We start from the raw sequence: 72,089 nt of genomic DNA, 5'->3' as shown, positions 1-72,089 counted from the left end.
AGGCCTGCTGGGGAGAAGCAATCCTTAGATCTGTTGGGGGAAAGAAGGTACTGTCCACAGGTATCTCTGCAGGGGAAATAACTCTAATAGCTTCAATACTGGCTTGGGCTGGGGACGTGATGACCTTCAGGCTTGCTGAGGAGACAACGATCTCGAATCTGCCAGGGAGATCACACTCTCAATCCTCTGGGGAGATACAGCTTGTTCGACAGGGATGTCGGTCGACTCGTCGAACACTGGTATCCATCATCCACCCATAGTGTTGACTTTCCACTTTTAAGAACTCTCAGACTCTTCTGGACTTTTCTGCTCCATCATCTTGTATTCCCAACTCGTCCGTACTTCACGGAGGTTGAACTCTTGGGATTCATACATACTTTCCAATCATCAGACTTTGAAGAGTCTTCTTGATTAATTTTCCAGGACCGTGGTCGTAATCCTTCACCGTCTTTTCACGATTCATCTATCCCTTGCCCCTGGTTGGACTCTGAGGGGGTCTCTTTGTCAAAAAGGTTCATGTTACAACTGGCAAGTGAATGAAGATGTCTAACATCACCTGCACAAGAGATCGTCAGATAAAAACGTGCCCCAGGTATGCCCCAGGTGTTCTGATATTTCAACACTTAGGTCACTCAGACTTCCAAGTAAGATTTCCAGATTTCAATCTCACAAGCATGCATCAGAAGGGACCTCTATGTTTCAAAAGGCAAATATTCTTATCAAAATGAACAGATGTTTTCGTAATCAAAACAGTAATGACACAAAAACAAAACTTATTTGACCGAACACGCGCTTTATCTGACTGGAATAAAAGATGGCTCACAATTGAGCAACACACAAGAAGCAAACCCTGGAAAGAGGTGATTGCACATAAAAGAAAAAATCTATCCTAATGGCAACGTGAAACTGTGATCTCATCGGGTTCCAACTCAGTTACACCTCATATGTCCTCAAGACTTTCCGCACCTTCTGTCTTCTGAACAAGACGCTTCCAATCGGTCTCTGTCGGAGATTATCCAAGTCATCATGAGCACAAATGATCATGCTGGACGCAGTTGTTCGTTTCAATCCCTCTTTTTCCTGGACCGCCCTTTCGGGTTTCAGTCCACCGGGATACCCTTTTTTGCCCAAGTCGCCCTTGCGGGTTTTCAACTTGCCGGGTGTACAGCTCTTTTCTTTTATTATCCCTAACTTTTGCCCGAACCTTTCTCTTTTTTTTTTCTTGGTTCGCCGGGATGCCCATTTTTGCCTGGACTCTTTATTCTTTTTGTCCAGCGGGTCTCTTTTACGAAGTATTTTCTAACTGCGTCCGCACTCACAGTGGATGGAAAATCGTCGTCATCCGTGGTCGTAGACAACAAGGTTCTGGTCTGAGAAAACCTTCTTGACCACGGATGAGACACTCATAATTGTTTATCCTTTTGCCCCATAAATGTCTTGAGGAGGAAAGATCCTTTTCAACCAACTTTTCCAGGTGATACGCCCAAGGTCACACTTCTCGGTCAACAATAAGCTTCGCTCACTGAGCACAACTGCCCCCATGACAAGTAACTGTCAGCCCTCTTTCCTTAGTTGGATTCAACGTGTCATTCTGAGTCCTTATCCATTTAGTCTTCTCTGATTTCTCATATTTCTGTGAGGAAGACACTGCCCCAGGTAGATGCACATCCCAGGGTTCGATACCCAGGATACAAACTTTATGTTTACTCACCCTTGTTGGTGCAACCAACTGGGATCCGGGAAGCACTAACTTATTCACCTCATCTCTTTCCCCCTCAGACATCGGAATCCGTTCGGATTCGGGGTCAGACCCCTCCTCCGGGATCAGTCACTCCCAATCTTTCGATTTGAGTACCTCGAGATGTCCTCATCAGGGACCTCAAACTTCCTTGGTTGATGACCTTCCACGGGTTGCTGCTAGCTTCTCAAACACATATCTGATCAGATCCATTTTGGACATCTACAAAGTGGTATGAATCAGCATACACTGTCTCAGTCGGCGAGCAGCCTATGCCGAAGTACATCAAGTTTTTTCGAACAGTGAGTGTATTGTTTCACGGCCGATAAACTTTTTGCTTAGGTAAATTGCATACTCTTTTCGACAAGACTAGTCATGCTGACTCAATGCGCACCTCGTAGACCCCTCGAGGGTTATCAGGTACCGGATTAACAATTATTTCTTTCACTGAGGTATCAGAATCAGAGGTTCCTGCAATTTATCTCTCTCTTTTTTTTTTTTTTTTTTTTTTTTTTTTTTTTTTTAGCAGGATTGACCTCGATTCCTCTGATTCGCTCACAACAAGCCTCGGTAGCTTGATGGACAACACTCCATAAGTGCACTGCTTCAGGCTCAACAGTATGAGTTATCTAAAACGGCCACACAACTTGCCCCAAGTCTACCGGATGCCCCTGTTCTGCTTGGGACTTTGCCATTATGTCATCAACATGGCATTCGTTTTCACGATGAATCATATCACGGAACAAAATCATCGTAGACCTCTGATACGTGGCACCGGCCTCACGTGACGGAACGACATTAACTTAGATCAAGAAGGTGCCCCTTGTGTGATGGACCTGGTTTACTTCATATCATCTGGCAACAATTCAATCTGGTCTTTGGCCAAGAAGCCGTCCATGAAGATAAACACTGAGACCTGAGCCATATAATCAACCAATACCTCATTGTGATGTACCGGGAATCCATCTTTCAGATTAGCTCTACTCACATCTTGGTGGTCCATACACCTTCTCATCTTTCTCATCCTTTGTCGGCCTCAGCTTTTGCTTTCTAACCTCGGCGGAGCTTGGAGTAACAATCTTGAATCGCTCCTCGTGCGGTTGAATCACCTTCTCCTCTTGTTTCAATGACCTGGCTAATTCCAGCAAATCACAATCTTCTTCGCCTTTTTCCTCTGGCATGATAGGTCGAATTGTCGAAGTCATACAGAGGTGTAACCAAATCGTTATCGGTGAGATCAGGAGAGTAATCACTTCGGAACGAGACAAAATCAAAAGGAAAGAGAATGAAAAAAACGTTGCCATTTTTATTTGTTTTTTTTCCTTTTTTTTAAATTGCAAAATTAAATGAAAAAACAGGGAACACCGCTTTTAACTACAAAAACATCCATTCATTACTGATGCAAAATGTTGCATAATGAAACACATGAGATGGCCCTTACAATGGACCATTACGTTTCGGGCAAAACGTATGGCTTTCATGCAAACAAGAAGTGAAAAACAGAAATACTACTCTTCAAAATGAGTGACAGTGATGCTTTTGGAGGCCCTCCAATCGCCTGGCACGCACGACTTTATCCACGCCTCAAGCTCGCGGTCACTGTCAACATCTTTAGCCATTGAACGGGCATGGCCAGGATCCAACATCCCTGCACTGACGAAGGTGTAAGGTGGGCGACATCCTCTATTTGGTCCGGACGACTCTTGACCCGGCTGATAACCGACCCCAAACATGTCTGCTTTTACCACGATGTCAATGATCCTTCCCCAGCCTTGCGCCTCTTTGTTTCTCACCACTTCCAGAGCTTGTTTATAAGAAGAAATGGACAACTTCTTCTCTTTCTCAGCGACAAGGGCCTTCTCTGCCTGGGCGGTTTCAACTGCCAGACGGGGTGCTTTGCATCTTATATCGTTCATTTCTATTTCCTTCATCTTCTGGGTCGTGTCTTTCATCAATACACTTCCCTCTATGGTGACGATCGCACAAGAATTATCACTAACAGGGAAAACTCCATCCTGCTCCAGAGGTTTTGGGACCACAGCCATTGGAACCTTTAGCTGATCCTCCTCAGTCATCTCCAATCCTTTCTTGGCCTTCTTCACCATCTTGACTTTTACAGGACCCTTTCTGGGCACAGGGTTGACATCCCCCTTCATAATCTGGGCCAAGTTAATGGTCTCGGAGTCCACCATGTCCTGGACGACATGCTTAAAAGCTCTACAACCCTCAATGTTGTGTCCGGGTGCCCCAGAGTGAAACTCGCACTTGGCATTCTCATCATAGTTTGGTGGCCTCTTCTGCCGTTCTGTGGGAATCAATATCCTTGGCCGTACTAAAGCAAGATCCATCAACCTTTGGAACAGAAGGGCGTAAGTCACGGGTGGTTCCTCAAACTGACGATCCTCTTTCTTCTTCTTCACCTGGTTTTCAGCTCTCGGTGTCTTCTGTTGAGGTGGCAGTTGTTGCTGTTGAGCAGGTGGATTACTGACAGGAGTGGTTACAGTGGCAGCATAAGGATGATAACGATCTTTGCTACGTTCTTTCTTTGCGGGCACACCAACTGGCTCAAACTTCTTCTTGAATGGACCACTGTCGGAGGATTTCCTTGCTACAGTACCGGAAGGTTTGTTCACTTCGGAGGACAGAGCCTTCTCCTGAACTTTCTCCACTATCAGCCATTTCTCGATCCTTTCCAATCTTTCAGACATGGCTTTCTATCCCGAGGCAAGCCCTTGCACAACACTGAACAACTCCCTCATCATCTCTTTCAGTTCAAGGATATCGGCGTTGGGAAGATCCATCAGCTTGAATTTGTTGACCCCCTGCAGGTTATCTGAATAGACGAGCTATGCGTACCGGTTGAATACTGAAACCTACAAAACAGCAAATGGGTTAGTATGACTCACACATGCAATGTCTGTCCGTACTAGGAATATTCAGTCCTTTTTTTTTTCTGGTTTCATTGAGACAGATAAAATTTCATCAACAACATTTTGACATCTGGATGTCTCTCAACCGGGGTTTTAAAAAAAATAACGGGCCCTGAGTACGGACAGACATGAGGTGAATGCAGATGAATGCGAGATGATATGATGCAGATGCATGAATGCAGGTTACTGTGCCACCAAGTTATCTGAAAGCCCAATACTTCTCTGAACCAGTCATATCTGTGGGATCAAGTCACCAATAAATCCGACTTGGGGGGGTTCCGAAATAAACGGAACCGAAGATTATATCACTATCTTCGCAGGAACAACCACTGAACGGGTGACAAACGGATCCTCTGAACAAGTACTCCCAACTCAGCCCGGGGATCCGAAATAAACGGAACCCGCTGATAAACCATGGACAGAACTCTGGCGTCCCAGAAATAAATGCCCCATAATTCACAGTCACCATCAGTACCAAGAGTCACCAACAAATCACCAACCAATCAGCAACTGTACCTGTAATGATATAACCCTTCCCCACTCACGGGTGTAGTCTAGGCCAGGGTAAAGCTGAGAGAAACGCAGCATAAATAACCTTTCGCAGAAATACTATCATATACACACCCGAAGTATGTAACGACAGTATCCCACCAGGGTCTGAACTGCTCGTGATATCAATGTTCCGCTAAGTGGCGCCATACCACCCGCTTCCCATGAATCACTCTATTCCTAATCATCCTAGATTTTCACTCATGGTCTGGGTATCGGACTTTTTACCTCAACTGACTCCCCCCCACACAGAGAAAAACAGACAGCACAGCAGATGAATATGAATGAAATGCAAACATTAATGCAAATAATAAATGCAAACAGTAAATGCAAATATATACAAAGAATGCAATAAAATAGTGCAAAGCAACCAAAGCCCTAACCTAGAGAGCGCTAGGAGAGACTCGCTCAGGGAAGATGGACCAGCACAGGTCAACTTCTCTAATTTCCCCAGCAGAGTCGCCAGCTGTCGCATCGCGCGAAAAACCGGCGGGAAAAGAAAGAACAACAGAGCCGCCACCGTGCGTTATTTATCCCAAAAGAGGGAAAGGAAACGCTCAGAGTAAACCTGGAAAAGACGTGGTCTCGCGACCAAAGAGTATGGGTTCGGGAGTCGGTTATGCGAAGGGAAGGTATTAGCACCCCTACGCATCCGTAGTACTCTACGGGATCCACGCACAATAGGAAGGGAAAATGGTTGCTATAACACTACTCACACACACACACTGGCTGAAAGAGACAAAAGAAACTGACTGAAACTGACTCGGCAGGATATCGTATCCTGGGCCTACTTAGTCTATCAGGTATAGACATCAGAGTCGAAGTAGTTCGGACTGGGGAAACGACACATGCTCGCTAGGATGTCGCATCCTATGCATACGTATCTTCTCGGACGAGAGAAGAATCAGAGCATTCGTAGCTCGGCTGACACGCACACAAACAAACTAGACAAAGGCAACCATGGAGCCTGAATGCCAATTGCTGGACTTACATCAGCATCCGAACCAAAACACACACAAAAAGGCAAACGTGGAGCCTGAATGCCAATTGCTGGACTTACATCAGCATCCGCACCAAAATACACACACACTGGAACCCAAATGCCACTCGATGGACTTACATCGGCTTCCAAGCACACAACAACACAACAGGTTGATAGGGAGTCGGGGACTCAGCCTATAACTGTCAAGCACGCATTCAAACAAACAGACAACAAATTGCTAAGGAGTCAGGCACTCGAGCCTAGCATCTGTCAGACAACACACACAAAAGAAAGAAAAGGCGCCCGGAGAGATCAGCTCAATCTCCTGCCTACATACTTCATCTGGTGTGAAGATCAGGGCGATGTAGTTCCCCTACGCAGGGATAAAGGACTAGCCTAACCAGATAACAGAGGGAGACACAACTCTAGGGAGACTACGACTCGAGCCTAGATGTTGTCATGCAAAATCAACCCTAAGTTAAGGTTTCTAGCTAAATGGCACGAGGGCCAACCTATCCTAAGTATGGCTCACACAGGAAGCAAGCCACACACACTTAACTTGCACAGGAAGCAAGCCAAGCAAAACCTAACTTGCACAGGAAGCAAGTCTAAACTAATCCTAACTTGCACAGGAAGCAAGTCAAACTATCCTAACTTGCACAGGAAGCAAGTCAAACTATCCTAACTTGCAAAGGAAGCAAGTCAAACTATCCTAACTTGCACAGGAAGCAAGTCAAACTATCCTAACTTGCACAGGAAGCAAGTCAAACAATCCTACAAGCACAGATAGCACACGCTATACACAAACAAGTGGCTCAAACAAGGGTTAGGTTTTAGTCAAGGGGTCATATCAACCTCAACAAACAAACCTCTGGAACTGGGTGAATGTTGCTCTTAACCTTGCCATTGAGGGGCTAAGGTGAAGCAGATGAAAGGATGAAGTGAGGATGAGACCTCACAGCTCTTATCCCTGGCCTGGGAGAGCTCAAGACAAGAATGTGTGGGTTCAGAAAGTGGGAACCCTTCTACACATTAAAACTGACTCAACTGTACAATTGTACAAGATCTTGGGTTTGTATCTGCAATGCATCAACACAGTGGTGTGATCAAAGCGGATGACACACTGAATAGTGGGGGATAGATTGCATATCCCTACCTTCCACCAATTGCCTCTTCACTTAGGAGGACTTTGACTCTATGCAAGGACAAAATTAAACAATCACAAACATTGCCTCTTAAGGAGGACTTCAGACAGTTGCCTGGCCAAGTAACAGGCCAGGTCTTCCAGACTACATGAAGTAAAAGAGACATACCTCAATGCAAATTGCTTATACAAGCAAAGCAAAGCAAAAAGTTCACAAGGAACTAAGCAACTAAAGCACCTGAAACAGTCAAGCAGATGTTAGTATACAACTTCAAACAAAACAAACAGAAACCGACACCAACAGTTAATTGGAGGCACATGGATGTGCAAGGCACAAGGCTTAAGGCATGTGAGCCAAGCCATCTAAAAAACAAGGAGGTTAGACAACAATATTCAAGCAAGCTCAGTCAAAAGAATTGGTCTCAATGGCCATTTGATGGTCAACCTGAAATCACAAACTCAAAGGTGAGTAACAGGACCACTAGGGCAAGCCTAGGGTCAAAAGTGAATGAGAAAGTCAAAACAGCAAAGGATATCCAATCAAAGTCAAATTTAAGCATTCAAGAAACAAACCCAATTGGATTCACACTCATATCAATCACTATCATCATTTCATGAACAGTTTAGGTCAAAATATGGCAAACAGAAGCTCATATAAGTCAACAGCAAGACTTAACTCAAAAGCAATCTAAACATTTTCCAAAAATCATCAAATAAATCATGATCAAACCTAACACATAGCATGGTAAGCATGTCAAATTTCATCCCATTTGGACGAGTGGAAGGCAGTCAATAAAAATCAGAAAGTCAAAGCAAATTTGAACATGCTCAATGAAGTCAACCAAACATGCATCAACTTAGAAAAATCATAAGTCAAGAATGGTGTATGATAAATGAATGGGATCAAAACCATGGCAAAGATGAGGATGTCTAGTTATCTCATGCAAAATTTCATGTCCATCCAATAAAGTATGAGAATTTCACAAATGAAATGGGAACATGTGTCACACAAAGTCAACATTTGACTAGGCAGGGAGGAAAAATCTCAAACAAATGGAAAATAGTTCAATTAAATCCAAGAAAATTCACAAGTCAACTAGACATACAAGAGTAGGCTCATGCAAAATTTCAATCCATTTGGAGGTCAAGAAGCATAGCAATGAAAATCATGAAGTTGGTCATCAATGGTGTGACACAAATTGTCACACCCTAATTCAAAAAATCATAACTCACAAACCACAAATGATAAATTCACAAACTTTATACCAAAATTACCATGAATGTATCTAGTTTAAGCACAAAAAATTTGGGGGCCATTGGATAAAGTATCATCATTTCACAATTGATTTGGCAAAGTGTACAAAAATTGGTCACATGTCACAAACCCTAAGGCCAACTAAAAATTACTCAACCAAAAAATCTGGAAAAATAATGATAAAAAACTAGAGATTGTGATGATCATTATGCAAAAATTCCCATGAAATTTGGATTTAAAATGAATGATCTATGAATTTTGTAAGATTGGCATGGTAAATGAAATAAAAATTGAGACTAAATGAATTAAAGTGGATTAAATAATAGGCGCTGTGGTAAATGACCAAAACGCCCCCCATGCTGAGTATGAAACCCAGCGTTTCATTAAATTTGCGAAGTCAGCGCCCTTTTTTAACATATATTTTGTAGAAGGCGTTTAATTAATGAATTGGCATTGCGCCCCAGTGGTAAAACACTTGGTATTTGAAGCAAAGGTCTGGGGTTCGAATCCCCCTCGCCCCAGGTCTTTTGGCACTTATTTAATTGCTTGGCTACAGTAAAAAGAAAATTTCCAGCATTTGCAGAAAAATATTACAGTAACAACAATCCAGCATTTGCAGAAAAATATTAACAGTAACACATGTTCATCATAAAAATTTCCAACAAGATTTTTTTGTCAACCAAATTCAACAAACAAAATATCAATGCGTTCCTCTTGCCTTGCTCATCAACATTATATCATCCATTTTCATCAAATCAAGTTAAACAAAGAGAAATAATCAAAAACAAGTTTGGATGTGAAACTTCAACTCAACATAACTTGCAAAATACCAAACCATTTTTAGTGATCTAAAGCTCTTTGAACTCAGCATTAAGAGACCTTTTTAAAGCATGTATTTATTTCACAAAATAGGGAGATTGAATTTTTACCAAATTTGATGGACAGTTGTGGTACAGTTGTTGTTTGATGTTGTTGGCCTAAAACAGATGCTCCATAAGCCTTCCAATGATGAATGAATGAAAGAGTTTGGCTCGGGAATGTTGGAAAAGGTCTAGAACTCGACTGTCATGGAAGGAAGGTGAAGAAAAACAGTCATGGAAAATGACCTTCCAGCTGGGGAATGCTGATGAAAACCAGTTCAAAATGTTGTGTGAATGTTGTTTTTGGCAAGGCAAAGTTTTGGTCCTTTGGAAGTTTGTGACAGCTTTTGATAAATGGCCAAGAATGAGTTTTTTAGAGTGAATGAAGTTCTGTTGTTTTTTTGGCAGCAACTAGGGTTACTAAGTGACAGAAAAACATCTCCTAAAATTCTGTTTAAGAGTACAAAGCATGGCTCATGGATTTGTGGGATAGGTTTGGTGAAATGGTACTTTCTTTCCAAAATTCAAGCAAACTAGCATGGGCTGTATGTACTGCATAAAATGACCTTGCAAACACATTTTAAATAACATTTCTGAACATATTCCAATGGCCAAGTGGTAAAAAAATGATTATATCAAAAAGTCAACCCTTGGTCAAACTTGAATTTAAATGAGACAAGTCAAAAAATGCCATTTTGATTGGCAAGGTTTTGGCTCATGAAATTTATATTTTTGGAAAGAGGGGATCAAATGTGACTTGTAGGAAAAAACCCCACCAAAATTGGCCAAACGGTTTGAGAGATATGGCCCTTTGAAGTTCAAGATTTTCTGAAATCGATTTGATCATAACTTGCCAACCACACATGGGAATTGAGAGTTCTAGGACTTTTTGGAAATGGGAGAACAAGATCTTCAACTTTCATGTTGGGCAAAAATTCATTTGAGGCTTGTATCAAAATGTAAGTTTGAGGATCAAGACTTTCCATTTATGGCAGGTTTCAGTTACAGGCCCAGTTTCCATTTTGGGAAATTTTTGATCTGGCTCCAAATTCTTCCATGATGGTGTTTGACATGATATATGATGACTATTTGGACATGAATAAGATCTCACAAACCATTTCCTTTCATCCAATCACTGATTAAATGGACAGTTGACCAACAGTTGACTTTTAGGGTTTCTGACTGATTATGCATTGACTGATGACTTCCAAACCCTAATTCCTTGAGAACTTGACTTCAAATGATGTCCCAAGTTGTATGAACTCTTGATTTTTGACCATGGTGCCCAAATTCCACAAGAATGACCACCAACCATTGCTTTGACTGACAGTTGACTTTTTTAGGGTTTTTGACTGTCTGTATATGAACTGCTGACCTCTGAGCCCTCAACCCTTGCCCAAAATACTTCAAATAGACCTCCAAGCCATGTGAACTTGTTGGACAAACCCCAAGGCCTTGATTCAATGAGAAATTCCTTTGCTTGCTTGGTTGACTGATCAGGAGATTAGTTTGACCTGATTCTTGATTGCTTGCTCTTGAGGCAACTGAGGGACAATGCAAATGCTATGCAATGGATCATGATATGTTATGACCTAACATGAAAATGTATGTACAATGATAGGTGCAAATTTGAGGTGCTACAAATAGGATTGAGAGGGAGACATGGATTTTTAGCAAGAAGTTGCAGGAGCAACATCAGATGAAGTGGGAGAATTAACCTTAGAAGAAGCTCCAGATGGAGTAGCTTCAAGGTTTGGGAAATATGAGTTTTCAGATGTGGAAGTGGAAGTGTTTTGGGAAGGGAGAGTAAAAGAACTTGAGGGGAGAAATGGAGGTCAAAAACTCAGAGGTGTAACAAAAATATCATTTGCAGGTGAGAAGATTGGGGTTGAAGTGGGGAATAAACCAGGATAAGGAAACCTCCCTTCATTGAATAACACATCTTTGGAAATGTACAGTCTGCCGGTAGGGGCAAGACATCTGTACCCTTTATGTGAAATGGAGTTGCCCAGAAAAATACACTCCTGAGATCTAAAGTCAAGTTTGTGAGTGTTATAAGGGCGAAGTAAAGGGAAACAAACACATCCAAACACCTTGAGAAACTTGTAGTCAGGTGGTTGGTTGAACAAAAGGGTGTAAGGGACCTAAAATTTTATAGATGAGGTAGACAACCTATTGATGATGAATATTGCAATGGAAAAAGCATAGTCCCAGTAGGTCAATGACAAAGATGCCTGACTAAGGGGGGTTAGACCAAGATCCACAATATGCCTTTGCTTCCTCTCAACTACCCCATTCTGATGATGAGTATGAGGACAAATGAGCCTATGAACAATGCCAAGCTCATTAAGAAACTTAGTGAAGGGTCTGAACTCCCCACCCTAATCAGACTGAACCACTTTGATGGGAAGATCATGTTGAAGTTCAACCATTATTTTGAACTGCTTGAAGACATTAAGAACTTCAGATTTGGCCTTTAGGAGGTATAAGCATCAGCAAATGACATGTAATAATGATACCCTGATGCATATGCCCTTGAAGAGGGTCCCCACAAATCAGTATCGACAAATTGTAATGGTTTTGTGTAAGATGTGTGTGAGGTGGAAGAAGGAAGCCTATGAGCTTTTCCCATACAACAAGTAGCACAAAACAATTCATTGTATTTATTAGTAAGAGTAACATTACAATTTTGTAAGATAAGTTTAAGAGTGTGTACATTGGGATGACCCAACCTTAAGTGCCAAACATAGGGAAAACTAGTGTGTACACCAATAAAATTAGCACTAGGTACACAACTATTTGTAGAAGGTAAACAAGACAAACTAGATGGTTGAGTAAACTTGGACACATCCAAAGTAGGAAACACATAGAGTCCATTCAGCCCACTTGCCCTTCAAGTAGAATAACATCAGAAACCTGGGATTTGACAAGGCATTTATTAGTATAAAAAATGAAGTACACATTGTTATCCTTAGAAAAATGATCGACACTAAGTAAATTTTTGGTGATTTTGGGCCCAAGAAGTAAACTATTGAGAGTAAGGTGTGTGTGTGCGTGTGCGTGTGCGCGTGCGTGCGTGCGTGCATGCGTGTGTGTGTGTGTGTGCGTATGCGTGTGTGTGTGTGTGCGCGCGCGCGTGCGGGTGCGTGTGTGTGTGTGCGCGTGTGCGTGTGTGTGTGTGTGTCACAAGGTGCACAAAAGGTGTTGACCCCAGCAAAAAGAATGTTCAAACCTTGACCACTGCCTACAAATATTTGATCATGGCCTTCAAATGGAGTAGGTTGCTAAATATTTTTAGCATCATTTGCAACATGAAATGAAGCTCATGAATCAGGGAACCAGAAGGCTGAAGTGGAGGAAGAGGTAGAGTGTTAGTAACGAAGGTGCTTGGTGGTGGAGAAATCATAGCTGGAGGTCTGGAGGATCTAGACCACACATTTGGAGCTCCTTGACTGTGGAAATTTGGCGCTTCATACTAGGAACCTTGATTGAAGTAAAGACCACAATTTCCTTGGTTGAAGTAAGGACCTGCAGTAGCGGGTTGAAATTGAGAATTGAACCTATGCCAACATGTTAAGCAAGAGTGACCAAACTTTGAGCAAACTTGACATTGAGTGTTGTTATTGCCAGAAGTCCTACAAAAAGCCACGACTTATGCCAAACCTGCCACCATGATTGGACTTACCACCACGAAAGGAGTTATAGTCTGGTTCCACATGATGATGACTAGATTGAGATGATGAAGAATCAGTATTAGGAACTTGAGATTCATCAACAGGAGAAAAAAGAGGTGGCACATGAGTAAGGTTAAGGGAAACAAGATCTAGAAGAGGCTTCTTCTAAAACTTGGAAAGCCCGAGTTCATGTGCAAGGAGAAGAATCTCAACCTCATCAAGATCCATTAAACCAAACTTACTTTCAACAACTGAAACTAATGGTGCATACTCAGCAGTGAGTCCCGCAAGAATCACATCAATGTGATGAGATGGTGGAATCTAATCTCCAATTGACGCCAATGCATCTAAAATCGTATGAATCTTGTGAAGATAATCCAAAAATGAAAGTGAATCAAGAGTAATGGTGTGAAACTCAACACGAAGGTGACGAGCACAAGCACATGTTTGCTTCTGTATGTCGCATCCTGCGAAAAATCAACCGGCGAGACTCAAATAAAAACACACACAGAGCCGCCACTGCGCGTTATTTATCCCAAGATAGGGAAAGGAAACGCTCAGAGAAACCTGGAAAGGAAATGGTCTCGCGACCAAAGAGAAAGGGTAAGGGAGTCGGTTACGCAAGGGGAAGGTATTAGCACCCCTCACGTCCGTCGTACTCGACGGGATCCACGTTCTAAAATAAAGAGAAGGTTGCTAAACATCACACACACACACGGGGAACGCAGGTGGGGTTAAGAGAAGGGAGCTCGATAGGACATCGCATCCTATGCCTACATATCTCATCTGGACATGAGAATCAGAGCCACTGTAGTTCGGCTTACGCACGCCAAACAACACAAAACATACAAACAAATGGCAAACCTGGAGCCCGACAACCACTAGATGGAATTACGTCAGCATCCGAACCAAAACACGTACAAAACGGCAAACGTGGAGCCCGACTGCCAATCACTGGACTTACGTCGGCATCCGAACCAAAACACACAATCAGTTAACAAGTAAACACACGCAAAGAAAGAAAAAGGTTGCCCGGAGTGGTCTCGCACGACCACCTGCCTACATACCTCGTCTGGAACAAGGATCAGGGCGATGTAGTTCCCCTGAAAGGGACTGAATTACTAGCCAGAAACCAGGGAAAGACACACTACTAGGGAGCTGGACTCGAGCCTAGTGTTGTCATGCATCGTTACCCTAAGTTCAGTTTTCTATCCTACTTGCATAAGCAAACTACTCCTATCCAGGAAAGAAGCAAGCATACAAGCATACAAAATAATTCAAGCACACATCAAATGAGAATAAGCATCTCAAACAGATATCCACATAGCACGCACTATAACCAAACAAGTGGGCTCACACAATAGGTTTGACTGCCTCAGCAAGTCATCTGTACGGGCTGTGTTTGCTCTTAACCTTGCCATTACGAGGCTAAGGTGAAGCAGATGAAAGGTGAAGTGAGGATCAGACCTCACAGCTCTTATCCCTGACCAGGGAGAGCTTCTGACAAATGAGCATGGGTCCAGAATGGGGGAACCCTTCTATACTCAGAGACTCTGACACAATGTGCACTGCACAAGATCTTGGGCTTGTGATCTCAATGCTACAACCATGTAATGGGAGCAAGGAGAAGACTCAACTGAATAGTGGGGGATAGATTGCATATCCCTACCTTCCACCAATTTCCTTGATTAAGGACTTTACCTGCTTAGGCACAATATTAAACAATCACAAACATTGCCTCTTAAGGAGGACTTCAGACAGTTTGCCCGGTCAAATAACAGACCGGGTCTCCAGACTACATGAAGTTAGGAAGTTATACCTCAATGCAAGTTGCTTAAGCAAAGCAAAGCAAAAGTTCACAAGGAACTGAGCAACTAAAAGTACCTGGAAACAGTCAAACACAGTTAGTACTCAGACAGACAAAAATAAATAGCAAGTATTAATCAGTCAGACTATACAAACTAATGCACAACACAGGCAAGCTATGAGCTCAAGCCCAAGCTTCACAACCTACAAAACAATGTTATGTTAGTGTACAAACACCAAACAACATCATTTCAATCAACTTGGATCATTCTCCATGAGCCTTATGCTATTCATCCTGAAAAATCAAGCAAATATTAGCAACTAGACCACTAGGCCAAGCCTAGGGTCCAAAAGCAAGAAAAATTCCTAAACAACAAGGTATCTCTAACCAAAGTCAAATTAATGTCAAACAAAAGCCAACACAATTAGTCTCATGTCCATATCATTCATTATGTTCATTTTATGCACAAAACAATCCAAACTAGTTCAAATGAAACACCAAACATGCAAACAGAACTATTGCATTCAATCCCACACCAAAACAATTTCAAAAATTCTCAAATAATTTACACCTAAACAGGGCCTATCCTAGGTCTAGTATGTCAAATTTTAGCTCATTTGGGCAAAGGGAACCATGTCAATGAAAATCAACAAAAAAAGACACAATTATATGAGCCAAACCACAACATCAACACATGCATCCACTTCAAAAATTCATAACTCAATGAAAACAATAAAGAAATGAATGAGACCAAAACAGGGATGTCCTATCATGTGTCTATTACAAGCATATCAAATTTCATGATCATTCAATACCATATGAGCATTTCACATCAAATATTCCAACATATGTCACATGAACTTGCATATTGGACCAACAGAGATGAAAAATAGCAATCAATTTGAAAATGCCACATAAAATTCCACAAAAATTCACATAGCATCTTGACATGTTAATCAACCATCATGCAAAATTTCACATTAATCCAACAAGTATAGCTCACTCAAAAAAATCCAGCAAATTGACATAATGAGGTGTGACACAAATTGTCACACCTAAGTTCCAAAATTCATAACTCAATGACCAGGAATCAAAAATTCATAAAGTTTACATGGAAATAAACATCAGCCAGTCAACAATCATCACAAAAATTTTCAAGAATTTATTTGTAACTATGAGAATTTCACATTGGAATTGGTAGAATGTATCAAAAATGAGTACATGTTAAAGATCCCTAGGTCAAACATTATTCCTACCATGCACAACTTTGACCAATAGGTCAAACAAATTCTACAGTCAACAAGGAAGTCAAAGAAAAAATTCCTATATTTTTCTGAATTTTCTATGATTTTTGGTGAATTTTCTAAGGTGTTATGAATTTTTAAGAATTAAATTATAATAAACAGTGGCACAATTGTAAATAATGGAGGCGGGAGCGGGAAATGCGTTATTTGAAAATTCAAACGCGAATCCAGATCAAACACACTAATATATCCAGAAAACTTCATCTTCTTCATACAGCAACTCAAGAACACGCAAATTCCAAAACATCACCAAAATGGACAAGTGGATAACCGTTAGAACCGTCTTAACACGTAGATCTCAAATATCAACTCAATTTAACCTAAAAGTTCCTCTATCTCATGAATCGATCGCGTTAGGGTTTGTCCTCAAAACTTTGAATCTAGATTTCTTAGCCTACATTCATCTATTCACAAAACTGAAAGCATCACGATGCTCTACGTTGAACGAACTACAAAACACCTATAAGCATTCAAAGAATCGTGATGTTCGAATTTTACACACCTGGAACTTGCAGTGCTGTTCTTGATGAGCTTTGCACGATTTCTCCTCAAACAGTTGAAGTAGAGAGATAAGGAAGATGATTGATGCGTTCAGATTTGCTTGATTCCACTCCTAGTGCTCACAATCACGATTTGCCATTGATGATGAATCCTTGTACAGTCACGATTTGCACTGCTTTTCACTCCAACTTCCACAAACAGATTGAGATGATGATGAGAGGAGTTCAAATCAAAAAGAAATTCCAAGATTCATCAAGAATGGATGAAGTTTGATGAGTTTGTAGGTTTTGTGTTCTTGAAGGAATTTGAGAGAATGAAGAGTTTTCAGATCTGGTTTTGGGATGTGTGATTTTCTGTTATGATTATCATGTGATTAGGAATATATATGTGTGCTTAAACCATGATTAACCATGCTAATTAACCAAATTGCATTTGTTAGTGAAAATGGTTAATTTCAAGTAAGGGCAAAATTGGAATTTCACATGCCAGCTCATTGCCACCTCTTTGACAGCTCACACAACTTTCAAATGCCATGTGTGAGCTGTTGCCACTTGTTTCACCTTCATTGGATATGCCATTCTCATTTTCACTATGTAATTGCACTTTGTCCAATTTTTGCACTTTCATTCTACAAGTCAAATTCCAAACCACAAGCCTTAGCCATGAAATGATGATTCCAACAGGTTTCAAATGCCATTTATGAGGTGTAGCAAAAATCCCCACTCAAAAATTCCAATTATTTCACAAGTTGGACAATTTTGCCCTTGGTCCATTTTAACTGTCCAGTTGAAATTTGACTTTTTGCACTGGCCACTTTTGAGAAAATCCAATTATGCACCATGAAAGTACATGTCAAATGGAGTTTGTGCATATAAAGAACTTGTAATTTGGACAAACCATGTGGAAATTATGGCCTCCTGATTATGGGTCATTTTTGAATTTCACTGAGCCCTAATTTTCCAACCATACATGGGATTTTAAAGTTCTTGGACTTTTTCGAAAGGTGAGAACAAGATCTACAACTTTCATGTTGAACAAATTTCCATTTGAAGTTTCCTTGGACACGTGGCTTTGAGGTCAAAAACTTTCCATTTTTGGAAACTTCAATTACAAGTCACTTTCTATTTTTGGCAGTTTTTGTCCTGACTTGATTTTCTTCATTCTTAAGCTTTGAGATGTCAAATAACACTTGTTCCAACATGAATGAAGTGTATCCAACTCATTTCCACCTCCAAATCCATCAGATCATGTACAGTTGACCATAGTTGACTTTTTCATCTGATAGATGAATCAGGCAATGCATAGATCAATCTGAGCCCCAATCTCCAACTGAAATGGCTCAAGGGTGACACCCTAGCCTCAATTAGCTCAATATAATCATAGAATGAACCCCATAACCATCATAAGCCCCATCTCCTGATCATGCCCTGACTAGCCCAATGCAACTGATTAGGGTTGACCAGTGGTCAAAACCCTAATCTCAAGGAATGAGCTTCAATCACTTGATGATAACCAACCATGATGATGATGATGTATCATTGCAATCAAGATGAAGACCACTATCCATTGAGAATCACAAAACCCTAATTCACAGCCCAATCCTCAGATGGCCCATGATCAGTCAATAAAACCTAGGCTTGCACTCTGACTTCCTCATCTTCTGATCAAGACTTGGGGGATGACTTGCACCATGTAACCACATGATATGCAATATGCAATGCCTAATGACCTAAAAATGATATGTACAATGATAATGCTAGTCCCAAGAGAGGAGGGCAAATTTTGAGGTGTTACACTGTAAATAGGAGAAAAAACAATCCCATAGCTGATGAACATGGGAGCAACTAAGGACATGCGAAAGGATTTCGCTAGATAACGTGGTTTGGAGCCATGAAAGAAGCATATGATCTTTCTGAATCTAGGTGGAGTACACCATATTTACTGTGTCGTTGCGGCGGGCTTCATCATCAATTTTTTTTTGGTGGAACGCGAGTGCATACCACGAGATCGGTGAGATCGTGTGCCTTGATGTATGGTTCCACTTGCTGGCGCTATAGATGAAAGTTCTTTTCATCGAGCTTGTGCGCGATCTTGAGAGAGAACTGAAGACTACGCGATTCCTCGAAGTGAGACGAAATCGTCGGCACCAGAGAGGTGGTGAGGTTCGCATATGAGGCTCCCGGTGTGCGTGACACTGGTGGAGAAGTTTCCGCCATGGATCAACCTAGCTAACTGATACCATATTAGAAATCTATGAGAGATAATTGAGTTTTCTCATAATTGTTTTCTCTTTACTACAAAAGTTAGTTACAATGTTTGTTATAACTTGAATTTATATTCTACACTAGATGACCGCAAGTAGCGGATAATCCTATACAAAACTAACATCTGTCAGTTTTGAGCTACAACACTAGCTCAACTCTAATTTACATTCAATACCTCTAGACACTCTTCTTCAGGTTGTCTGATGTCATCTTGTTTCTCTAAATTGTATTAGTAGGCTTCACATGAAATATCGTTTTTTCTAGAACTAGATCCAATTGTCCTTTGTTAGTATTTTATGTTATTTCGGATTCATTGAATGCCACATATCTACTTACAATGAATTTGCTATGTCCATCTTCTAAACACCACATCTTATAGCCTTTGACACCTTCTTAATACTCTATGAACATGCACTTAAAGGTGTTGTTCCAATTTGTCTTGTCTTATGTGCGCATAGGAAACACAACTAAACACTCTAACTCGGTCATTGGTAGGAGGATGTACACACCATCTTCTTGTGTTTTCATGTTTAAGGTTGTAGATGGACGTGTATTTATCAAGAAACAAGTTGTTGTCACGATTTCAACACAAAAGATCTTTGGGACATATGCACTTGAGAGTAGGCATTTCAAGTATGGTTATGTTTAACCTTTATGTTAGGCCATTTTACCGGGGTGTCCTAACAATTGATTTATGCCTAGTAATTCCCACCTTTTGCAATAATCATTGAAAAATAAAAATAGGATTCAAAATCATTATTTGAACAAAATCTCTTGATTTTCCTTTCAGCTTGATTCTCGATCATTGTTTTTCAGTGCTTGAAGGTCTCATAAACCTCATCTTTAGTTTTGAGAATGTAAATCCACAACTTCGTTGAAAAATCATCTACACAAGTCAAGAAGTATGTTGCACCAAAAGGAGATAGAGTTCTAATTGGTCCCCATAGATCAACATGTATCAAAATCTAAGGTTCCTTTAGTTCTTTGTCGATCATATCCAAACTTTGTTGTACAAGCCTTATCATAAACATAGTGTTCACATAAGTTTAGTTTCTTCACTTCGTCACCATATAACAGATCTTGTTTACAGAGTTGTACCATACCCCTTTTACTCACATACCCCAACCTTCTATGCCATATCTCAATTATTGACATCTCTTACAAAAACTGAAGTTATTGACCTAACTTGTACCTCACCTTGCAATGAATATAATCCATGCTTCTTTACACCCCTCATGACAATCCTTGAGTTCTTCATAACCTCTAATAACACCTCTTACAAAAATTAAAGATACTGACCCAAGTACTACCTCACATTCCAATGATTATAATCCATACTTCCTTACACCCCTTATGACAATTTTTGAGTTCTTCATAACCTCCAATATGTCATTTCATATCTAAATAGACAACCATTTTATACCTATTTTACCATGAGAAATTAGATTTCTCTTATTTTTAGGAACAAATACCACCTCTCGAACAATCCTTTTAATCCCATAATGCAACTTGAACCTTATTGACCCAATACCTTAAATCTTACATGGTTTATTGTTTTCAAGTAACACTTACCCTTATGTATATCTGTGAACTTCTCAAACCAAGACTTATTTGGTGTTATATGGAAGAAATTCCCGTAATCCATAATCCATTCTCCCTTATATTTCCCAAAGGTCACCATTAAAGCTTCTGCAGATTCATACCCACCCACCTTAGACTATAACAATATTTCCTCCTTCCTTTAATATGTGAAAATTATAACTATTTTTCCTTTCAGAGCTTAATCTTCAAGTGTGACTTTCCTTCTTACCGTGGCAACATCTTATATTAGATACATTACCAATATTTTCAGATTGTGGCTATAATTTATTCTTCTCATGATGATTGTATTTCTTTGTTTGTTTTCCTCGGACTATTAAGCCTTCACCACTCAAAGAAGCCTTTTGCTCATTTTTTCCATTCAATTCCTTTCAGTTTATGGCTGATTTAACTTCTACCAAGGATAAGATTATTTTCCATAAAAGAGAGTTTATTTTTAAATGAGATAAAGACTTAGGTAAATAATACAATAGCAATAAGGTCTGATATTATCATTGATAAACACATATATATTTTCTTAATCAATAATCAGTTTATTGAAGACATTCAATTGAGATTCAACAGGTATTTTTTCTCGCATCTTAAATGAATATAAGGTTTATTTAAGATAAATACGATTCATTAGAGATTTGGTCATGTCCAAACCTTCAAGTTTCCACCAAATTCTAGTTGGTGTCTTCTCCTTTGGGACATGTCTCATTAATTTGTCTCCAAAACTTAAGATGATTGCATTGTGAACCTTATCCATCAACATCTTCTTTAATTTTCCTTCAGCTTCGCATCAAGAACAATTTCATCTTGCAAAGTTTCTTCAAGACCCCTATGAACAAGCAATGATCGCATCTTCAATCGCCATAAGCCAACATCATATTGGCTTGTGAATTTTTCAACCTCATACTTCGCATATGCCATGCTTGAATCAATTCACGTTGTCATACGGTGAACTGACTTTATTTGGATTTGTAATCGCAATGTCGCGGTTAGCAAGAGTCGCCACCGACTTTTCTTTTATCCCTTAAGGAAAGGTGGAAAAGAACAGGAAAGACCTTAACTTTAAATTCTTAGGTTCGGGAGGTACTTTATACAAAGGGAAGGTATTAGCACCCTTTGTATCCATGGTTATCCATGGGCTCTTAATTGCTCAATCATTTATGTTTTCTTTGTTTGAAAAAGGTGGTTGAGAAATGTATGAAAAATGTTTTGAAAAGGAGAATTTAACTTTGTAATGATTCTTGCATGAATGTATACAAAGTGGTTATCTCATTTAGTTTTTGAAAGTAGTTTAGAAAAATATAACTTGGCAATGATCCTAGTACGGATGTATGCTAAGTGGTGATTTTCCAAAAGAAGACGTTTGAAAGGTGTGGGGTGTGAAAAGCATTTTTTGTTATGAATGAGCAATTAAGGTTACACCTGTCCGAGGTCTTTCCGGGCATATCCTATCCTTATGAGGGTAAAACTGTCCTTACTATTGAGAAGCAAGTAGTTTATCCTTGGGATATATAAGGGTCATCGTAGGGTCATCGATAGGTCATTGAAGGCAACAATTGTGAGGAATCCTTAGCATTCGAAGGGACTATCATCATTTAACCGTAGGCTACACCGAAGGGTCATCGAGGGACAAAATCATGTTTTCGAAGGCAACATCCGAGGGACTATGATGATTTTACCGAAGGGTCTTTGCTAAGGATATCCCCATATTCGCGGGACATGACCGTAATATTGTAATCGTGGGGTAATAAAGAGAGGTCCGATGTCATTTATTTAAAGTCCATGTTTTAAGTCCATTAGGTAATTATGGTGATACCGCATTAAATCGATACATTAAAATCAACATTACATTAAAAATTAATATAGTAAAATTAATTAGGCAATCAATATGGATCTTCACATTAAAGTGAAATGATTTAGGATCCCCCTCCATGAAGGCTTCCCATGCGTAAAGCGGAGTACCTAACCGGCTATTTCTTCGGAAGTATGCTAGCCTTTACACCATGAACACACGGATTAAAGCATAAAATACAATTGGAAATTGCATCATAAGATAAATATAGCAGCCAAGAATTTAGGCCAAATAATGCAGAATCATCATTAGGTAAACATGAAATAGGCAGCAAAAAGCAAAGCAGCCCCTGGCCCGGTCGCCTCTGCTTCGCCTAGCGAAGGCTCAGCGAAGGCTCGCTGCGGGCTCGCCTAGCGATGAGCTAGCGAGCGGCCACGGGTTTGAAATTTGAGAACATTATGACCTCAACCTGCAGCATGGCTTATGGCATCCAACATACAATTATATGGTTCAGCTTCACAATAGGCAAACACATTTAAATTCTCATGCAAGACTTCAAAATGTTTATGAATTTAATTATAATCCACAAATTAAGAACATGAGGTGGTACCATATGCCAAGTGAAAATACAAAACGATATCACATGCAAATTAAGATACTAAAATGATACCACCTGCAAAATACGGACACCAAATGATAATCATATGCCAATTAAGAAACTAAAGCGATAATAGTGAGGCTAACCTGTTTGCAAATCAAGTTGTAACCTTGAATTGGCGAGCCGGATTGAGTTGGACGACGGTAGCTTCGGAGTGAGTAAGCGGCCTTCAGGGTTTCCGCCTTCTGAATTCTTTGGATCAGCAGGGTTTCTGTGTTTCTCCCTCTGGATGCGTGTTTCCGTCCGTCTTCGTCCGTCTGTGTGTGTTTTTTCGTAGCAGAGAAGCAGGTATTTATAGTAGAGGTAGTGGTGACCTAATGGGCTTAAAATGAGGTCCAAAAATCTCAAACTTCGCAAGCTTCGCTAGGCGAAGGAATTGCTCGCCTAGCGAGCAAACTAGGTCTGGGCCTTTTCCTGGATCTAACGCTTCGCTGGGCGAGTGTCATGACGAAGCATTCGCTAGGCGAAGAGATTGCTCGCCTAGCGAGCAAGCTATTTTGGGCCCCTTTTGGATTGGGCCTGTTGTGAGCTGGGCTTTTGTTCACTTGATGTCGGTGCCTTGCAGAATAAGCCGGAGAGTCTCGAGAAATGCTTTGTAATACCAACGGGCAAATTTTGGGGTATGACAGCTGCCCCTGTTCAATATTCTTGAACCGAGAGAGTAGAATGGTAGGTGCCGTTCGTGGTCTGGAGGTGAAAGATTATTGAACACTTAGAATGCCCCAAGAATTTGCACTTGTTCATTTGTCTTGACGGAGATGGGCTTAAAGATGCCATCCAAGAAACTTGCTGAGGAGATTTCCAGATTGTGTCGTACATTAGACGATACCTAGAGACATGGGTGTCACACCGGGTCCTACATCAGACCGTATAGTGAACCATCCATTATGCTGTTGACTTCGTTGGGGAGTCAGAGTATGCTATACTGCTGGGGATGAGGGATCAGAATGGATCATACGCTAGATCGTGTCTGAGTTGCAGAATGAGCCGTACGTTAGGCTGAAGCTGCTGAAAAGGGAGTAGTCGTGTACTAGACTACCATTCAGGAATGTACCTGTCCGAAGGTAGCACCTGAGAAAGGGAGTAGCCGTATACTAGACTACCATTCAGGAATGTACCTGTCCGAAGGTAGCACCTGAGAAAGGGAGTAGCCGTATACTAGACTACCATTCAGGAATGTACCTGTCCGAAGGTAGCACCTGAGAAAGGGAGTAGCCATATACTAGACTACCATTCAGGAATGTACCTGTCCGAAGGTAGCACCTGAGAAAGGGAGTAGCCGTATACTAGACTACCATTCAGGAATGTACCTGTCCGAAGGTAGCACCTGAGAAAGGGAGTAGCCGTATACTAGACTACCATTCAGGAATGTACCTGTCCGAAGGTAGCACCTGAGAAAGATGAAGGTTTAACTTGGTCGTACATTAAACCGTATTTGAGCAGCATCTGGTCTAACTTGATCGTACATTAGACTGTATCTGATGCCTGGAAGGTCTAACTTGGTCGTACATTAGACTGTATTTGAGTTGTTGAAGGAGTCCTATGTTGAGATGAATCCGGATGAACCGTATGTTAGGCTGTATCTGTATACATTGTATTTGCAATAAATGTTTGGGATGGGCTTAAAGACGCCATCGCTATGAGGATATCGAAGTGTTGTCAGAATGAATGTTCCCATGAATCGCATCTGGAATGTGTATCTGAATCCTGTCTGTGATTGATAAAGGCGTCTACCTGAATGAGCCTTTTACTTTGACTATATCAGGAGGATAATTAACCTGCAAAGAAAGGTTAGCTTTATGCCATGTCATGATGCATGAGATGTTTTATGCTTTCGAAAATAAATGCGAATGTTGTATGCATGCGTATGTTGTGAAACGATGTAATGAATGAGTTATGCGTATGAGAAGTTCTGCTTGGGGACTCTACTGGGGAAAATAAATCCCCATCTACTGATTGGAGATATTCGTGTGGAGGACCTTCTCTCGGCTGGGGGTTCTGATTTCTGCCTGATGGTAGAGATATTCAACAGAGCCTGGCTAGGGATGGATGAGATGATCAATCTGCCTGATGAGACCGACCTCTGTTGGGGAATAGCTGGCTGTGCCGGGGAATACTGCCAACTTCTTCTGGGGAAAAACAGGCTTGCTGGGGGAAGAGAATTGGTAGTAGATTCATTGGAAGCATGGTTAGACCTTATCCTCGATCCCGAAGTCTTGTAGTAATTGCTATTGCTATTCTATGCATGTATTTTGGTAAACATTGGTCATATTCAAATGCATATATTAATTCAAATTAAATCAATGGACGTTTACGCAAACAAAACAGAAAAAACAAAAGTATCTTTTTTGAAAGAAGGCCTATAAACAGGCAAATTGTGTACAAGGAGACAGAAATCCTAGTAAGAGGAAACTGTCAAAAAACAGAGAGAAAGCTATGCAGAAAAAGTCTTATTGATTTTAAGTCTACTACTGCCATTATGTCTTCAAGCATCTCATCCCCTGCTGTCGGATAGAAGTGATTGGCTTGGTCAGTCCCTTGAACTTGGATGAAAGTTGACTGAGAACGGGACATAGTCATACGCTTTAATCCCTAATTTTTGCCTGGACCGCCTTTTCAGGTTTTCAGTCCACCAGGATACCCTTTTTTGCCCAAGCCGCCTTTTCAGGTTTTTGACTTGCCGGGTGTACATTTTTATATGTTTATCCCTAATTTTGCCCGAACCCTTTTGGTTCGCCGGGATGCCCTTACTTTTGCCTAGGTGCGTCGACCTAGCGGGTCTCTTTTATGCGTAGTATTTTTTAACTATGTCCGCGTTCACGGGATGCGGGAAGTCTTCGCCATCCATTGTAGCAAGTATCATGGCTCCACCAGAGAATACCTTCTTAACTACAAATGGCCCTTCGTATGTGGGAGTCCATTTGCCTCTGGGATCACCTTGGGGTAGAATGATACGCTTGATCACCAAGTCACCAATTTGATACACCTGTCTCTTGACTCTTTTGTTAAATGCCTGGGTCATGCGCTTCTGATATATCTGCCCATGACAAACATCCGCAAGTCTCTTTTCATCAATCAAATTTATCTGATCGAGTCGTGTCTGAATCCATTCATCTTCATCTAAGCCCGCCTCTTTCATGATTCTTAGAGAGGGAATCTGGACTTCCACTGGTAAAACGGCTTCCGTTCCATAGACTAAAGAGAAAGGAGTTGCCCCTGTCGAAGTGCGTACTGAAGTGCGATAACCGTGAAGGGCAAACGGTAACATCTCATGCCAGTCTTTGTACGTTACCGTCATCTTTTGTATGATCTTCTTGATGTTCTTATTAGCAGCCTCTACGGCGCCATTCATCTTTGGTCGGTACGGAGAAGAGTTGTGATGCTTAATTTTGAACTGCGTGCAGAGTTCAGTAATCATCTTGTTGTTCAAATTAGTACCATTGTCGGTGATAATCCTTTCAGGGATGCCATATCGACAAATAAGACTATTCTTGATGAACCGTGCCACCACATTCTTGGTGACAGAAGCGAATGAGGCTGCCTCGACCCACTTTGTGAAGTAATCAATGGCGACGAGAATGAAGCGATGTCCATTAGAAGCCATAGGTTTAATCTCTCCGATCATGTCGATGCCCCACATTGCAAAGGGCCAAGGAGCTGTCAACACGTTCAATGGAGCAGGAGGCACATGTACTTTGTCCGCATAGATCTGACACTTGTGACAGGTTCTGGAGTGATGGTGGCAATCTGCTTCCATGGTAGACCAATAATACCCTGATCTCAGAATCTTCTTGGCCATTGTATGTCCACTAGAATGAGTCCCAAAAATACCGTCATGCATGTCTTCCATAATCCTTTCTGCTTCCTTTTTATCCACACAGCGAAGCAGAGTCGAATCATGATTACGTTTGTATAATACTCCGTTACTCAGAAAGAATTTAGCGGAGAACTTCCTCAGGAATTTTCTGTCATTGATGGATGCCCCTTCAGGGTATTCCTGAGCTTCCAAATATCTTCTTATGTCGTGGAACCAAGGTTTCTCCGGTACCTTCTCAGTGTTAAGCTCATAACAGTATGCTGGTTCATCTAACCGTCCAATGGTAATCCTGGGAGCTTCATTGTCCCATCTGACTCTGAACATAGATGACATGGTAGCTAATGCGTCTGCCAACTGGTTCTCTTCTCGTGGGATATGTTCGAATGTGATCTCTTCAAAGTAGGGGATTAATGTCATTACCTGCTCTCGATAAGGGATGAGATTTGGATGTTTAGTATCCCATTCTCCTTTGATCTGACTGATTACCAAGGCCGAATCTCCGTACACACTCAAAAACTTGATTCGCCAATCTATAGCAGCTTTGAGTCCAAAAATACATGCTTCATACTCAACCATATTATTGGTACAATGGAAACATAGTCTAGCCGTGAAAGGCGTATGGTAACCCTCGGGAGAAATGAGTACAACTCCAACACCATGGCCCAATGCATTAGAAGATCCATCAAAGACCATAGTCCATCGGGATCCCCATTCGGGTCCTTCATCTGGTTTAGGTTTTTCATTATCCGTAACAAACATGACATCCTCATCTGGGAACTCAAAATTCATAGATTGGTAATCATCCACCGCTTGATGAGCCAAATGATCAGCCAACACGCTTCCTTTGATTGCCTTCTGGGTAGTGTACTGGATATCGTACTCTGTTAAGATCATCTGCCATCTCGCTATTCTTCCGGAGAGGGCAGGCTTCTCGAACATGTATTTGATGGGATCCATCCTAGAAATCAACAAAGTGGTCTGATTCAACATATACTGTCTTAGTCGGCGAGCAGCCCAGGCCAAAGCACAGCAAGTTCTCTCGAGCAGTGAGTATCTTGTTTCACAGTCGGTAAACTTTTTGCTCAGGTAGTATATGGCATGCTCTTTTCGACCAGACTCGTCATGTTGCCCCAATACGCACCCCATTGAATTTTCTAACACGGTCAAATACATGATTAGAGGTCTTCCTTCAACTGGTGGTATCAGAATCAGAGGTTCCTGGAGGTAGTTCTTGATTTTGTCAAAAGCTTCCTGGCATTCGTCATTCCATATCATCTCTTGATTCTTCCTCAGCAATTTGAAGATGGGTTTGCAGGTAGCGGTCAAGTGGGAGATAAATCGAGCAATGTAGTTCAAGCGTCCCAAGAAACCTCTTACCTCTTTCTCCGTACAGGGAACTGGCATTTCTTGAATAGCTCTCACTTTAGCCGGGTCAACCTCAATTCCTTTACCGCTGACAATAAAGCCCAAGAGTTTACCGGATCTTACTCCAAAAGTGCATTTGTTCGGATTCAATCTCAACTTGTACTTCTTCAACCTCTCGAACAGTTTGTATAAATGATCGAGATGTTCTCCTTCAGTGTGAGATCTAGCTATCATGTCGTCCACATATACTTCTACCTCATGATGAATCATATCATGGAACAAAACCACCATAGCACGCTGGTACGTTGCCCCGGCGTTCTTTAGACCGAATGGCATTACTTTGTAACAAAAAGTGCCCCATTGCGTCACAAACGTAGTTTTCTCCATGTCCTCAGGTGCCATCTTAATCTGGTTATAACCCGAGAATCCATCCATGAATGAGAATACTTTGTGTTGAGCGGTGTTATCTACCAGAACATCAATGTGCGGGAGTGGAAAGTCGTCTTTGGGACTTGCTTTATTCAGGTCTCGGTAATCTACGCACATTCGCACCTTACCATCCTTCTTTGGCACTGGCACCACATTAGCAACCCATTGAGGGTAAGAAGTAACGGCTAGGAAACCGGCATTGAACTGTTTCATAACCTCGGCTTTGATTTTCTCGGACATTTCGGAACGCATGCGGCGAACCTTTTGCTTAACAAGACGGCAGTCTTCCTTCGTAGGCAGCCGATGCACCACTATATTAGTATCTAATCCGGGCATGTCTTCATAAGACCAGGCGAAAACCTCTACATAGTCATGTAACATCCGAATCAATCTTTCTTTGACATTGTTTTCCAATCCTGCTCCTATTCTGACCTCTTTTCTTTCCACTTCAGTACCTAGATTTACGACTTCGAGCGACTCTTCATGCGGCTGTATAGTCCTTTCCTCTTGCAATAACAGTCTGGCAAGCTCTCCAGGGACTTCACAATCTTCCTCGCTTCCATCTTCGGCTTGGTAGATCGGATTTTCGAAGTCATAATGAACAGTAGCGGAATTATTATCAATAGGATCCAGAGTGGATACGGATCTGCAATTTGTTACGTGAGTGTGTGTAAGAATGCATAGCTTGTTTGAAAGACGACAGGAAAAATAAAGAGCGCAATATTTGGATGCGAAAAAGTCCATTGATTTATTGAATATGAATATGCTTATGAAATGACAAACCCTTAACAAATTAGCTATTGTGCCCCGGGTATAGACACAATGCTTTAAGAAGTTCAATTGAAAAATAAAGATTTGCAAAACTAAATGGACAATAGCAATTACTCCTGACTAAAGGAGATCGGGATAGTGTCTTCAGCCTTCCAATTATTGAGTCCGTCGCCAATTGTTGGGTAGATCCAGCTATCCAGGTCGCAATCACTGTCAGCATCTTCTACAGCATTGATTTGATCTTTGACCATCTTTCCAGAGTTGAATCCCAGACCAGCTTTGTCAGACTTGTACGGTACGTTGATCAGTTGACCCCAGCCAGTACAGCCACCATCTTCGACCACAGCTTGAGCATCTTTCAGAGAAATCATAGCAGGAGGAGCTCGAATAACCTCGGGCACAAGGGGAGTTGGCTTAAGGACAGGACTAGGCGGAGGAACCACTTCAAATGACTGAGTTGGAGTCTCGAAGAATTCACCATCCATCTCAACGTATCTGAAGGTATGCACACTACTCACAATGTATTCTTCTTCCCCACACACAGTGACAATCTTTCCCTCTACTGGATATCTCAGCTTTTGATGGAGAGACGAAGCTACAGCACCTGCCCCATGAATCCAGGGGCGTCCCAGCAAGCAGGAATAGGCGGGGCGAATGTTCATTACATGAAAGGTAGTGTTGAAGACTTGAGGTCCTATCTTGATAGGGAGAACCACTTCACCGTGGACAACACTCTTTGCACCATCGTAAGCACGCACCACAATGTCACTAGGATTCAATTCAATGCCTTTACAGTCAAGTTTATCGAGCACGACTTTCGGTAGCACATTCAAGGAAGAGCCATTATCAATCAACACATGAGCCAAAGTGATTCCCTTACACTCAATAGAAATATGCAGGGCCTTATTGTGGTTCCTTCCTGCTGGTGTCAGGTCAGCATTGGAAAAACCTAGGCCGTCGTCAACAGTCAGGTTAGCAACATAGTTTTCGAACTGATCGACGGAGGTCTCCTGAGGTACATGGGCAGTCTTCAGGAATTTTATCAAGGCATTGGCATGAGATTCAGAAGACAACAACAAGGACAACATCGAGATCTTGGAAGGGGTATGCCCCAACTGTTCTACCACATCAAAATCACTCTTGCGGATGATTTTCAGCACTTCTTCCATTTCTCGTTTGGTAACGTCTTCAGTAGCAGCTTCGATCGGTGTCTCTGATTGAGAAGGGTTGACTGGTTCCTTTCCTCGGTTTTCGGGAACTGGAGGCGAGATCTCTGGAGAGAAGATCCTTCCGCTTCGAGTAACTTTACTAGTCCCAACAATGTCATTAGGACTAGCAGAACTGCCAACTTGCTTTACACCATGGATGTAAACATCACCTCCATAATTCCACGGAATAGCTTTGCTTGAGGAATACGGGATCGGGCCAGGTGCAGTAATGATCAGGGGAGCTACTCTGGGCTCAGCAACAATCTTTACAGGTATTCTGGGAGCAGTAATCTTCACTGGAATTTTGGACCTCGCAATCACAGATACTTCTTCAATAGGGTTTTCTGCCTTAGAAACCCTTTCAAAGAGGATTGTACGATCGTCCATCAGCTGTTGAATACCATTCTTCAATTTCAAACAGTCTTCGGGCCGGAGTATGCAGAGATTGCAATCTTCAGTACAACCTGGAAATAAACCAGCTTGCAATAAATTCCTCTTTATGATCGGGAGAGGAGATGTTAAGTCCGCTACAGTAGTGATAAGAGGATTGTCATCGAGAGCATTAACAGCCTTGTCATGATTAGGCATAGGAGCAGTGATGACATTAGGAGTCTCCGGAGGCTCGAACTCAATTTCCCCAGCGTCGATCATGTCCTGAATTTTATTCTTTAACAGCCAACAATCGTTTGTATCGTGCCCGGGGCTATCGGAGTGATATGCACACCTGGCATTGGGATTATAACGAGGCGAAGCAGTGTTGACATTTGCTGGAGGACCTCTGAGAGTGATTAAGTTTACCTTTAGCATACTTTGCAGTGCTTGTGCTAAAGTCATATTGAGCTTGGTAAACTGCCTTCTTGGTCTGTCTTGTCTTTGCTGGAAGTTTTGAGCTGGCGGGGCTGCAATTGTCACTGCTCCAACGGCATGGTCACCATTTTTCTTATTATGATTCTTCTGACCATACACAGCATTCGATTCATTCTTCCCATGGTAGGATTTCTTACTGCTTGTAGAAGTAGCTGCCTGTAACTTTCCACTTCGAATGCCGCTCTCCACCCGTTCACCTGTCAGTATAAGTTCAGTGAAACCTGATGAAGAACTCCCCAGCAGATGGCTGTAGAATGGGCCAGTCAGGGTACCCATGAACAGGTCTACTAATTCTCGGTCAGTCATAGGGGGTTTGACTCTGCCAGCCAAATCTCTCCATTTCTGAGCATACTCTTTGAAGCTTTCTTTAGATCCCATAGCCATATTCTGCAACTGTAGCCGAGTAGGCGCTAATTCAGAATTGTACTGGTACTGCTTATAGAAAGCTGTTGCTAAATCAGTCCAGGTGCGGATGTCAGAGCTCTCGAGCTGATAATACCATTCCAACTGAGTGCCAGACAGACTTTCTTGGAAGAAGTGGATCCACAGTTTCTTATCAGTGGTATGCGGCTGAATCTTTCTCACATAAGCCCTTAAATGCATCTGAGGACAGGATGCACCATCGTACTTAGTGAAAGTGGGGATTTTGAATTTGCGGGGAATGGTCACATCGGAGACCAGACCCAGACTTTCGAAATCCAGACCAGGTGTCTTCTGACCCTCCATGGCTAGCATGCGTTCTTCCAGCAGTTTGTACTTATCATCTCTTGGAGAGTACTGTTCATCTTCATACTCTTCATCCTCATCCTCAGGGTTAGAGAAATCAGCGTCCTCCTCCTCTGAATCCTTTTCCGCCCCCTCTTCTGGACCATTCGGTATTCCAAATTTGATTCCCATAGCCTGTCCTTTACGCCTTCTTCCCGGGTTAATGAAACTCACAGCTTTCTTGTCCTTCTTCTTTTCGGCCAAAAGAGCCTTCAGTTCCTCCTGCCCCTTGGATAAGCTCAGCATCATCTCCTTGAATTGAGCATTCTGAGTCTGGAGATCTTTGACGGTCTGTTCGAGATCCATTTTTCTGTTTAAGAGGCAGACCGTGAGAATATGGTCCTTTAGAATACCTGTTATGCAATGTTATGTGATGCAATGCATGAAATGTTTTCAAGGACTTTTGGAATTTAACTTTGCATAAATCACCAACAAGAGAGAAATGTTTATTGCTACTTTTTTAATCAATGTTCATTACAAAAGGAATAATAGTAAAATACAATGAAATCTCAAGTCTCCCAGGGGCGACTTCTTTTTGGGCGAAGATATGCATTGAGTCTTCGTTCCTCATTAAGCTGACCGGTGAGCTCTAATACTTTCTTCCTTTCTGCATTGAACTGAGCTTCGAAAGTATCCCTCTCCTCTCTCAACTGGGTCCAGGATCTTTTCAATTCCTCAGCATCAGTAGGCATATCTGGGTAAGAAATGATCTGGGAAGTACCCCCTTCGACCTCTGATTCAACAATCAATGGTCCGACTGCAAGATATGGCATGACAAGTTCACGAGCTCGGGCGCGGACCCATCTGAGATAAGGTTCCATAGGAATAGAATTTTTCTTGCCTAAATTGCTTCTTTTCACCATGCCCCAAGCTCGTACAAACTTTTGACGGAGATTTTGAGGGTCATTGTCATAGTCGAACACTGTACCTTGAATAATCATTTCATGTGGACCATCTCTTCGGGCATACCCAAACTGACGTAGGGCTAAGGCAGGATTATAAGTAATACCTCCTCTTATCCCCATGAGGGGTACATTAGGGAATTCTCCACAACGGTCGATGATGGTAACATTTTCTCTGAGGTTAGAACACCAACGGATGTCTAAATGGGAGAGTGCCATTATCCTTTGGGACCATTTCAGATTTTGATCATTCTTCAAGATTGATTGAGGAAGGTGCGAAATAAACCACCTAGACAACAAAGGTACGCAGCACATGAGAGTCCCTTGCTTCTTCATAGTACGAGTGTGAAGGGAATGCAAGACATCTCCAAGCAAGGTGGGCACAGGGTTGTGAGTGAGGAATATCTTAATAGCATTCATGTCTATGAATTGGTCCGGATTAGGGAATAGCACCAAACCATAGATTAGCAATGCTAGAACATCTTCAAAAGCATGCACTTTCATAGCTTTCAGGAATTCTCGGGCCTTACTTATCAGAAATTTAGCAAGTAAACCTTTCATTCCACTTCTTGTTACCCAATTGGTCTCAATGTCAGATTTCGTCATGTGTAAAGCTGCGGCAACTTCTTCAGACTTTGGCATCCTTTCTAAACCGCTGAAGGGTATTTGATCCAGGATAGGTATCCCAAGTAGCTGGGAGAATTCTTCTAATGTGGGTACCAACTGATAATCTGGGAAAGTGAAGCAATGATGCTTAGGATCGAAGAACTGGAATAGGACTCTCATCATATCTTCTTTGAAACCAGTGGTAACCAGATTGAGGAGATGACCATGTTTCTTGTTGAACTGAGCATGATCTGGGAGTTCTGACACCAAATCCTTGAGTTGAGGAGAGATTGCTACAAGATTGATCCGGATAGTCTTCCTGGAAGCCATAACCTGTTCAAAGAGCAAAGCTAAGTTCCTAAGTCCTTGAAATGGTTAGTATGATGATGCTATGATGTTATGATGTTATGATGTTATGATGTTATGATGTTATGCAAGCACAAACATGTCACACAACAATTATTCCTAGGTTTTAAGGCTTGCATGAGTTCCATAGGTAAGTACCCTCCCCACTGAAGTTTGGTTGGTTCAACCTGTCCTAGAATAGTAACCGGGTTCTAGAAGGATCTCAGATCATCGACCGTTCTTTGGGTCCACTTCAGTGCAACACCAAGTGGTTGACCGAAGCTTCCCTAAAGTCCAATCTCAAAGAGTGTAGTATCGAGTATCAACCAACCTCAGTCGGAACCGAAATCAGTTATCTCACTACTTTCTAATGGCTAGGATAAGTCAATTAGGGTTCTAAAGGTCTGGTTAATGCTTTGATGACACCACGCGGAAGCCAAATTTTTCCTCAAGTAACAGGAGGAACATCAGGACGACCAAAGTGTCACATTAACCGTAGCTATCATTTTAACCATTCCAGTATACGCCGGATAGTCGCGATGATCTATTGCTACTTACCTAAGGTACACTAGATCCGGGTGTAGGATCTTTCACTCAGACAATCCCTTAAAACGAAAGAACAAATTAAAACATAAATGATTTTTTTTTTTTTTTTTTTTTTAAGATGGACCTCTCTTAGACATTCCCCAGCAGAGTCGCCAGTTCTGTCATACGGTGAACTGACTTTATTTGGATTTGTAATCGCAATGTCGCGGTTAGCAAGAGTCGCCACCGACTTTTCTTTTATCCCTTAAGGAAAGGTGGAAAAGAACAGGAAAGACCTTAACTTTAAATTCTTAGGTTCGGGAGGTACTTTATACAAAGGGAAGGTATTAGCACCCTTTGTATCCATGGTTATCCATGGGCTCTTAATTGCTCAATCATTTATGTTTTCTTTGTTTGAAAAAGGTGGTTGAGAAATGTATGAAAAATGTTTTGAAAAGGAGAATTTAACTTTGTAATGATTCTTGCATGAATGTATACAAAGTGGTTATCTCATTTAGTTTTTGAAAGTAGTTTAGAAAAATATAACTTGGCAATGATCCTAGTACGGATGTATGCTAAGTGGTGATTTTCCAAAAGAAGACGTTTGAAAGGTGTGGGGTGTGAAAAGCATTTTTTGTTATGAATGAGCAATTAAGGTTACACCTGTCCGAGGTCTTTCCGGGCATTTCCTATCCTTATGAGGGTAAAACTGTCCTTACTATTGAGAAGCAAGTAGTTTATCCTTGGGATATATAAGGGTCATCGTAGGGTCATCGATAGGTCATTGAAGGCAACAATTGTGAGGATACCTTAGCATTCGAAGGGACTATCATCATTTAACCGTAGGCTACACCGAAGGGTCATCGAGGGACAAAATCATGTTTTCGAAGGCAACATCCGAGGGACTATGATGATTTTACCGAAGGGTCTTTGCTAAGGATATCCCCATATTCGCGGGACATGACCGTAATATTGTAATCGTGGGGTAATAAAGAGAGGTCCGATGTCATTTATTTAAAGTCCATGTTTTAAGTCCATTAGGTAATTATGGTGATACCGCATTAAATCGATACATTAAAATCAACATTACATTAAAAATTAATATAGTAAAATTAATTAGGCAATCAATATGGATCTTCACATTAAAGTGAAATGATTTAGGATCCCCCTCCATGAAGGCTTCCCATGCGTAAAGCGGAGTACCTAACCGGCTATTTCTTCGGAAGTATGCTAGCCTTTACACCATGAACACACGGATTAAAGCATAAAATACAATTGGAAATTGCATCATAAGATAAATATAGCAGCCAAGAATTTAGGCCAAATAATGCAGAATCATCATTAGGTAAACATGAAATAGGCAGCAAAAAGCAAAGCAGCCCCTGGCCCGGTCGCCTCTGCTTCGCCTAGCGAAGGCTCAGCGAAGGCTCGCTGCGGGCTCGCCTAGCGATGAGCTAGCGAGCGGCCACGGGTTTGAAATTTGAGAACATTATGACCTCAACCTGCAGCATGGCTTATGGCATCCAACATACAATTATATGGTTCAGCTTCACAATAGGCAAACACATTTAAATTCTCATGCAAGACTTCAAAATGTTTATGAATTTAATTATAATCCACAAATTAAGAACATGAGGTGGTACCATATGCCAAGTGAAAATACAAAACGATATCACATGCAAATTAAGATACTAAAATGATACCACCTGCAAAATACGGACACCAAATGATAATCATATGCCAATTAAGAAACTAAAGCGATAATAGTGAGGCTAACCTGTTTGCAAATCAAGTTGTAACCTTGAATTGGCGAGCCGGATTGAGTTGGACGACGGTAGCTTCGGAGTGAGTAAGCGGCCTTCAGGGTTTCCGCCTTCTGAATTCTTTGGATCAGCAGGGTTTCTGTGTTTCTCCCTCTGGATGCGTGTTTCCGTCCGTCTTCGTCCGTCTGTGTGTGTTTTTTCGTAGCAGAGAAGCAGGTATTTATAGTAGAGGTAGTGGTGACCTAATGGGCTTAAAATGAGGTCCAAAAATCTCAAACTTCGCAAGCTTCGCTAGGCGAAGGAATTGCTCGCCTAGCGAGCAAACTAGGTCTGGGCCTTTTCCTGGATCTAACGCTTCGCTGGGCGAGTGTCATGACGAAGCATTCGCTAGGCGAAGAGATTGCTCGCCTAGCGAGCAAGCTATTTTGGGCCCCTTTTGGATTGGGCCTGTTGTGAGCTGGGCTTTTGTTCACTTGATGTCGGTGCCTTGCAGAATAAGCCGGAGAGTCTCGAGAAATGCTTTGTAATACCAACGGGCAAATTTTGGGGTATGACACACGTTCTCTGCACCAATTTGTTATGAATATTTGAACAAATCACAATTGATCAAGCACTTTAATATCAAGACAAATAGAACTTTAATAATAGATTTAAGGAACACGAGAGAAGAAGAGAAATTTGAATAAAATTGTCAAGAATAGAAGATAATTCAAGTCAGTGTAACATGTTACAGTTTTATGTCAACATGTTGCACTCCTTTATAAAATGTCAAACAAAAGCAAAGTGTAACCGGTTACACCTGAGAGTTTTACTTTTATTATTCGTTAATTGTACCTCATCTCTTGTATTGTTGTATAAATACCCTTGGGGTAACTTGTTAGAAAATTAATGAGAAAACCATTATACTTTTCACCCTCTCTCTCTCTCTCTCTCTCTCTCTCTCTCCATACTTAATTATTCAATTATTTTACACCAACCTTGTGGTTCCAAGTTTTAACACCTGGTATCAGGAGCCTGGTTCAATCCATCAAACACATTGTGTGCAATCATAAATTCAATCTCTAATGAAAGAATCCCAGCAAACTTACCCATCCTTGATGCAAAGAATTACGACAAATGATGCAAGAAAATGAAGATTTTATTTGGCTACTAAGATGTTCTTGAAGTGATCAAGAATGATGTGAATCCTCTTATCTAAGGTGCAACGGATTCACAACGAGTTGCATATAAGGAAGAAAGGAAGAAAGCTTTTAAGGCGCTGATTTTAATCCTCAATGCATTAATACAAATAATTTCGAGAAAGTTGGTGATTACGAATAATCGAAGCAAGTGTGAGAAATATTGGAGAAAGCATACGCAAGGGCTGGCAAGGCAAAAGTGAAGAGGTTACAAACTCAAAAACATCAACTTGAATTTATTCAAATGGAGGAGAAGGAGACCATCAACGATTCTATAATGAGAATTGTTCGGTTGATGAACCATGTAAAAGCATGTGGAGAAACAATCACAGAGTGGTATGTTGTGGCAAAAATATTGCATTCTTTGACGATAAGATTTAATAACATAGTCGTAGCGATTGGGGAATTGAAGGATCTTACGACAATGAGCAAAGAGGAGTTGTTAAGATTTCTCGAGGCACATGAGCAGAGAATAGAGGAAAGGAACATTGATAAGGCAAAGTCATAGATATATTTGCAAGCCCGTTTCAATGAGAGAGACAAGAAGGCGAAGTGAAAGTTTCACATGAACAAAGGTATAGGAAACTTTCAGAATTTTGGTGGAAGAGAGTCCAAAAATTCCAAAAATTAAACATTCCAAAAGGGGTGAAACAATTGTAGTATGGCTGATGGATCAAACAACTACAGAGGAGGCTATGCAAGAGGTATAAATGGGAGAAGAATGATTGACAAGAGCAACGTGTAATGCTTTAATTGTTAAAAGCTTGACCATTTTGTAAGAGAGTGAAATTCCAACAAGAAGAAACCTCAAGAAGAAGTTAGAGTTGCAAGACAAGATTTTGATGAGGAGAACTCACTCTTGGTCATGATCACATAGGGAGAAAGCAATAGTAACAAGTTGCAAGACAACAACAACAAAATTTGAAAAATGCTGCAGAACTGAAGTGTAACCGGTTGCACAATTATGTCAATCGATTGCATACTGAAGAAAATGCAATGTGACTTCGAAAGAAGCAATGTAGTGTAACGATCAATGGTGTTTTCACTCCGGGTGTTCAACACATACGACGGGGAAACAATATTGGCTTGTCACAATTACTTGTGCCATGAAGAACAAAGTGAAGTTCACAGATGACACCACTCTAGTGGCGGAAGAGATCGATGATGTATCGATCGAGAGAAGGGATGGTAGATATTCTTTGATAAAGGATGTGTTGTATATTTCTGGAATCAATTATAACCTTCGAAGTATTGGCCAATTTCTGGAGAAGGGTTACAATATTCATATGGAGAACAAGACACTACATATTATGGATGCAAACAAGGTTGATCTTAAAAGCTTCTATGGCTGCCAACATAATTTTCATGGTTGAGTTGAAGGTTATTGAGCATAGATGTCTTGCTACAACAATTAGTCGAAAAGAGTAGATATGACACTATCGACTTGTGCATCTCAATTTTCGAGATCTCAATGCCTTGCAAAAGAACAGAATGGTAATGAGGTTGCCATTGATCAACATACCGGCTGAAATTTGTGAAGAGTGTGTGAAAGCGAAGCAACACAAGAGAAAATTCAGCAAGGATGAAGTGTAGAACCAAGTGTCACCTTGAGGTGGTGTATTCGGATGTGTATGGATCGATGCAAGTTGATTCGGTTGGTGGAAATAAGTATTTTGTCACATTCATCGACGTTCATAGTAGAAAACTATGGACATACCTAATCAAGAGAAAGGATGAAGTATTTGATGTGTTTAAGAAGTTCAAGTCCATGGTTGAAAGACAAAGTGGTCACAAGCTCAAAGTTCTCAAAACGGATGGTGGAGGCGAATATGTCTCAAATGACTTTGGAGGTTTTATGATCAAGAAGGGATACTACATGAGGCAGTACCACACTATACACTGTAGCAAAACAGTATTTCCTAAAGAAAGAGTCGATCGATTATGAACATGGTAAAAAACACATTAAAGGGAAGACCTTGCCGAAAGAGTTTTGGGGAAAAGCGGTGTCCACAACTACATATTTGTTAAATAGGTGTCCAACAAAGAATTTTGAGAAGATAACATCGGAGGAAACATGGTCTGAATTTAAACCGAATTTGAGTCACTTGAGAGTTTTAGGTTCGGTATCGTATCGACATGTGCCGAGGCAGCTTAGAAAGAAGCTGGATGACCAAGGAGTTACAATTGAAGTGTTCAAGAGATTGGAGAAGTTAATAAGAATGGAAGAGTTGGAAGCTTGTATTAAGATGATGCGTTAAGAAAAGAAGATAATTCTAGTCAGAAAAACCACTTCGTTACAATCTTGAAATACTGTGTATAATTTTGTTTACAAAATTACAAATTCACATTAAAGATCTTATACAAAGTATATGCTATTTGTAGCTAATTAGACCTAGACCTAGTATCTACAAGATCAATTGCGACTGATTCATGTTGAATACTTATAGTTAGCATGGAGAAATAGTTTTAGACATGTTGTGATTTTTTAAATACCCCTTTGTATAATCCTCTTTGTTTTTATATGTACTTTTTGAATCTCAGTAGCAAGCAAAGCAACGAGAGTAACTCAAAAACTGCACTAGAATTTTCTTGCTAAACCTTGGTGTTCATTTTTTCAAGATAATTTATAGAAAGTTTCATAAAACTATTTTCCAAGCAGTGATACAATTTATGATTGACTAAGAAGAATTGAAATGTCATTCTACATATGAACCAAAAGATCAACACAACAGATTTCAATCGTTGGGATCTGATCATTGACTCTAAAATTCACCTTAAACTTAAAGAGACTAAAATGATACATCATATCATAAACATCTGAGATTTTAACCACTTTATTAAATCTCAGTACTTTATTTTTCAATCAAAGGCTTCAACTCCTCAATTTGTGACCTTACATGAATTGGATCTTCTCAACCTTGGAACAAATGAAGTTGTGAAACAATCAATATTTCTTGACACTTTTGTATGTATACCTCTTTGCAATCCATAGATATACAATGAAGTTGATCATACTAAGAATGGTTAAAACCCAGTAGAAATAATCAAGATGACCCCTATTCATATTATCTGGTATCCAACCGAGATTTCCATTTCTTGTAGTAACTTTTGTGACAATAATAACAAGCAATGTACTCACATAATTTCCCAATGCATTAGTCGTTAGTGAAAGTGCGGATAATAAACTTCTCATCGCATCAGGTGCCTCGCCGTAAAAGAACTCCATCTGACCGATATTTGTGAAGACTTCGGCTGCGCCAATGAGGAAATACTGTGGTACTTGCCAAAAGATCGACATAGGGATGGTTTTGAGTTCGTAGTAGTTGTTTTTTCGAACTATGTCGAGACGGACGACTTCTAGAATGCCGGCCACGATCATGGAAATGATGGAGAGGATTAGGCCGATTCCTATACGTTGAAGTTGAGTGAATCCGTGTTCGTGTCCAGTGTACTTTCTTGCGAAGGGGACAATGATGCGGTCGTAGACTGGAGCCCAGAAGATGACACTTAGAGTGTCGAAAAGGGAGAGGGATGCTGATGGAATTTCGAACTTGGGGCCAATGTGTTGATCCATTGTGTTGCCTTGTAACACAAACATTGTTCCCATTTGACTGTATACCGTTGCGAAGGCTATCAGTGATGCCCAAACGGGAAGTATTCGGATAACCGATTTGAACTCCTCGACTTGTGTTACGGTGCAAAGCCTCCATGGACTTGGTACATCTCTATTCTGGTCGGATTCTGTCTCTACTGCTGCCTTATCCAAACACCTGTAATGTGTAATATATTAAGATTGTAAAGCAAACTTTAGAGTTGGTGAATGAATCAGAATAGAATTTGAAGACATCATTTACACTGCACTAATAATCATCATCACAAAAAATAAATGTAAGTTGAAGTTGATATCTTACTTCAATTCATTTGTATGTTCCAGTTTTCGGCTCCCTTTGATATTAGATTCTGAATCTGTAGTCTCATAAAGAAACTTTTCATCTGGAACTTTTAGCCCGTGTTTCTTAAATGCCGCAACTATAACTTGACAAATCCTTGTAATGGGACTTCCACCAGGTATTTGAAGTCTATACCATCGACTTCCGATGAAGAAAAATATAATCGCGATAACCATTGCAACTGCAGGTACTCCGAAACCCCATCCCCATCCCACATTCATCTGAATCCAAACCAACACCGACGAGGCAATGAGCGCGCCAATATTAATTGAGAAGTAAAACCAATTGAAGAATGAACTTTTCTTTTTCTTCTCAGCCACGTCGTTATCGTCAAATTGGTCAGCACCAAAAGATGAAACGCATGGTTTGATACCGCCGGTTCCAAGAGCAATCAAGTAGAGTGCTATAAAGCAAGCTGCAGTTTGTCCTGATGTTGGATGGCAACCATCAGCATCACAAGGAGGCTTCAATCCAGGCGCGACAGCAGAAAATGTTAAAAGCGCCATTCCCTGCAAAGTACACAAACGATCAAAATTAAAATTTCAAATGGCCATTTCCTGCAATGTACACAAATGATCAAAATGAAAATTTCAAATGCAATTCGAAACGAACTTATAAGAAAAACGAAATTGAAAATGAACTTACAATGACATAGATACACGAGAAACTGGCGATTGTCCAGTATCTTCCCAAGTATGAATCGGCTAGAAAGGCTCCAAGCAATGGTGTGAGATAACATGTCCCTGACCATGTGTTGACATTTTTTGCGGCAGTTGCATTATCTTGTCCAAATTGGTCATGAAGATAGTTCACCAAGTTTGTACTCATACCATAGTAAGCCAATCTTTCAGAACATTCATTTCCTGCAACAATTTTTCATTTCAACTTTTAATATCATCAAATTCTACTTCACATAAACACTACAGATTGAAGACGTGTTCAGTGTTCACGGTCAGTTCGTGTCACAGACACACGTGGTTGCATTCAATCATTCTATTTTAAAAAAAAAAATTCTTATCAGTGTAACATGTCAGAGTTTCAGATACGAATACCGAGAATAAAGCTGCATGCTTTCCAGTTTCCTGTCTTTTTCTTGTTGGCAGGTCTTTTGCGAATGTCGATTGTTCCATCTTCTGTATATAAGTCATCTCCTTCATTCTCATCATGTTTTTGAACGACATCCACCATAGTAGCAGTAACGATTTCCTACTTGCTACAATAAATCTAAGGCTTCTTCAAAGATATCTGCAAATTAACAAACAGGTAATCCAAATGTTAATCTACAAACTTCGATTCGAGTCCAGAAGTTGAAATAAAAAGTAATGAATCAAAATACTTTCAAAATGTAAGTTCCAAATGCCAACATTACAATTTACATAAATCACCTAAAGAACCCTAAATTTACAACAAAGACAATATCAAAAGAGGAACAGTCCAAAGAACCCTAATTTTTTTTACATAGCCACCATAATTGAAGTTTAAACAAAAAATTCTAGATATAATATCAACATTAAGAACACAGATGGGACAAAGATTAAAAGAAAATACAAATATTTCAGAATAATATCAGGGTGATAATATCACAAAAATTTGTGGACCTTACATGCTGAGAAATAATATATTACTCCATCTGCATGCAAATTTGAACATAAAAACACAGAATTCATTATTATTCTACATTCAAAAACAAGAAAAAGGCACATGCAAATGCAGATATGTAACAAGAAAAGTTGAGGCTTACCAAAGAATTAGAGAGAAATAAAGGGTTTTGAAAATATGTGGAATTGAGAACATGGACACAACTAGGAGAAAGCAAACAGAAAAGATGAAGTTTTTTGTTTTTGTTGTTTTATAAATTGAAAGATATTTATTTTATTTAAAACAAGAAATTGAAAGATATTTTCAAATATACATAATTATGATGACTCATTATCCGTTTACCAACTCTCCATTGTTAATAATATTGAATTAAACATTTGAGGTAAGTTTTTTAAATTTATTGTCAACAGATTCTAACATAAAAATATTTAAAAAATAAAAACATCCAATGTCAATCTAAATTTCTTTTACATAATTATTCAATAAAAGTTTATCAATATATCAAATCATTCAAATCTTTTTAAAATATCAGAATAATTTGACGAGATATCAATCGATTTATTTATAAGAATTTTTTTTTTAAATATATTAATTAATAATATATCTAATATACAGTCTAAATACATTCATTATTCAGTAATCTTAAAAAATAAAGTTTCTATTATCTCATTAATTTCATTTATGACAATTATTTGATTATTAGATAAAATATATTTGTTGCTTGAGATTTCCATAAAAAATGAAAAAAAGATCAATTCAAAATTAATGAAAAATATTATAAAATATTTTGTACTATAATAATATAAGTTATTTTATAATATCAATGAATTATTAATATTTTTTTTATTATTTCCTTAAATATTTATTATTTTTTTTATTTTTAATTATATTAATTTATCATTAAACAAGAATAATTTTATAAAATTTTTTATAATTTTTTTATATAATAATTATTATATTTTTTAATACGTTCTCTTTTGATACAATTGAATAGAGACCTATAGTAGGACAAAATGCAAAAATTAAGTCGAAAATTTAGCAGAACATTTATAGATTACTTTTGCTGGAAATGAAATACTAATTTTATGTAAAAGAGAAAAAAGATAAAAGAAAGTAACAACTACCAATAAAAACCTAGTTTTTGGATAGTATTGAGAAAGATAACTTTATTGATTCATGGAATCGGCAATTTCCTTTTTATTAAATTAAAGATACGATTCCATGAAAAATATCCTAAAAAGATATGTATGTATGTATGAGGCTTGAGTATTGAGATAGTGGCCATTTCTTCTTCTATATGACACTTGTAATTATGAAGCCAACCCTTTTCAAATTTGATTTTATGTATGATATGACTTTTGAAAAACATATCATATAATAATAACAATTATTAATTCTTGAAAAAAAGTGAGTTGTTTTTCGATCAATCAAAATATATTAACAAAAATATTGATACACAAAAAGTGGAATTAGGTCAAAAACCCATTTAAAACAATTTAAATAAAAAAAAAAGAAAGTAAAGTTAGTCTATTTTTTACGTAGTCTTTTCTAACAATTGATAAAGAATAAAAAAAAATTAAGGCACCGGATGTGCGATCTACTCCTTCCGTCTCATAATGAGTGATTCATTTGAAATAAAAGAATGTTTTAAAATGAATAATCCATTTTAATTTCCAATGCATATTTTCCAATTTTATCCTCCAATTAATATTACTTTCATCATTCTTAATACATGATAATGATATTTTAGTAAAAATATCATTCACTCTCTTTAATTTTTTTTTTTTAATCTGTGTGAAATTGTCAACTGAGTCACTCATTGTGGGATGGAAGGAGTATATTAGTAAAAAAATCCGCACAACTATTGTCTTCTCTATATATATGCGAGATGATGAAAGACATGTTAGATACGATCTTCATGCAAGTTGTCCATCTGGTTCTTAGATGCCAAGGAACTAAATCCATCTTGGATGGTTCAAAGACGCCAATTTATGTCTCATTGTGTCTATCACCAGTTTCTAAACTCCCTCCAACGATGATGGCCTTATCAAGAAACCCTAGATACTTGAATGAGAGTCCTCCCACCTTACAATTTAGAACCGAAGTCGCCTCCTCCAACCATTCTCGGTGAATATTCACTTTAATTAAGAACTCTTATAGAAGTTTACTTTTATCCCCGAGACTAATTCGATCAACTGAAGGTTGCTTTGATTGCCCATACGTTCTTCTAGCTTCTCCTACCCACTATGATAGTGTCATCTGCATATTGAATAAGAGACAATTTCACCTCACCATTTCCAAACTCATTCTTAACACTTTTATCCATCATTAAATTGAAACCTTCTTTCGTTAATAGAAAAAAGAAGGGGGACAAAAGATCCCCCCGTCTCAATCCTCTCCCCATCGAGAACTCTTTGGTAGGGCTTCCACTTACCAACATTAAAATGGTTGATGTTCGCAAGAATATGTTAATCCAATTTCTCCATTTTATACTAAATCCTGTCCTCTCCATCATGTAATCAAAAAATATCCAATCCACTTAGTCGTAAGCCTTTTCAAAATCTACTTTGAACAATAAACCTTCTCGTTTCCTCCTCTTAGCATCATCTACCAACTCATTTGTTATAAGAATATCATCTTTTATTTGACACCCCTCCAAAAGTGCAAACTGGGATTCAAATATTACCTTGTGCATCACTTTCTTCAACCTGTTTGCAAGAAGTTCACCTATCATTTTGTACATGCACCCGATTAACGATATAAGCCAAAACTCTTTCAACTTCAATGGGTTCTCCACTTTAGGAATTAAGGGAATAAAGGAAATTTTGGCTCCCTTAACCAATCTTCCATTTGACTGAAAGTATATAATGAATATAATGAAATCTCCCTTGAGCACTTCCCAAAACTCTTTAATGAATCCAAAGTTTATCCCATCTGGATCGAGACTCTTCGAACTGTCACAATCCCATACCGTTTTTCTAATCTCTTCCTCTGAAAATTCAGCTATAAGACTATGGCTATCCTTATCACCAATCTTTTTGAATTCAAAATCCCTTAGGATTTGTCTATTCTCCTTACAATCTCTTAACACCTATATAAGAAGTATTCAAAGATCTCCTGTTTTATCTCATGGACTCCTGTCAATTTTTCATTTTCACTACAACAAAAAACACATCTAACCTCGGCTGCGAAGGTGATTTAACTTCGATTACATAGGCGAGGTAACGAAGGGCGTCATGAAAATATGCCACATTACCCCTCAATTTTGAAACAATGGGTAAATTGTTCTTCGCATGGGTTCGATCCTCAACATATGCATTTTTATTATTTTCAGAACTAGATGGCGCTCTCCATATTTCCTCTCGATTATTTGAGAAACCTAGGTAATAGAGAATGATTATTACCTTGATTTATAATGATAACCGAGGGGAAAACATTGTTATTTATATTTTGTTTCCTATATTTTGGTTTGTGAACCTGCATTATAGAACCAAATTTTGACCATTTCTGAAACAGAAAGATTGTACCTTTTGTCCATTTCTCAAACAGACACATTGTACAAAAAATATTCATTGTTTACACCATTTGCAAAGCCAAAATGATACATGTATACATTATAATTTTACAACAAATTAAAACTAAAATAAATGATTAACCAACAAAAGCAATAACCAAAATGCAAAGTCTTGTAGACCGTCCAAAAATTCTCTTATGTGATTTGTCACCGGTCGTTAAACACCTACAATTTGAACCATATTTGAAACCAATTAAGATTATCAATAACAAAAATATTAAATCTTTAATAAAAAGAATATAAAAAGATAAATGAGTAACTATATATGACTAAGTGATATAAAATATTTACTTACTAGTTTTCTCATACCCCCTATTGATGATCCTGACTAATAGCATGCACATAATCATTAAAATCATTTTCTTCATATGAGAGATGTACATGTGTTGCGAAAGAGAGGGTATCAAAATTTAAATCTTGATTTTCATCACTATCAAAAATACATTTTCTTTTAAAACAGTTGACCATCTTGTGTTAGAATGATCAATGACGTAAAAAAACTTGCTTTGCTTGGAATGCCATGATGAGTTGTTCGTTCATATAAGTCGCCTTTCAAAGATCAACCCGTGTGGATCCCAATTCATCGGTTTACACACTAGTGTTACTGTAAATCCATTTGAACTTAAATAAAGGAACTTTAAAAGTAACATAATCTGTCTTCATAATCTCCTCAATGACCCTAAAGTACGCTCTAGATGTCATTACAATATTCTTATCTTTCAAACTAGAGAAGTACATGGATTCAGCTTCAACCATAACCCCACTATTTTGCACGGTGCTACGATCATCCTTTGATTTTGTATAGAATGAATATTTAGTAATGGCGTGTGCACTTGAAGTTATTACATTAAACTTAGGAATATGTGACATCCATTTAATTGTCTTTGAGGTACTACTCTCTTTAGAAACCCTTTCATTAAACCAAGTTATGAAAGTTTTGTTATGCTCTGTCAACAATATTTTTTCACTCATCCCCGATAAATTTTCCTAGATAAGACTTTTGTGAATGATCAATTAAGATTGAATTTCACTAACATTATTCAATATATACAAATATGATTGAAAAAATACGTCTTAGCCAAATGTCTTGACATTTAAACCTTGAATACTTCTACGATCATATTTTCCATCATGACGAGACTCAAGAATTCCTATAGAGTTTGCTTCTGAAAAGTAGTTTGTACAAAACTCAATAGCTTCGTATGTGATGTACGGTTCAACGATCGAAGCTTCCAGACGATAATGATTCTTTGCATATCCTTTAAAGATCTTCATGTATCACTCTACTAGATACATCCAACATAAATAAATTGAACCACAAATTCTAATCTCCCTTACTAGATGAACAATTAAGTGAACCATAATGTCAAAAAATGATGGAGGAAAAAACAACTCTAATTTACACAAGATAATTGTCGTCTCATGTTCCAACTCATCTAAATTTCTAGGTTCAATAACTTTACTACATATAACATAGAAGTATAAGCACAGTCTGGTTATAATTACCCATATATTTTTTGGTAGGATGCCATAGATAGCCACTTGTAGAAGTTGTTGAATCAAGACATGAAAATCATGAGATTTTAACCCAATTAACTTGAGATCATTCATTAAGACAAGTTTCTTCACATTTGATAAGTACCCTTGGGGAACTTTGATACACTGCAAACAATCACAAAAACCTTTTCTTTTTTCTTTTTTAGATAGAGTGTGACATGACTGTGAAAAATATGTTCTATTTCCTATATATTTTAGGGCTAACTCTTGTCATATACCCATCACCACCATATATTCATGGGATTTCTTAGTATCTTTTGTCTTGCCTTTAATGTTTAAAAGTGTTCCAATTAAACTATCACACACATTTTTCTCTACATGCATCACATCAAGACAATGTCTTACATCGAGGCTAGATCAATATGGAGGATCAAAGAACACCGACCTATTTTTCCAAATATTTTTCTCCACATGTCCTTTTCATTTCTTTCCAAAGACAACATTAACGTGTCATTGGCTTTTATAAACTTCATTCTCAATTAAGGACGTTGGAGTGATACCAAACTCCTGTTTTTCATTAAAAGCTTTCCACAATATACGATAAGGATGATTATGTCTTAGAAATTTTCGATGCCCAAGGTAAATAGTCTTTTTCCCCATTTTTTATTGGTGGAAGCATGTGTCATATTCACATATTGGACACACTTTATGTCCTTTTACGTTATACCCATACAAATTACTATATGCAAGAAAGTCATTGATAATGCAAAATAACATGGAACACAACTTAAAGTTATCACATGTATACGCATCATCAATATCAACACCTTCCTCCTACAAAATGATTAAATCTTCAATCAACGACGTTAAATAAACAACTGTGTCTCTCCCTGGTTATTTTGGACCTAAAATCATCATTGATAGCATCATATATTTGCGCTCCATAGACAACCAAGGAGATAAGTTATAAATTATGAGAAGAACAGGCCATGAAGTAGCACTTAAATTACCAAACAGGTTCTGTCACGCTGCGGAAAATACCTGAGCGCCTTGCACGCTCGAAGATACAACATAGTCACCATTAAAATTTATTTATTCTTGAAGGAAAGGGAAAACATAAATAAAACTCATGGGAAGAGAAAATAGGTAAGGAAGTCAGTTATGTAAGGGGAAGGTATTAACATACCTCACATCCGTTATACTCAATGGGAACCATTTTGATTGTTCTTTGCTCGAATGGGTGTTATATCTAAAGGTTACTTGCAAAAGGGAAAAAAGGTTTAATAATTAGTATGCTTGCTGAGGATTCGAATCCTCGTGCCTACGTATCCTCACAGTGCAATGAGTAAATCAGAGCTCCGTAGTTCGTGGAACTAAGACAGATAAAAAAAGGAAGAAAGAGTTGATTAATTGAGGAAAGAAACAGAGTATTGCTTGAAGTGTAAAAGAGTGTGGAATTAACCAATAGATGATGATTAGCCAAAGAGAAAAAAGGGCGTGGCATTATCCAATAGATGATGATTAGCCAAAGAGAAAACAAAGGGTGTTTGCCTAAGCACGAGAGAACTGCCAAGGCAAACAAGAAAGAGAAAGGGTTCGCCTAAGCACGAGAGAACTGATAAGGAAAACACAAATGTGAAATGGTTTGCCTAAGCACGAGAGGACTGGCAAGGCAAATAAGAAAGAGAGAGGGTTCACCTAAGCACAAGAGGACTGATAAAGTGAACATGAATGAGAAAGGGTTCGTCTAAGCACGAGAGGACTGATAAGGTGAACATGAATGAGCAATGGTTTGCCTAAGCACGAGAGGTCTGACAAGGCAAACATGCAAGATAGAAAGGGTTCTCCTAAGCACGAGAGGACTGATAAGGCAAACATGAATGAGCAACGGTTTGCCTAAGCACGAGAGGACTAATAAGGAAAACGTGCAAGAGAGAAAGGGTCCGCCTAAGCACGAGAGGGCTGATAAGGCGAACATGAATGAGAAATGGTTTGCCTAAGCACGAGAGAACTAGAAAGGCAAACATTAATAAGAAATAGTTTTCCTAAGAATAAGAGGTATGACAAGGCATGCGTGCAAGATAGAAAGGGTTCGCCTAAGCTTGAGAGGACTAATAAGGCGAACATGAATGAGAAATGGTTTGCCTAGGCACGAGAGAACTGACAAGGAAAACATGAAAGATAGGGTTTGCCAGAGTTTGTAACTCTATAAGGCAAAATAAAAGGTTGTCAGAGTCTGTAACTCTACGAGGCAATATGAAAGGTTGCAAAAGCCTGTAACTCTACGAGGAAATATGAAAGGTTACCAGAGTTTGTGCCTATACAAGGCAATACATTGAGAAATTAATTTGGAGATGGGTATTTAACCATGAGGTGATAAACCCAATAAATGTATGGATATCAAAGAGAGTGTTGTGCTTGATCCAAATAGAAAGGGTATTGTTGATGTAGCTTGTTGAAGTGCTGATGTGATATCTGTGGGGAAGAATACCTGAAAATAATTTGATTCGAATTGCATTAAAGTCTACTAACAGAGGTGAATACTCTGAATAACCAAGGCATACACCCTGTACGTAGAGGTACTCTAGACAAGGATAGGAAAAATTCTCTTTCATCTTTCTTTATTGCTTAAGGCTCGTGGTGTGCAACTCTCATCATGATCGACAAGCATTGAAGAAGAACCTTTGTTGTGCTTGAATAATAGTCCAGTGTTGTCTGCCTGCAATGTCTTGACTTGTATTAACTTGAGTCTGAAGTTCCGAGTTGTTTATCTTGAAAGATCCAATGTAGTTCTAGTACATGTCTTATCAGGTGATCAAGAGACATTTAATCACTTGAATAGGCAGAGGGAAGATACACATGTCAAAGGATTGAGTTGATCAAAGAAGAATTGTCACTCTTCTCAGGATCATCTTCCTCCACATGACTTTTTATGCTTACCTTTTTTTGAGTTTGGATTTCAATTGGACACATGAAAGCTTCTTCCTCCATTTTAATACTGAATACATGGTCATTGATCATCACCTGTACTACTTTGTTGATATTTTCCATAGATGTTGTCCTCACAAAACACCTAGCTACGTCCAACCTCTTATTCTTCTCTATTGCACTATCTACTATTATCAAACTCCCTTTTATTAGACATAATTTTTCAAAGAACTTTTGATTCCATGCATGCACTAGTACTCCATATAATCTGACCCATGTAACTCTCCCATTCATCACCGCCTCTGGATACCATTTGTCTAAGCTAACAGACTAGTATTTTCACTAGTTTCCTTCACCAAAGAATCAAAATCCTTTTCATATTGAACTTTTGTGAAGACTTTGTTTCCCCCATTGATATTATCTCAATAGAAAGAATCCTTATATCCATATTTTTTTGTTGTAGCATGGATACTTCATAAATATTCCGTACTTTCCCCACATAGCCTTTTTTGCCCCCTTGATATCCTCTTCATCTTCATTCTATCTCAAACCCTTCCACTCCTCTTCTATCCCATTTTCCCTTGGATGTTAATTATTGCCATTGCGAGTCCAATCCAACCTTCATGTTAGTTTCCTTCAACATATTCCATATCTGTGAATCCAAGTGAACTCATATAAGAAGACAAACTCTCAAATTCAATGGCATTTTCATCATTGACCTCTGCATTATTAAAAGATATTTGGAATACACACATAAGAACAAGATAGACACAACAAACGAGAAAAAATGATATAGATAAAAAAAGTAAGATTTTACGTTGAGGAACTTTGCTGCGAACATTTGCATCTTTAGAAGGATTAACAACCATACTACCTTCAGAATAGTTGTTTTAATGCTAGAGTGATCATTTGGTTGAACAAGAATAATGCTATTGGCCTAATGATATTGGATTGTCATGTACCTAGTATATTGTATTAGAAATGGTTACTGAAAACCCCAACTATATCCAATTTTGGAAAAGAGAGAAATGAAAGAAAAACAATTCTATTTATTTTATGGAGGTTTGTAACCCAAAATATAACGCGATATTTTAGTGATGTTTATCAAATCTTTCATATGACGTGTCACGTCACCTTCGTTAGAAGAAATAGACGATATAGATTGCAATTGTGGACGAAATTTTTTAAAAACATTATCATTCAACATAATTTTATATAGAAATTAAAATTGAATTATGAATTATTTATAGGGATTCTGACATATATATATATATATATATATATATATATATATATATATATATATATATATATATATATATATATATATATATATATTAAGTTATTTAATTTTATTTGTTAGAAATTGTAAAAAATTTATGATATTTAATAATTAAATATTTATTAATATTAAAGATTTTAATATAATAAAAGTTATAAAATTTTGAAACAATTTTTTTTATAAAAGATTATTTAAATTAGATAAAGGCACTGAGTCCAAATATGATGGTGCAAGTACCCTCTAAGATATACATGCAATGAGATAGGATCATAAGAAATGATTGGATGTCACATTAGCATTGGTTGGTCAAGTAACAAATTTTGTTGTGTGGCTAGAGGATGGGAGTGCACCAAATTGAGCAAATAAATGACCTAGACAATAGGATCGTTTTTGTTTTTATTTGCATCCGTGGTTTGGAGATTTCTCACTCACTCGGTAAGGGTTTAACAGTTGTTTATCTGTTTGATTGAAAGGAAAGAACACGGATGAGTCATATCTCTTAAGAATTATTCGCTTTTTTAATTAGATGTGGACAATAGATCGGGTTGAATAAATTTAAATTCAAAATTAAAAATATCATCCAAATCGAAACCGCGATTGATGGTATAAGGCTTATTTTTACTCAAATTGTCAATCGATTTAAATGGATTTAATCTAGACGGATTGCATGTTTATCCTACGGTTTGTTTGAATTTTTGGATTAATTAAGTTTTCAAGTCCAATAATATAATATGCACTTTTCACAATTTTTTTACAATACATACAATTTTCTAATTTAGTAATGGCCAAACATTCAACTCCGTTTTATTTATTTCCTATTTCTTCTATTAAAATTGAAACATAACATTTTTAAAATTTAAACTTGCATTTAGTAATAAAAATTTAATATACCACTTTGTCTCCTTTTAGAGACACTAAAATATTTATGGACAAGATAGTAAAAACAATAATTCATCTTTTATTTATTTAAAATTTTAAAGTATGGAGTAGAATCCGTAGCAGAAGAACCACTTCTTCAATATTGTTTCTTGCTGTAGTTGTTTCAATGTCAAGATTCTAATGATAAAGCAATACTTTTTCTAAATGATAAGCTAATTAAGGTAGTTAAATTTGAAATCCTATGTAAAATCGAAGAAAGATCACAAAATCGTAAATCGGAGTATCGTAACACAAATTATAAGATCCTACCAACTTCACAAACTCATATATTGCATATATATTCATATAAAAAATATAAATTTAATAAAAAAATATAAATTTAATAAAAAAATCAAATCAGAAAATGAAAATAAAAAGAAATTAATAAAAAAAAATCATATAAAAAAATTCAAATGTATTGAATATAAATAAAAATAAAAAGAGTGATGTAAGATATCATGGTATATTTAAACTTCAAAAACTTTAATGTACGTGAAATGAATATGGAATACAAAAGATTTGATATTGAATAAGTTAGGTGGCTAAGAGAGTTAATAGGTTTAGTAGATAAATTTAGAAGTTAAAAATAATGACTATTGAGAAAGTTTTAAGAAATTAATTAATTTAATTGGAATAAAGTGTGACAAATAAATGTTCTACAAATTACGGAAAAAAAGTCCTATTTTAAAAGTTTTAGAACTACAATAGCAGGAACACCGATCCCATTGATCTAAGAGTTTTTTGCATTGCAAACCCACCATTTCCATCTAAATAATTTTTTTTTGCCTTCACATAGGCCATCAAGATCGCAAAAATCGTATGATCCCACGAGTGAGACCGATTTTGACTACCATAAAGACAACATCTTGAAGTAAACCTACAAGGTTCCATAGTAGTCCAATAGCCTTTTATTACCGTCTTTTATAATTTACAATTTATAACAAAGTTTTCAGGTCAACCTTCTAGTAATCACTATAACAAATAAGACTTTTCATGACGAAATTTTCACCTAGAACAATAAAAAATCGAGGTATAACACCAATACATGCTATTTTTTATTATTTAAAAAAATAAAAAATTATACAAACTTTGAAGTATAAGATAATAAGATTTTACTATAAAAATACTTGTTAAAGAGATTTTACCCTAATCCTTACTAATATGAAGCCACCCTAAACTCGCAAGCATCATTCTTTAGAATAAATTGCAAGATAGAAAAAATCTTCAATGTTCTTCTATCTTGAACAAAATATTTTTTTTGCCCTTCCAATCTATCTCACATAATGGTGTAGATGTTGTTGTTTTTGTATTTTTGGAATAATCCTCCATTAAAGAAAGAAGCCCAACCTTTGAAGAGTACTCCATTGATAAGTTGCAAGTGCATAAAATCATTCTTATTTCAAAAAAAATTGTTTTACATTTGAATATAGGTTGGAAGAGATATTTATCACCGTCCATTTGATTATGAGTTGCTACTACAAATCTCTGGGATAGATTACAAGTGCAAAAAATAAAAATTCTCATTGGAAAACAAATCTCTAGCATCTTACATGGGACCTGAGTATAGAAAATAAAACTCATTGTGAAACAGATTTTATAATGTATTTTTAATATTCTGTGTAAATAATATAATTATAAAAAAACAGTTTATTCACCTTGATTTTTTTCGTGATCGAGGGGATAGTTAAGCGTTTCATTATAAAAGTATGTTGAATATTGAAAATCTAACCTATATGGAACATGAAGCGCTTGAAACATAAAGACATTTAGAAAAATTCTCTAAGATGGATTACAAGAGCCGGAAATTACTTGGGTTTAAGGTTTGTTTTCTTAAATATTTAGTTGAGCACAAAATTATATAAATGAATATTGATTTTATTCATCTAACTCTTATTTTGTTTTGGTTCAAAATCAAATGCATGTAAGATCCGTAGAGAATAATATTGCACAATCTAGATCTTCAAGGATTTGATTTTTATCAAGATCCCTAGAGAATTTGATTTTTATCTATATCTTTAGGAAATTTGATTTTTATTTTAATATTTTGTGTAAATAATATAATATTTTGGGTAAATAATATAATTTTTTTTTTACCCATTGACTATCAAGATAAACCGAGATATAAGATATGCTAGTTTTGAAAATAATAAAAGTGTTGCTGTTGTGGTTCGAACCCATGTGCATATAACGCTACCCCTTTGTTTTAAATCAATGAGGTAATAAATGACAACTTTTCATGACGCCTTTTGTTACCTCGCTACTACAGCCGAGGTAAAATACATTTCCAATCCGGTGTTAAAACTACTTTTTATAGTAGTGTAATGCATATTCAATAGTGACTAAAATTGTTTTGCATGATTGAAATTCATTAAATTACAATCGCAAACAAAATTAGAAAGTGAAAACCAATTGTGCCAACTATTTATTATTCAAATGATTAAAGAATCTACACAAAAACTTTGGCTTATGAAACATTGACACAAACAAAGACATCATACATACATGACACCGATATTGACACGTTATATACAGAGACACAAACACCAAACACTAATACTGACATGTCGATAAACAAAGCTGTCTTAACTAATATTGAGTAGGGGTGACAAAACGGGCTCGACACGCGGGCCGAGCCCGTTTTGCCCGCATTTTTGTGCGGGGCGGGCCAAGGATTTAGGCTCTCACCCTCAAATGTGTCCGCCCCGCCCCGCCCCGTTTTTTTCGCGGGCTTTTGCGGACACGTGTATTTACATAAATTTTTGCATTTTTAGGCTTAAAGAGTGCAGTGTCCGCGGGTTTTCCTCGCCCCGCCCTCACTTTTTTGTGGGGCAGGTCTAAGTTTTAGGCCCGCATCCTCAACTATGACCGCCCCGCCCGCCCCGTTTTTTTGTGGGCTTTTGCGGGGCGGGCCTAAACGGGGCGGGCATGCCCGTTTGCCACCCCTAATATTGAGGCCTAAAACAAAATCTAAGAGTTAGACCTTTATAAAATTAATTCTTTTATAAGAAAAATTTAAATAAATTTTTTTTTCTGGACTTTTTAAAATGCAAAATTGTTTATTAAATTATCACAATTGTTTTTTTTTAAATTTCTTTTTCAATAGATAATAAAGACAATCTATTTAATCTTAGTTAAGACATTGTTGATCTTAGGTAGAATTTTATTAATTTTAATTTTGAAAAACTATATTCTGCAAAAGCAACACTTATCACAATTTTAACATTTTTCTACGAGTAATATATGCATTTGAGAAATAATCAATTATTTTTTAAATAATTAAATATGTTAATTGGTGTATCATTTTATATATATATAATTTCTTTTAAGATATTTATATATGTAAAAAAATTCAATCCATAAATATCTGAGTTTTTATTATGTTTTAATAACGTTCAAGATTAAGACTATTTTTTAACTTTACATTATATAATGACCCTATTTCTCAATACTAAAAAGAAATCCAAACAAATCATTATACAATTTAATTGTTTAAACTTATTTTGAAATGAGGTAATTGCTTTATACACTAATGCGTAAAAAATAATCATTTTTAAATGATTCTTCATGAGATTTAACAACTTCATTATCGATATTTTCATCAAATTATTTTATTTTACGAATAGTTTGTTTTTCAAGAAATTTATGTTAAATATTAATTTCAATAGTATTTTCTTTAGCATAAATGAGAGCATTTTCAAAATCATGTATCTTATATTTTTCAAAAAATGTAACTACATCTTTCAATTATTCTATAGCAACATCAATCCACATATCCTTAGATTAGAATTTTTTATTAGCTGAATTTCCGGTAAACAATATCTCATGCCAAATAAAGCATCTATTATTTGTGAAGTTTGAAATCTCAAAGGTTTTATACTTTAAATACAACTTTTTCAGAATTTTTTTTTTAAATATCCAGAAATTAAAAAAAAATTTCAAAATTAACCCATTTTTCAAAAAAATTACACAAATGGCCAATTTTGGCCATTTTTTACCCTTAGGCGCCACCCTAGTTGGCGCCTACCCTTAATGGGTAGGGCAAGTCGCCACTAGGGGTGGCGCCTATGCCCAAACCCTTTTTTTTTTTTTTTTTTTTTTTTTTTTTTAAATGTTTTATTAATTTTTTTTTTTAATTTTTTTTTTTAAATATTAGATATTTGATAAATATATTTTTTTTATAAATTATATTAATTTATATTAACACTTATATATAAATAAAATTATTACAAGATATATATATATTAATTTATATATATATTAATTTATATATATATATATATATATATATATATATATATATTATATATTAATTTAATTTATAAACAATTAATATTATACACATTTATCCTAATATATATAAATATTTATTTACAAGATATATATATATATATATATTAATTTATATATATATTAATTTATATATATATTAATTTAATTTATAAGTAAATAATATTATTTATAAATTAATTTATATATGTATAAAGATATGATAGACAATATTTTTAAAGATAAAGATAAAGATATAAAGATAATAAACAGAAAATATTTTTATTTAAATAATAGATAAGACAAATATTACAAAGATATGATTAACTACATATGATGCGGTCCCTTGTACGATCCGCACGGGGGAGGTCTGGTTACTCGCCTAGACGGTTCACGTGGTGGTGGTGCTTCCCTATTACCACCCCTTGCCCTAACGCGCCCCCTTGCCGCTTGCTGTTGTGGTTGGGTCGAAGTCCCTTCAGTGCTGTAGGAAAGACGGGTCCCCTCTGCGCCCTCGAAGCTTTGTCTCGGTGGGACAAACTGACTACTGTTGGGTGCGCCCTCGAAATGTGGTCTTTGGTAGTTTAGGGTTGAATCGGGTTGGCCAAAGTGCAATGTTTGTTGGGGTGTGTAGTAGTCATGTTGGTAGTCCTCTTGTAGACCCGTGTCGGGGCTAGGTGGAGGACTGGAAGAGCTTGGGAAATTGTCGTGTTGGAAGTGTTGGGATTGGTGGAAGTAGGGGGATTGATATTGTGGTAGGTGTTGGGACTGTTGATGGTGGTGGGAATGTTGAGTTTGTTGTTGGTAGTCTTCATGGTATTGGGATTGAGTTTGTGGTATGTATTGTTGATTTTGTTGGGGGGTGGACATGTGTTGTGGTTGTTGTTGTTGGTAATATGGTGGTGGTGGTTGTTGTTGGTAATAAGGTGGTGGTGGTTGTTGTTGGTAAAATGGTTGTGGTGGTTGTTGTTGGTAATAAGGTGGTGGTTGTTGTTGTTGGGAATACTGTGGTGGTTGTTGTTGTTGGAAATATGGCTGTTGCATACGGGGATCGTCCAAATAGAACGGGTCAGACACAATCATTTCTGGATTGGTATTTGCTCTATACCATTCCACATATTCGCGTGTCGGCTTCATTTCGTTGGGCGCCACCGGAAATTGTAGAACATAATGGGCACGGTCTTTCCACATTTTTCGAAACTCCTTAGCAAATTCCTTCCAATTTTGGGCATACCACTGGTGGCTGACTTTTTTTAGATGCCAAGGTTCCATAGACATTGGGGGGCCTGGGATTTCTTGATGCATTCCGAATTGAAGCTTGACACGGTCACTTTGGTGCATCTCCACAGTGGTGAACCGCATTATGGCCGTTTTTGCTGTCCAAACAGCTGCATCTTCGGGGTTGGGTTGATGTTCCAATCCCAAATATGGCCTCCAAATAAACTGCAAAGAAAAAAGTAAATATGTTATTTATCGAGAATGCATGACATTAATAAATCAGTTAGAAGTTGAGTGATTTAGTGGTAATACATCCTGTGCTCGGAGACGATCCAACAGTTGACGATAAAATATAATTTTATTTTGGGGGGTAAGACTGTAATCCAGTCCGGTTGTAATGAACCTAAACAAAAAAGATAAATAATATTAGTTACAAATATGTATAGAATAAATATATACAAAATGAAATAAGATCATAAATTTACCTAGTTGCGTAGGGGAAGGAGTAGTCATTAGGATTTTCTGGGGCTAGCCTCGGCAATCTCCACCACCCCCATGTTTGAAGCAAAAAAGCACATCCGGAAAATGTACAGTGCTCATTTTGTGCATTTTTACACAAAGAGCTATCGGGTTACGGAGTTCGACCGCCATGGCCACACTTTCAGTGTCAAGGAAACAATTGACCACAACCAAGGGCTGCCCAGACAAGAGTATAGGGTCCTAATACCAGACCGTTGGTGCGACTGTGGTCAATTTCAGGCGTACCGTATGCCTTGTTCCCATGTCATTGCAGCGTGTTCACACAGCCACTTCGATGCATTATCGCTAGTGTCTCCAATCTACAAAGTTGCAACATTGCTCAATGTATACGACAATCCCTTTCCGGTGGTAGCATTGGAGGCGTATTGGCCAGAGTATGACGGGGAAATTGTTTGGCACAACGAATCGATGCGGCGGAATAAAAGTGGTCGCCCAAATAGCAGGCGCATTAGAACTGAAATGGACGTCGCAGAGAAAATGCAGAGGAAGTGTAGCATATGTAGACAACTAGGGCATAATAAGAACAAATGTCCATATCGTGGATCTAGTTCCACAACTTAGTTTTCACTTTCATAAATCTGTGTACCAAAATCATTTTAAATTAAAGTTTACTTTTTATTCCAAATAGAAGATGACACTTGAACAACAAACACAAACATCTAACATTACAACACCAATTACTAAAACAAAAACAAATACTGGAACAAAAACAAGTACTAAAACAAGAACAAGTACTAGAACAATAACAAATACAATAACAACATGACAAACAACCATTAAAATCTAAGAAATTACAACAGTTAACACTATGTCGTCTGATCCATGCATCATTTGGATGCAATCAATGTCGCTTTCAACTTCAACCCACCAGCGTATCGTTTCTCCAGTTTCAAATGAGAACCTTGTTCTAAGCCTCTGAATCCTTCTGATGACTTCACCAGGTTGGTAATCTCCCTCTAACCAAGACATCAAGGACCTTTTTAGTTGGTCCAACGAACGGATGTTCCAAAATTTCATCTCCATTGGGGGTTTCAAAGGCGAGAAAATAACATGCCCATCCCTTTTTAAGATTACTGGTTCAGGATCCGGGCGCCTTGATGATGTTCGCTGCCATGACGACGGTCTTGGGGATGCCATGAACTCAACTTGATACAGAAGGTGGTATGGAACAGTGGTGAAGAAAATGCAAGGAAATAACACTTTATTTATAGGAAAAGATCTGGGTTGTACACCAGTCTACCTAACCCTAATTCTCCCTAAAATTTATAAATAATATTATTTACTTATAAATTAAATTAATATATATATAAATTAATATATATATATATATATATATATATATATATCTTGTAAATAAATATTTATATATATTAGGATAAATGTGTATAATATTAATTGTTTATAAATTAAATTAATATATATATATATATATAAATTAATATATATATATATAAATTAATATATATATATATCTTGTAATAATTTTATTTATATATAAGTGTTAATATAAATTAATATAATTTATAAAAAAAATATATTTATCAAATATCTAATATTTAAAAAAAAAAAATTAAAAAAAAAAATTAATAAAACATTTAAAAAAAAAAAAAAAAAAAAAAAAAAAAAAAAAAAAAGGTTTGGGCATAGGCGCCACCCCTAGTGGCGACTTGCCCTACCCATTAAGGGTAGGCGCCAACTAGGGTGGCGCCTAAGGGTAAAATTAGGGCAAAATTTGCCCATTTGTGTAATTTTTTTGAAAAATGGGTTAATTTTGAAATTTTTTTTAAAATTCTGGATATTTAAAAAAAAAATTCACTTTTTCAATGTGTTTGTGTCATAGATTTAAGAGTTAAGATTGAGATATGATCTCGTAGAATTTTCTATCTTTTAGTAGAAGAAGAAAATATTATATAAATTTATTATAGCACTCCAAAAAAGATGTAGCTTTAGAACAACAATTAACTATATCACAAATAACTGAATTTAAACTATGACAACACACAAAGTATAAAATGATCTATAATTAATATCTAAATATCTTTTTTGCACACCTTGATGTTTTTCTTTCATATTAGGTTCATTATATAATCGTATCCTCCGATATTATTAATATCAAGTCTAATAGTATTCATTTAATTTATAATAGCATAAAAAATATTTTTCCAGATATATCATTTACCTTCAAAATTTAAAAAAAATATTATGTAATTTATAATGAGTTTAAAGAAATATCGATATATTGTACTATAATAGATATTTGTTCTTGATGATTTATATTAGAAATACAATCAAATACGATTGAAAAATATTTTGCCATTATTACTTTTTCTATATATATTTGTATTATGTATTTTTTATTAGTTACAAAAATTAAAATTTTAGAACCTAAAGCTATGACTTTACTGACATAGTTTAAGTAATCACTTTCACAAAGTGAAAATTGGATGGACTGCGATTCATAATTTGGTATCCGACACCGTCTATATAAATCTATTTGAAACTGTTGAATTTAACCGTTTGTTTGGATTATCAATTTTGAGGAATTACTTTGTCACCCCAATTTAAACATTACACTATCTAAAATTTTTTAATTCCAAAACTACCTTTGAAAATAAGTGAAAACTTTTTACATAATCAAAACTCCATTATATTAATGGAAATTTCAAAATTTTCTATAATTTAAAAAAAATTAGATTTTTTTTTAATTTTAAATTTTTTTCAAAAATTTCAAAATTTCCGATAATGTAAAAATTCTTTTTTTTGAAAATTCTAGTATTTTTGAAAAATTTTGGGAAATTTTTATTTTTTACCAAAATTTTTGAAATCTCTGATAAAAAAGTTAAAAATTCAAAAATTTATGATATATATATTTAAAAATTCTGATAAAAATAGGTAAATTTTAAAAAATTATTTTTTATAAAAGGATATAATAGAAAATATGCTCTAAATGAGGAGTGTCAAATCTAAGTAAAAGATGTCAAATTAAATATTTGTCCGTTTTGATTTTTTTTCGATTATGGGCGGATTGGATTGGGTAAACGGTTCCGACCCACAATTATGAATAATACACTTCAGAATAGAATAGTCAATCACACAATTGCTTTACAAGATAAGGTATTATGTGGTTTTTGGTTATTTATCATTTGATTTGAATAGTTTGGACTGGATTGTTATTGTGTTGTAATGATATGTTTATATACTTTTTTTGTGTCTAATGTGATATGGATATGAAGTTGTTGTAGCTTATGTTCATGAATTCTTTGTGATGATTATGTATAGGATTTATAAAAGTTTTATCAATAGAATGATTCTTTTTAGAGAAGTTTATGTCAGATTTTTTTTATATATATTTTTTTACATATTCTAAAGATTTTATCAGGAATTTTAACTTCTGAAAATAAAATCCCACTAATTTAGAAAAATATCAGTTTTTTAATATATAGACGGATTCAATATTTAACTATTGTTTTTTTCATAAAATTTGGTAGAAATAATTAATTAGATTAACGGAACAATTTTTAATGCACTAAAATGTATAAGCAAAAGATTATTATATTTTAAATAAATTTTTATGATATATTATTTTAGAGATTAATTGTTATGCACTGTCAGTATAAATTTTTTTACACCGTCAATATATCACAATCATCCGTTTGGGTTACTTTATATGTGATTATAGAAAAAATCAAACTTCTCTAAAAAATGAATGGCTGTGATTAACTGACAGTGTAAAATATCTTTACACTGTCAGAGTGCATTTCAATTAAACTCATTATTTTAACAAATTTTTTATATAAAACTATTTAAAAAGTTAAAATGAAAAAATAAAATTCTTTAAGAATTATTTTTGAAAGAATTAGGATAAAGGGTCTCTTAAAAATAGAGAGTCTGGGAGGAAAGCTCCACAACATCAATTTCAATAGTAAAAAAACGGGTCACTATTTTCTACGTAATTTTTAGAGTTACTTTTAATTTTTATTGACATATTAAAAACATTATTTTTCCTTCTTGAATTTTGGACGAAAAAATTAAGGCAAAAAATGATGATTTTTTCTCCTGAATAAATCTAGATAGTTTATGAGAATTATGAAGAAAAAACCTATTTGGGCCTCTAGGGTATCCAAAAAAAAAAGAGACCATTTTGCTCCCTTTATATTTCTTTCTTATATATTTTTTTCTTTTTGAAATCCCTAGAAACCTCTTAGAAATATTTAGAATTGAGAAAAATATCTTCTAAATTTTAGAATTTGTAGAATGTTGTCTTAGAATTTATAGTATGTTTTTGAAGCATCAAAATTCTAAAATCTAGAATTGTTAAATTCATGAACAAAAACAATGATACGTAACACTTTATTAAATCAGATGATATTCATATCGTTTTACATGTTAAACCAACAATAATTTGAGAATAATTAAATGCATTAATCAAATACAAAAAAGTTATATATCAAACAAATTAGTTATTCTTTCATAATGATTAATCATGCACATCGCGATCTCATTAAATATCCTAGAGCAAATCTAACTTAAACAAATAGTACAAATGATCTAACCAGTATAACATCTAACTTGATCGGTCCCATAATATTGAACTTACCAAATATTGAGAACAAGGTTCTCATATCATTGTTATTTTGAATTGACATTTTGGTGAATTGAACATATCCATCATCTTCGATTAAGAAACAATGAAACTCAACACTAACCACTAACCACTCTTCTTCTTGTGTTGCAGTGGTTAAGACATAATTTCATTTGGTCAATTGGTGCTTCAGATCAGAAAATATAACATAAACATTGATCTTGAACAAATAGGGATGAGTTCACTCGTTGTGGTAAACTGCGTATATGTTAAAGTTCATCTGAGAGAGTATGGATAAAAAGAGGTCATTGTTTTTCTAACGTGAATTTCAAATGAACCAAACACTTTATTTTATACAAGTTTATGTACATTCTAATCAACAAAAAGTGGTCATAAAATCTAGACCATACAAAAGAATCCAATGAAATGTTTCAAGTTATTAAATCAGGATTATGCCAAAAATCCATTAACATAGTTTTGAATATCAAATCTAAACTATGCCAAAAACCCCTCGACACGGGTTCAAATTATAGAATATAAAATTGTTTGTTACAATATCAAGGTTCATTTATTTGATAACAATACCTTTAAATTATACCAACATAAACAATAGCCTAAAACATATAAAAAAACCAAAAATATCAAAAATCATATATAATGTAACATGTCTATCAGAATACATGATAATTGTGTACACAAAATATATCAAAAATCCAAACGGAACTAAATGATCCTGAAAATTTGCATCTTAGTTGGTCATATAGGAACTATCAGCCCTCGTTTTTATCCTCTTCATTTGTAACACATCCTTGTTGTCCCTCAGAATCTTTCAGACAACTGGATTGACATTTGAGCCCTATTGTACAGTTCCACGAAAGAGTTACTAGACAATCATGTCTCAGTATACATCCATGCTAATACATACACACAGTACCATCCTCTCATGCCTCCTCTACCAGAGCTTCCTCATCCTCTGGTATATACAGTTGGCTAACAAGTGATGGAATTAAGTAGGGATGTCATATCCTACAATATTACCTCATGCATCCTTGTACAATTTCCCAATGATGGAGGATCTGGGCGCCTCGGTCCTCATGAGGCTAAATATATTATAAGCATTCAATATACCTCTAATCTAATATGGGATAAACTGATAATAGGTGGACCAAATACATCATGGTATCTAGGAGTATCCTACAAGTACCTAAACAGATACAATTTAAGAAACTGCCTTCGAAAGTCACAATTTGAAAATAGTTTTGCACGACGGAATAACTACGTACAAAATTTTATAAGCTTTTTGGACGAAACCGATTGCACACTTAATCAGAGATACAAAATAGATGATAAATAAAATAATACCAATACAATCAATATATCGATTGAATCAAAATATATTTACACGAATTATGTAAAGTGAATTTTGTCAATTCAATAAGAAATCTAACATTACAGCTTCTCTAATTTAATCAACAACAAGAATGTTTATGAGTCTCAATATAACAAAACCTAAAAATTATTAACGGAATCATTATCAATACAATAAATCCATAATACATGTAATTCTATGAAAATATTAAACATAATTATGCAATTCAAAACAAAATAAAAATAGAGAAGCGTGACGTGGGAGTTGGAAAGTAGGATGAGTGAATCTTATTAGAAGCTGTTTCCTCAAGGTAATTTTTTGGGGCAATTTTTTTTATTGGGGGAAAGTTGTAACACCCATATTTTAATTTAATATTATTAGTATTATTTTAATAATTTTAATAATTTTAATAATTTTAATATTATTTATTTTATAATTATTTGAGGGTTGATGTACTTTTATTTAATTATTGGGTGGTGGAGTTTTTATTGAGAATTAATTAATATTCAAATTAATTAAGAATAATAGAAAAAATATATAATTTTATTGAAAATAGAGAAGGAAAGGGTGTAATTACTAAAAGACGGGGGTGTAGTGAGATTATAAGATTAAGGTTATTTATATAAATAAGTTAGAAGGAAACATAGTCAGATAGTGAAATTGGAGAAAAATGAGAGAGACAGAACGAGACTTAGGAGAGCGTAGGAAGAACATAAAGAAATCTCAAAAGGTAAAATTCATCGCTTTGCAAATTTTATGGTAATGAGGGATTTATTCATACATGGGTGATTAAAAAGAGGGATAGTGAGAGTTCTTTATCCCCATGTCTTCTCTCTTTTGACTGTAATCTTACTACTATGGAAAACCCCTCTCACAATGGTTGAAAAATGAATACCATCACGGTTGACCAACCATTGTGAGTTAGAGTGTGGTTGTAAGTATGCTTTTTTCCATCACTGACGTCTAACCGTTGTGATAAATTAGGTAGCGTGCTACCTATAAGAACAGTTATATTAAATAAATGTTGTTATATATATATATATATATATATATATATATATATATATATATATATATATATATATATATATATATATATATATATATATATATATATATATATATATATATATATATATATATATATATATATATATATATATATATATGAGGATGAAAGGAGGATGAAGCTGAAGTGTGAGCGACAAACTCGTGTCTCATGATCTGGGTCTTTCACACAAGTATGCAACTTTCAAATTAGCTCCGTCCTCCTTGTATTTTTTCTTCATAGAAACACAAACAATTTGTGAACCGTACCTACAAGTCAAAATGTATATTATTATGTTAATCTGATTTGGAAACATAAACTAGCATGGCATTGTAATCGAATAAAAAACATGTTAACCTGATTTGGAAACATAAACTAGCATGGCATTTACAACATGTTAAGATAAATGGAAACCCAAGTAATGTATAATACACTTATGTCTCTATTGAACTCGTGTCTTAAATGTAATAAAATTGACCTAGACACAAATTAGATTTGTAAGAAGAACGCAAAAATAGAGATCATTTTATGAAACATATATGGTAACAAAGATTTTTAGATTTTTCAGAAGAATTAATGTTATACATGGAACATATATGGTAACTGAGATCCATTTCAAAAACAAAGATTCAAGTAGAGATAACCCAAAAAACACGAAAATCATGCCAAATGAAAACCCTAAACCCTAAGCCCTAAGATTTCAGCCAAATGAAAACATGAAAATCATGCCAAATGAAAGCGTATGAAAAACAAAGAAAAATGGAAGAACCTATACATAGAAAAATGGAATAAAGCGTATGAATAACATGGAAGAAAGCTTATGAAGAAGAAGAAGAATGATAAATCGTATGAACTTGACTACCTTTTAGTATGAAGAAGCTTATGAGATGAGTTTTCTGCATGTGGAAGAGAGAGATGTTAGGGTTTTGTTTTGAGAGTGACGACTATTATGTGTGAAATTTTGATAACTTTGCTTATATATATGTAAAACTTATCACCACGACTGTTAACAAAAACCATAATAAAATGTAAGTACTATTCACAATACTTTCTGGTAATAACGGTGGTAATAAATATTTTAATATTAATATATTTATAATATTATAAGGACAAGCCCTTTTTGTATCGAAAAATATAAAAAAATATTGGTGTTGAGAATCAAAACAAGTAACCTTTCATCTATCACAACGGTTGTTATTAAGGACCGTTATGAAATGTCTTTTAATAAAATAATAAAAAATTCAGGCGCGCAAAAATGAGTTATTACTACGGTTGTTTAAACGATCATAGTAATATGGTGTTACCAAAGGTATATTTTGTAATAGTGTCTGTAATTTATGTATTCTTCATGGCCAAAGGGGGTTTGGGCAAAACCTTTTGAGGCGATAAATTGATAGTGTTTTTACTCTGAAATATGATATGAATTCTTAGTTGATATGTACTTTGATTTTGATAACCCAATTGATTTTGTATTGATGCCTGATGATGATTGTGTCTTATTGTGTATGGTGGTGCCCGTGAGTTGTAGATATGTTCAATAGGGCAAAATTTCACAAAAGTCAAAAACTCAAAAATATAGGAAAAAGTCAAAAATAAATAAAAATAAGCAAAAACATCGGAAATCAGGGGGGGTGCCGCGAGGAGGAGCCGCATATGTGGTGTGCAAGCTGCAACGTGGCGGCAGGAGCCCCAATCAGCGGCGGAGCCTCGCTTGTTCGACTGAGGTGGGACGAGCCGTGATGCAGTGGCAGGGCCGCAATCAAAGGAGGCGCGCACGACGAAGCTGTGTCAATGAGAGCACGGAGACACGCGGGTGATGGCGCCAGCCACGGGTGTGGGGTGACACAGCGGGTGCGAACGACATCTGCAAGTCTACAAATCGATAATTTTGAGTTTCACGATCCAGTTCTGTGAGGTTTGAGTAATTTTTATGATTTCGGTAGATGTTTGTTGCCTTTTGGTGATTTTAGAGTCATTTTGACAATGTTAGAGTTGAAGGTAAATAATAATATGTTGTATTGAGTTTCTGATGGGTTATGAGTTGACCCTGTTGAATGTGAGACTAGTAGGATATTAATGTTATCTTGTTGGTGGATTTACATGAGTAATAATATGAATTATAGAATATTATTGTTACCCTGTTGGTGAGTACATTTGTTGAGTAATAATATGTTTAATTTGTTGATGAGTAATGTTGAGCATGTTTAATAATTTTCTTACCCTGTTGGTGGACTTACATGAGTAATAATATGGTATTACTCTGTTAATGAGTATTGTTTAACACATGTGTTGATAATTTACCCTGCTGGTGAGTAATGTTAAATGAAAATATGATGATATGCATGTGTTGAGTTGTTATTACATGTATATGCATATATTTTTGAGGTGAGTAGTTCATATGAGGAACTACAGCGGTGGCCTGTTACTGCGTAGTTACCGGTTCAGATGAGGAACCGTTGTTGAGTAGTATATTAATGTTGTGTGTTAAATTTCATGTACCATATTCATTGGTGGTCTCAAATTTATGGTGGAATCGTTGGTTCAAATGAGGAACCAGAGACGAACCTCAAATTCATTGGTGAAATTGTTGGTTCAAATGAGGAACCAAGGGCGGACCTTAGATTCATTGGTGGAATCGTTGACCCAGATGAGGAACCAGAGGCGTGGGTCAATCAGTAACATAACTCTAAAATCTAAAAACTTGGTACCACATGCATGTTGAGTTAGGAGTGATGAGTCGCATTACATTACATAAAATTGCATATGTGATTATTCTATGTCTATGAACTATTTTATATGGTTATTGAATATTATTGTTGAACTATCCTAACGATTTATATACACCGTTAACATTAAGAATATATTTCTCACCCCTTTTTGTTTGTTTGTGTGGCTTGTTGTACCAATGGTACATATACTCAAGTAAAGGAATATTACTTGTTGTTGTGTGGAGGATTGGCATAGATGTCTACTTCATTTTATTTATTGTTTTTTAGTTTACTTAGTATTTTTGCATTATGCTATGATAGTGTAACATTAGGGTGAGTCTTCAGTTGTTGATGTAGGATTACATAGGCCAAATTTCGCGTCTCCTCTGAATGAATATGTTATGCAAATAGAACTTCACAAGGGTGGAAAGTCCCTAAGTTCACCAAATTTGCAGGAGACGCAAGTGAATCGACTGTCGAACATATCGCTTGTTACCAAACTGAAGCAGGCGATATAATAAATAATAAGATTTCGAAAATGAGATTCTTCCCAAATTCTCTAAATAAAAATGCTTTTACATGGTTCACGACACTCCCTCCCCATTTCATACATAAATGGAATCAGTTAGAGAGAGTGTTCCATGAACAGTTTTATATGGGATAGTCGAAAACTAGTCTCAAAGAATTAGCTAGCGTAAGGCACAAGCTCATGATTCAATTGATGATTACCTAAATAGGTCCAGTCTGTTAAAGGCAACGTGCTTTACCAAAGTGCCTGAGCATGAACTGGTCGAAATGGTCGTAGGGGGTTTGGGTTATTCTATTAGAAAAAACTAGATACCCAATATTTGAGAGATATGACTCAGTTGATGGTTAGAGTTTGACAGGTCGAACGCCTAAAGGCTGAGAAGGCCAGAACAAGAAAATTCCATAAAAAAGAGAAGGTTGCTTATATATAGGCAGATGAAAGAGACCGGGATTATGATATATGGATCGTAAAATTCCATAAAAAAGATAAGGTTATTGAGAGCCTCGACGTGGAAATGGAGGTCTCTAAGTCAAATTATGTTGAGAAGGTTAAGACAACTTACCCCACTACTAAGGAGGAGCTTGTTGACTTCCTCAACAGATGCAAGCTGAAAGGCTCAGAAGTGATGTTGTGCCCTAGGTGCAACACTGTGTTCGATAGAAAGGCTAGTGAAGGTCTTGAAAAAACTAAGCACTAACCTTCTAGGGGGAAAATGGCCCCAATCAAGTCCAAGCTATGTTATCAACAAAAGATGTCTCCCTTATAGGACACAAAATATGGCCATAGGCCACTAAGTAGGTCGACCCAAGACCTATACGCCTAAATCGAAGCCGCCAGTGGGCAAGTGGATATACCCCCACAACAAAACGGACACCAACCAAAAGAACGGAGAGGTGATAACTCTAAACACAACTTAGAAATGTATGAACAACCCTCACGCTACCAAGAACCATCCTTACAATCCCAATTATAAGGGGAAAAAAACCATGACCCGAACACAATGGCGCAAGTATCAGTGCCAAAAGAAAGTGTTCAGCGAGATACAAGATTCTACTAAACCCAAAACCTAAATTAAGACAAAAAGGTGGCCAAAGTCCATCCAAAGAAAGAGTGATCCCCCACCTCCAACTGTGAACCTAAGGTCGGATTGGCAAAGAGGCCAGTAAAAGAGAGGGTGAAACCACCTTCACTTGTCGAATCCAAGAGAGAGTAAACCCATCTTTACCTTCTGATAAAGAAGAGGGGAAGCACAATGATTGAGAGATGATAAAAGACAACTTCTCATATTCAGAGGGTGACTTTGATGTCCTGTGTAACATGGTGTCAGTTTTTACAGTCGAATATGACGCGGTGACGGAAGTGACAGACGCGAAAGAGGAGTTTTCTGCAGAAGAAATGGATGAGCACAAGCCAATATGTTATTATGTGATGAACAACGACCATGTTAAAGAGAAGAATTCCATTTTTGAGAAACCAAATCTAGGTATGAAAATCCATTTAAAACCATTATTCACCAAAGCCAAAGTTGACAATTATGGTGCCAACAAAGTCCTGGCCGATAGGGGTGCAACAAAAAACCTAATGCCGCATTACCTATTGAGAAAGTTAGGGAAATTCGACGCCGATCTAAGGCCTCATAACATGGTACTTTCCGATTATGAAGGCTAGACGGACCATTCCCTATGGGAAATCCAGGTGGGCTTGGCTGTTGGAACCACAGTTCGAACAACCCTATTCATGGTCATCCCATCTGAATCTAATTATAACTTATTGCTATGAAGGTAATGGAAACATGGTGTTGGTGATCTCCATTCATCTCTCCATCAAAGGATATCAATATGGAAGGAAGACGACATCATAGAAAACATGGAGGCAGACCAAAGCTATTATATGGCAGAAGTAAACCATGTTAGTAGAAAGACTTTCTACAATAACCTGACGAACATAACATCATGCCCACCAAAGGACAATGTGTTTAGGTCTCAGGAGAACATGTTCCATTCAGTGAAACTCCATCAAACCCATGGTTTCATGTGGAAGAGAGATGTATGAGGAGAACAACCCTATGAGGATGATGAAATAACCCCAATAAGATGGGGTGATAACAATGCTTACTATGTTTGAATCAAGTGATTGAACTACGATTATGGCCTATGTGGCTGAAAATCAGAAAATAATGGCTCAAGAGGCCAAGTTACAAGATGAAATGGCCAGATGGGCGAAAGATACAACTGAGTTGGATGCATGAACTTGAATTATGGAAAACCTGGTCGGCAAACAAGAAAGGTTGCTCCAAGAGGCTAAATTACACCATGAATTGGCTAGTGAAGCCAACTTGGTGAGAGTTGTAGATCACACGCTCAACCAGAGGCTCGAATGCATCTATGTTGATGAGTCTTTGGGCTTTAAAAAAGACCCAATGATTTTGATTGAAAAATCCAAGCACATGATTGTTTGGGAGAGATTGACCTAGGGGACATATCGATCAAGAG

The 72,089-nt window shown here is 37.1% G+C and overlaps 1 protein-coding gene across 2 annotated transcripts; it reads right to left on the bottom strand.

The window, feature by feature from the left end:
- Window positions 1–40,194: 40,194 nt before the first annotated feature.
- On the bottom strand, window positions 40,195–43,438 carry LOC127108311 (protein NRT1/ PTR FAMILY 8.1). 2 transcript variants are annotated; one of them, XM_051045778.1, is made up of 6 exons: window positions 43,281–43,362; window positions 43,143–43,169; window positions 42,592–42,784; window positions 42,185–42,402; window positions 41,501–42,048; window positions 40,195–41,359 (listed from the first exon to the last, which is right to left on the bottom strand). In XM_051045778.1, the coding sequence occupies exons 3-6, from the start codon at window positions 42,725–42,727 to the stop codon at window positions 40,534–40,536; spliced, it is 1,728 nt and encodes a 575-aa protein (XP_050901735.1). In that variant the 5' UTR covers window positions 42,728–42,784; window positions 43,143–43,169; window positions 43,281–43,362; the 3' UTR covers window positions 40,195–40,533. The 2 variants fall into 2 exon arrangements, with proteins under 2 accessions (XP_050901735.1, XP_050901734.1); XM_051045777.1 differs by lacking the exon at window positions 43,143–43,169 and having other exon boundaries at window positions 43,281–43,438.
- Window positions 43,439–72,089: the final 28,651 nt, after the last annotated feature.

Source organism: Lathyrus oleraceus, chromosome 7, assembly GCF_024323335.1.
Source record: "Lathyrus oleraceus cultivar Zhongwan6 chromosome 7, CAAS_Psat_ZW6_1.0, whole genome shotgun sequence".
Lineage (NCBI taxonomy): Eukaryota > Viridiplantae > Streptophyta > Magnoliopsida > Fabales > Fabaceae > Lathyrus > Lathyrus oleraceus.
This window is presented reverse-complemented; position numbering and strand designations above follow the sequence as displayed.

What these genes read in the sequence shown, in the direction of transcription:
- LOC127108311 (XM_051045777.1), bottom strand. Translation starts at nt 42,727, where the DNA reads ATGGTGGATGTCGTTCAAAAACATGATGAGAATGAAGGAGATGACTTA. An exon ending in TCTCGTGTATCTATGTCATT is followed by an intron (nt 42,049 to 42,184) that starts GTAAGTTCATTT and finishes TGTACTTTGCAG; the next exon opens with GGAATGGCGCTTTTAACATT. An exon ending in GAACATACAAATGAATTGAA is followed by an intron (nt 41,360 to 41,500) that starts GTAAGATATCAA and finishes TACACATTACAG; the next exon opens with GTGTTTGGATAAGGCAGCAG.